This window comes from Mustela putorius, unplaced genomic scaffold (genome assembly GCF_011764305.1).
Source record: "Mustela putorius furo isolate JIRA1106 unplaced genomic scaffold, ASM1176430v1.1 tig00000275_pilon_pilon_pilon, whole genome shotgun sequence".
In the NCBI taxonomy this organism is placed as follows: domain Eukaryota; kingdom Metazoa; phylum Chordata; class Mammalia; order Carnivora; family Mustelidae; genus Mustela; species Mustela putorius.
The window spans coordinates 17,261,893-17,333,981 of record NW_025421341.1 but is presented as its reverse complement, the minus strand read 5'-3'; the positions used below and the strand labels follow the sequence as shown (position 1 = coordinate 17,333,981).

The 72,089-nt window shown below is 37.5% G+C and overlaps 1 long non-coding RNA gene and 1 pseudogene across 2 annotated transcripts; one reads left to right on the top strand and one right to left on the bottom strand.

Moving 5' to 3' along the window:
- The first annotated feature begins 18,145 nt into the window (after nucleotides 1-18,145).
- On the top strand, nucleotides 18,146-50,801 carry LOC106007290. 2 transcript variants are annotated; one of them, XR_001181973.2, is made up of 5 exons: nucleotides 18,146-18,288; nucleotides 34,235-34,371; nucleotides 36,853-36,966; nucleotides 48,843-48,948; nucleotides 49,768-50,801. It is a non-coding gene; the product is annotated as an uncharacterized LOC106007290 (long non-coding RNA). The 2 variants fall into 2 exon arrangements; XR_006606356.1 differs by lacking the exons at nucleotides 48,843-48,948; nucleotides 49,768-50,801 and adding an exon at nucleotides 38,619-38,729.
- LOC106007291 lies at nucleotides 45,587-46,852 on the bottom strand (annotated as a pseudogene).
- Nucleotides 50,802-72,089: the final 21,288 nt, after the last annotated feature.

The window sequence follows — 72,089 nt, the reverse complement described above, 5'->3', positions numbered from 1 at the left end:
ACTGTCCCACCTTTTTCTCAGAGACCGCTCAACATCAGTTGATCCATCTAACTTTTTTCCTGTGCTTTCAAATTCTCAACAATCTTAAACATAATATATAATATTAAATATTAAGAATGAGAATAAATGCTGAGAAAGTAAATATATTTTCTAATATTCAATTAAAAACTGTGATCAGTGATACGAATAACTCCTCTTTCTATGACCTCCATGATGTTATGGTGGAGAATAGCAGGAGGAGCTTACTTTAGTTTGAGGGCTCAAGATCACTCTGAGGACATGAACCTTAGCTAAGACCTTCCAAAAGAGGGATTAGTCATGGAGGGAGGAGAGAGAGAGGAAGAGAGAGAAAAGAAAATGGACTAAATAAAGGCTCTGAGGTAGGAGTTTCATGTATGATAGCAATTCAAAGAAGGTTGTGGTAGCTGGAGCATAGATCAAAATTGGGACAGTGGCACAGGAAGGGTTAGCGGGTCTGCCAGTTATTTCTTTGGTCAAGAATGTGGGTAAGAAGGGGAACCAGAAGCTAGACCATGATGGGTATTGTAAAGCAAAGTGAGGAGTTTTTATTGTATTTTGTGTCTAAAGGAAGGCCAGGATCCATTTTATGTTGTAAGGAAATTACTTTTATTGCAACATGGAGAAGAGGTTAGAGGAGAGTTGGTAGGGTTAGAAGCAGAAAGACACTTTGGAGACTGTTGTAGAACTCTAGGTGGGAGATAGTGATGGTCTGGGCCAAGGTGGAGTTGGATGTAAGTGGGCATATTTGGGGGGCTAGTTTTGCATCTGTGATCTCAGGAAGCAAAATGCTGAAGGTTGCCATGCTGGGATACCTAATGGACAATCTAAACTATAATGGAGGCACCAGGGGCATAGGAAATAGAAAGAAGAAAAATGGAGATTATAAAGCTCTAGAAGAGAAACATTTGAAAATGTAGATGTAGTATGCTTGGTCTCTTGGATCCAATTCTGGCTTCTCTAATTGATGTGAGACCATTGCATCTGTTTCCCTTTGAATATTGCAGAAAAATGGAATGAGGTTCATGATTCTTCACAGGCAACCATTGTCACAGCATGTCTTGCTCTTTTCCTCCAGGCTGCTCTAGCAAGCTTGGTCTTTTTAGAAAGTTCCAGAGATGGATGCTCCATCGTCTCTGGAAATGTACAGCTCACAAATCTGGGAATTTGACATGCTCTTTTAAGAACTGCCTCCTCATATACTCTTTTACTCTGAGGGCAGCCCCAAGAGGACATCTAGCAAACTTTCAGTTGGACCCTTTCTTACAGGTCCTTCCCCACAGACTGTAAAAATGGTTCTCTTGGAGGTTCTCACCTCTTGGTCTCATGATTACTGCATTCTGTAGTAGGCTAAGAATGTCTACCCATACTTCAGTTCTCATTTCCCCTTGGCATTTCTCCTTATGTGTTTATGGATTAGATGAGGGAGGATCGGGTAGTAGTTGATTTTAGTAGCACTGATTCTTTGCTTATTGTGGTTCTGGTGGTGATGAGGGGGTGCATAATAGCCCACTGCTGACTGCTGCCCTTAGAATGTAGCTCTTTGTGAATTCGTAAGTAATAGGTGAATTTCTACTAACCTCTTCTTAGATTTTTTTTTTTTTTTGATTTCATGATTACCAAAGCCCACATCAAAAACTGGACAGCAATTCAGTATGTATGCTCTTGCTGCCTATTTTACCCTTTGGATTTCTTATGGCTTAAGTTGGGCTACTACTGGGTCTAATATGATTTACATGTTTGCTTTGACATGACTGCTGCCCATGAATGCTTCTTAGTCCTCTGTCATTTTTTCTTTATTAGTGGCTTTCTTTTCATTTGCCTTCCTTCTGTAGACCTGCCACTTTCTTAGGTGGCTCTGTGTATCATCAATGTTAGACTGAGGTATTTCCAGTTTGTGACTGCCTGTTTCAAGGGTGGGTATGGTTATCAAATTCTTTCCCTTGGCCCTGTCCAGTTTCTTTGGGCCCATGATCTACATTTTGGAAGAAGTGCTAGAAGAGCAGAACTAGAGAAACCGGAGAAAAGAAAAGGGGAAAGAAAGTGTCAGGAAATCTACCTGAGATGGGGCTTTTGGGAGAGATTTTGGATTTTAAATAGTGAAAGACTCAAACACATCTCTGGGTATGATAGATGTGAAAAGAAGAAAACGAGGAGTTTTATGGGGAGCCTGGGTGGCTAAGTTGGTTAAGCATCTGCCTTCAGCTCAGGTCGTGATCCTGGAGTCCCAGGATAGAGCCCTGCATCTGTCTTCCCGCTCAGTGGAGAGTCTGCTTCTCCCTCTGCTTGTCCTCCCTTCTCATGTTCTCTCTCTCTCTCTGTGTCAAATAAATAAGTAAATAAATAATAAATAAATAAATAAATCTTAAAGAAAAAAAGAAAAAGATGTTTGGTGAGATAGTACTTTGGATTTATGAGTTAGATTCACAATAATGGTTTTTGAATGACAAAAACACTAATTTTACAATTAGTATTTGCTGTTGATCTGCAGTTATATTTAGATTGAGAAGAAATACAACCTGAAAATTTCAAAAAGTTTGCTGCTTTCTTCTATTAAAAAGTGGAGAAGCATAGAATCAATGGTCCTGTGTTTAGCAGAGCATCTTAATAAGGTTTTCATATACAGATACAGGTCATGCTAGTTGGGTTTTCTTCCTTCCTTCCTTCCTTCCATTTTTAGCAGGCAGAAAGTGAAACATAAATTCCTTTTTATAAGAAAGTAGAAAGAATGGGGCGCCTGGGTGGCTCAGTGGGTTAAAACCTCTACCTTCAGCTCAGGTCATGATCCCAGGGTCCTGGGATTGACCCCCACATTGGGCTCTCTGCTCGACGGGGAGCCTGCTTCCCACTCTCTCTCTGCTTCTCTCTCTGCCTACTTGTGATCTCTGTCAAATAAATAAATAAAATCTTAAAAAAAAAAAAAGAAAGTAGAAAGAATAGGGAGGCAGAAGAAGAGCAGAGGTAGAGTCTGGAGAGCCAAAAAGAGATGTAGGCAATGAGCAAGGAAGAAAGGTGTACAATCAGAAAGAAATTTCCCTTCTCTTAGGGAAAAATCTGATGAATTTTTAGTATGGTGCTATCGAATGTTCAGTTTAAGTTGGTGTCTGTACTGTGTTGTGCTCTAATTTCTCTCTGTTACCCTGAATCCTTAGGAAAATTTGGTCACCAGTAACAGCCTTCTGTAAATAGTGCCTTGGGGATTTGTGGAGTAGAGTCAGTGTCCACATGCTGCAAAGGAAGGCAATAGCGGACACAGAAGTGCAGAAAGCAGAGAAGACGTGGGTAATTAGTCCAGTGAAAGCAAAAATATTACACAAAGAAGTGACTAGGAGATGGCAAGCATTTCGGCAATCTTTGTAGATTTGGGGTGGAGTGAGGGAGGCTGGTTTCCCCACCTCGTCGGAGATAGGGAGTCATGCATTCCATTTGAATATTATAGGAAATTAAAGGAAATGCTGACCTCAGATGACAGAAGACCTTAGGGACATCCAGGTGACAGGAACATGAAGTGCCTAAATAGATGACTTTAACTCAAAGATAAGACATTAGCTTTTAATGCCGAAAAACTATATACTTCGTTCCAAATTTGCCATGTGCAAGTAATGGATATTCTCTGGCAGCCTTCACAGTATGATTGTATTGTATCATCATCTATCAGTGTCCAGGACAGTTTAGAAAAGCAGCATTCTTTGATCTATGGGCAGAGTTGATTGCCTAGAAGTGGCAAAAAAAAAATTCAGGAGGTAGATTTTGTGCATTTTTTGGATTTTTTTTTTGGGGGGGGGGATTAAATTTTAAAGCAAAACATGTATTTCCCATAATTCAGTAAGATAATTCTTTCAAAGAAGACACCAGGCAATAATCAGTTGCTATTTCTTTGTGCATGGATTCTGTGTGGAATTATAATCACAAAATTCCAGAGCTGGGAGAAACTTCCATGCCTATGGCTGTGACTTCCTTGCTAACGGAAGTCGTGGTGGCAGTGTATTCATCCAGAAGAATATACTGTCTAGACTTCCTTGGAGATAGGCGTGGCCAATGAGTCATAGGAAGTCATTGGAAAGGGCTTTGGAGATCATTTAAGAGGGCAGTGCCTGCCTTCTGCCTGGAGCATAGAGGAGCTACCCAGAGTGGCAGGAATTATTTTACAGTTGTGGAGATTGAAGCCATGCAGCCAGGATGATGAAGCAGAAGAGTAAGGGCCAGCGGAATCCGGGACATAGTAAAACCACAACATCTGCCCCAGACCTCTTTTATGTGAGAGGAAGTACACCGGTGTGGGCTGTATCTTGATTATTAGGAACTGCACACAATCCCTAACTGATGCAATGATTATTTAAAAATTGTGGTTGTTTCCCCTTTCTTAAAGATGCATTTATTTATTTGACAGAGTGAGCGAGAAAGAGAGAAAGTAGGAGGAGTGGCAAGCAGAAGGAGAGGGTGAAGCAGGCTCCCCGCAGAGCAGAGAGTCCAGGAGGGGGTTGATCCCAGAACCCTGGGATTGTAACCTGAACTGAAGGCAAATGCTTAACCAGCTGAGTCACCAGGCACCCCGATATAGTGATTACTTAGAAAGGTTTTTCCATTTGTCTGTAAGGAGGCACAGAGAACTTAGCCCAGTTCACCTCAGTGGTATTCTTGTGATATTATGTGTCCATCATGAAAGTACAACAGTTTATTATATCATAAAATTACCAACCGAAGTCAGAACTTCAAATTAAATACATTACACTCCAAATCCCAGAGAATTTCTTATTTATAGTTACATGGGTTAAGAATACAGCCCTCCTGGGGTAAAATCATGAACATTGAAAAATGGTGCTTCATTCTTTCATTCATTGACATGTATCTATTCCTGCTGTCCTGGCTCAGGTTAGGCTCTTGTTTCCTTGCACTTGGACAAATGTAACAGCTTCCTGCCTTTTAACTTTACCTCTGCTCCTTCTGTAAACCTTCTACAGATTAATTTACAATGGCGCGTTTTTCCCTCTGTTTAGAAACTCTCAGTGGGTTCTCATTTCTGACTGATTAAAATCCAGACTCATTAGCTTGGAAATTCTTGGATTTTCTATGCACTATTGTTGCTTTTCTTCCTTCAGCCTTTGCTCCGATTCTCTTTTTTACCTTTTATTTGCCTCCTGGTTCCAACTCTCTCTCGGGGTTCAGGTCTGTAACCAACCTAAAGCCAAGGCTCCCATCTTTCAACGCTTTCATCTTTGCAATAAAGACATTTGTCATCTGAGCCTGTTTAGCTGCTTGGTGTCAGTTGGTACGGCACGTTCTTCACTGGGTTTCTCACCATCTTCCTGCAGTTTCCTTTCAGCTCCATTTCTGGGTTTCTGTAAACATTTCATTCATTAAAAGCTACAATTCATTCAGAGTTAAAATTTGGATGATTTCAACTGTTTTATCACTCTAAATGCTCAACTTGCGTTAGTCCCAAGGGAGAATCAGATTTCTTGGCAAAAAGAGAAAAAAATATATTTGGTAGGCTAGTGGAAAGTTGGTAGAATTTAACTAAATTACCATTTTTAGGTAATATAAATTGTACCTTACACTTAAAAGTCTCTGAGAGGTGTACAGAAACTACATAACCCGTACGGTTTATTGAACTGATGCTATTTTGGTTCTTCTTCTTCTTTTTTTTTAAACCAATGTGTTTTTAATTAAACCCAGTAGTAGATTAGCTCTGCAGAGGGTTGACAAAAATGGGCACGTCAACACATATATTTCATGCACGGTCTATTTTATTGTGGGAAGCTGCCCGAATGCGGGGACGGAAAATCTGGGAAGTGCAGAGAGCGGGACATCTCTGCTATTCTTGAGGGAGCTGGGTTTAGGAGGTGGGGAGGGTATTTTGCCTGTCTGGGGTGAAGTCCTACTAGGTCTTGCATAGCCCCCCGTGACATTTATTAAGTTTCTTGTGCCTCGACATTATCACCCCTGGACTCCAGGAGTTACTTTATAAGATTCCAACAGTTATCTTTAACGTATCATCTGGCCCTAATATCTCGGTTCCAGGTACAATTTCTAGTTTAGATCAGAACTGAGTGACAGTCCTGCAGTTACATGACAGCAGTTGTGAGAGTGGACAGTGAGTCAGCCTGTGTTTAAGGCTTAGCAGGAATCGAGCACCATCAGTTGGCATGGAGCTCATCACGGTTGGAAACATAGTTATCTTCTTCTGTTCATGATATGAGTTTACATGAATTTACAAATAATATATTACATATGGATCCATATATACACATGCATATATATATTAAAACTTTAAAGAGGGTAAATAATGTTTATCCCTAATATCCACATATATTTGTATGTGTGTATATATATGTAAATAAACATAACCTACTTGCACGAGGCTAAGCCTCACCTTATCTTAGTAAGTTATCACATTATTTTCATTATTGTTTGCTCTTCTGGGAGAATATAATAGCGAATTACTACTAAGAATGGGGCAGCTTTTTGAGTTATAAGGATGTTTGTATTTTAAAATGACATTGAGGATTAATTTCCCTTATGATCACCTATTATTGTTCTGCTCAGCCTTCTATATGACAGAAAAACACAATAAGTTAGATTTGATTTAAAGACCCCGATATCAAGTCAACTGAAAATCAATGTATCCTGAGAGAAAGTAATAAATTTGTGAAACAAATTTAGAAAGCATGAGATTTTGTCTCCTCTGCTAAATCTAGAGACTTTAAAGGGATTCACTTGGTCTCTTGACTAATAAGTGGACCAGTTTGTTTCTCTCTAGGGCTTATCTCACCCAGTAACTTTTCCTTATTTAATTCTGCTACCCTCTTACTGGAACACAGAACATATTGTTCCCTCTAGTGTATGTTGCCCTTAAAGAGGGCAAAGCATGTTCTTTCGAAGACTGTGCACCTGACAAACTGTCATTATTAAGGAATGAATGTGGGCCTTTTAAGCTGTGTTTCACATAAAATTTACTAAAGGAAAGAATTCTGTAAGAAAGAGAATTACAGAACCCGGTAATCATGTCAGATTTTGCCCAGGACTTTGTGTTGGAATTGAGGGGAGTGAGATGAATTTTAGGGTACAGTATATAAACCAGATGAAACTACAATGCAGCACATGCAAAACAAAATGGAAATAGAGTGGGTCAATTTGCTGTGTGCGTAACTTGTTAGCAAGTGTTCATTTTTGAAAACCTATGTGTGAAAGAATAAGAATCAGAATGGAGTCTTATTATTTATCCCAAGGTGGGGAGAAGAGTTATTTTCTGTTCACATTTGGAATATTAAGAATGAAAGATAAAAATTTCACTTTTGGTTTTGATGGTGGAACTCAGAGCCCTTTGGATTTATTTTTTTAATTTTTTTAATTTTTATTTTTTAAAGATTTTATTTATTTATTTGACAGACAGAGATCACAAGTAGGCAGAGAGGCAGGCAGAGAAAGAGAGAGGAGGAAGCGGGCTCCCTGCGGGGCTCGATCCCAAGACCCTGAGAGCATAATCTGAGCTGAAGGCAGAGTTTTTAACCCACTGAGCCACCCAGGGGCACCCCTCTCCCCCACTTTGGATTTAAACCTTATTTTCCAGACATACTTGTCACAATGAAAAAACATATGGGTGCTTCCCGTAATAAAACTTCATAAATTAAGTAGCAGATTTGTAGGATTAGCCTTTTTCCCTCCTAATCATTTGAATTTTTAAATGTCTTAAAGGATCTTTTATCTTGTTTTATTTTTTAAACTATCTTTAAGTGCTTATCATTATGAAGTCTGATTTTTTTAAAGTGTGAATTCTTTGATTCTGTTATGTTTGTAATTACCACCTATTGGAAACTGGACTTTACTTAGATGCAGAATGGGGGTGAAACTTGGGAGAACCTGGGGGAAGTTACCTTCTTCGCTAGAGACCCAGAAGGATGAGGTGGTGGAAGGAACTCCAACTTCACAGCTGGAAGGAAGCATGAAGAACACTACATCTAGACCTTCAGTGTACAGATGAGAGAACTAGATAAAGTACTTAGCCATGCAGATAGTAAATATCAAAGCTGGTATTTTAGAATTATAAAGCAGCAAGATTATAACTGCTTAAAAGAAACACTTTCTTGTCCAAAAAAGGAGCATCCTTGTGTGGCGGGCAGGGACTTAGATCAAGTCCAAACCCCTGAGCTCCAGTCTTGATAAGCCACTCACTGGCTCTGTGGGCTTGTGCCACTGTCTCTGCCTGTCTGAACCTCACATTCTTCCTCAGGAAAATCAGCACTGCCTGCTTGTCATCATCTGAAACAGCAATGTACAAAGAGTTTAGAGAAGAAAATGATTGTTTTTCACAGGGAGACAGAGCTTAGAAGCCTTCTTAAGTATTTTCTTTTTAAAGCTTTGAAAGATGGATAAGATTTCATCAGGCAAAAATAATCTGGGTGGGGGGGGTGGGTCAGGAGGGCACCTCAGGCAAAGGGGGGAAAAACCAAAACAAACAAACAAACAAACAAACAAACATGATTAGATGCAAAGAAAGAGAGAAAACATGCTTTCTGCTCAGGCTGCTAACAAAAGGTCAAAGACTGAATTGGTTGGAGCATAGGGTTCTTGAAAGGAAATGGTGGCAGATAGCATTGAAGAGAGGTTGGAGCTGGACCACACAAATTTCCTGACATTAGGAGAACTCCAAAGCCAGAATCTCTTGAACTAGCTAGATACACAGGATGCAAAGATGAGGAAGATGGAGCATACGCACCCATGAATTTGAACTTTATTCAGTGGGCTCTGGGGGAGCCCTAAAAGTTAGTGAACCCTAGAAGGAGGAATTGCCATGACTGATTATGATCTTCCGGAAGATGGCTTTGGCAGCACCAGATGAGATAGATTAAGAAGACAAAAAACTGGAGCCAGGAGACTGGATGGAAAGAACCCTGCTGTTGAAAAGAGGGAACACTGGACCTGGCTTTGCTTGGTGGCGGTGGAATTGAGTAAGACTGAAACCATTCAGCCTAGTGACCCTTCAACTTTTTGAGTTATAGCCCTAATTTTGGGAATCTGATAAAAGCTGTAGACTGATTCCTCAGAAGGACTATCCATAAAATGGGTCTGCAATTTTGCATACAGTTTCAGATTTACAGATATAGTGACACCATTCGTGGGCCCTAAATTAAGGACTTGTCCTCTAAAAGGAGATTATGGAGGTTGAGTCTGTAGAATGTGTGCCATGGTATAAGAAGTTGAAATGACTTTGAGTTGTATGCTTGAGTGTTTGGTAGAAGTGCAGAAATAGGGATGTCTAAAAGATGAGCTTATTGAGGACAACTGTGACATATCTTACTCTGTCATGGCCATCCTTGGCTGGGAACTTTCTCTCCATTTGGTTATTGCCTCCTTCCTCTCCCACTCATCCAACTGGATTAGTAAGAGAGGACTGGATTAATTTAGTAAATGGATAGCAACTGCTCTATATTTGATACACCTGAACATACACAGACCTATTACTTGTGACACAGAACTTAGGAATCTGCTATCTCATTCTTATCATATTCATACAAATTCTTGCATTTTTAATAGGTAGAAATTAATTTCTCCCATCAGTATTCTAAACATAATGAATGTACTCAGTATTCATGTGGCCCCAATATGAATTTATATGGAAATTCTAGTACAATTTTAGTAATTAATGCCTGCCAATTATAAAGGGTTACAATTATAGCACTCACAGGGACTTATGTAGTATATGAAAAATATACAAATAATCAGATAAAGTAATTCTCTATGCCCAATCTTTCTGATTAATGAAAAAGCCCTAATTACTAGGTAATCATAATGTGAAGAATGCTAATAAATAGTCAAAACAAAGGAATACTTTATTTTATCCAGATCTCAAAGAGAAACATTTATTTGTTTATTATTACTGCAATTTTTTGTTTAGTACTAAGGACACTTAACATCAGATTTACCCTAAGAGGAATATTTTATTTTCAGATTAAAAAGAAATATTAAGGCATTTAAGAGCCTGAGTCAAAAATGAAATAATTTGTAATATCACTTAAATATTAAATATAAACTATATTTCATTATGGACTTTTTCACATGATAGTCATTTGGGTCAACTTTGTAGTTCTCAGTCAAATTTGGAACTGGAAGAAGCCTTCCCTAGAAATCTCCTATTCCAACCACGTTTTCTCTTTGCAAATGAAGAACTGAAACACAGAAAATTTTATTCTCTCAGATTCAGTGACTTACCAGAAGAACAGATGCCCTGAATTTGGAAGAAACCCTTTATTTCACTATTAAGTCAAAAACTATGATCCTCACAAACAGTGTTCTTGTGAAGAACTAGAATGGCCAAGGGTGTTAAATGGTTTTCTGGTGTCTCAAGCAAGAGGTCTCAGTGAGGTAAAGTGTATATTGTTCATGTGAATTAACTTTTTTTCCATGTAACCAATAATAAATTAGGAGAAGTGGATTCTATAATCCTAACGTGTATAGAATCTTGTTAATGATGTAGGTAACTATTACACCTTTCTAGACACTTAGTCAACATACTCAAAAGTAATTTTATAAATCCTACTAAGTTCTCTTCCTATCTGTAGGATTTCTCCTTATAGTAGGAAGGAAGGCATCTACTATTTCCACACCAAAGAAAATAACCTGAACCCAAATGTGTTACAATATGTTAAACTTAATAGATGTAATGGTAAATTTTTTAGAATGATGGAACCTGGTCATCTCATTGCTATTGCCAAGATAGACATTATATCCATTCTCACAAATGAGCAATTATATAATTATAAATACATAAAATGCTACAAAGGATAGGTTTGTAGTGGGAGGTGGTCTGGTCATTAGTTTTTGCCACTAAACAGAGAATCCAAGGTGTTACTTGACTAGAGCAGCTATGGCATAACCTCTGTGTTGTCTTGGTCTCTGATGTCTGTTTATGGTCCCTAGGCTATCTGTCTAAGCCTTTCTAATTTGACTTTAAAAAAAAAAAAAAAAAAAAAGTCCCTTCACATGCTAGAAGGGACTCAGGAGGCAGATTTTTCTTAAAAAGTGTCCTGAGGTCAATCACATTAGGATTAGCTGCATTATTCCTTAAAAATAGAATACCCAGACCTCACCCCAGACCTGTTCAATTGAAATTGGGGTGAGGGAAGTGGGCAGCCCAATTTAAGTAAACTACCCATCTGATTCTTACCACCTGCTCAAGGTTGAGGTCCATGGACCGGTGGTTCTGGAAATATGGTTGTAGACCAGCAGAATCAGCACCACTTGGGAAATTGTTAACAATGCAAATTCTTTGCTCTCCCAAAGACCTACTCAGTCAGAAACAGTTGGGGGTGGGGCCCAGCAACTTGTGTCTTAATAATCTCTCCAGGGAATTCTAAAGCCAGCTAAAATGTGAGCATCACTGATTCTAGCCAGTCCATCCAGTTGACCTAGAAGGAAATCAAGACCAAGGTGAGTAAGGGCTTGTTCACTTTAACCTGGCGTCATCTTGTGAGCAACAAGATAAATCAAAGTTGTGCTTTCAGAAAACTCATCTTCGACTAATTTAAAACTTGAAATGGACCAAATGCGTATTATGACTTCTCTTTCCCTCACATTTGTAGATGAATTGAATGGGGATATACCAGTGTTGGTAAGGAAAGAAGGAATTTTAAGTTTATTTTATTTTAAGATGCTTACATTTTCTTAAAGATCTTTGAAAACTGTTTAAGATTATTTGTAAAAATAGAAGAATTACCTTTAGTATGCCTGAAATGCTTTGCATTCGCGGGAAGAAGGACTCAATTTAAATCTAAAGGATTATTTGTTGCATTGTTAGCATGGCAGAATCGTTCATATAGTTTGCTATTAAAAATAAGATGATAAAATGTTTATTATTATTCAAGTTTTGAATAGGAAGAATACTTGTAGAATATTTTACGATCACCAATTTAGACATTAGAGCTAGAAAAATAACTCATACAGTTTATAAGGCAGTGCCTCTGCCAAAACAGAGGCTATGGTTAAACAAAGCCTCCTCACCTGCATGGTGAGGTGAAATTCTAGTCTAGCACATTGTTGCTGAAAGTTGGCACTTTTAGTACTCCCCTCCCCTAAGTACAACTGGCTCTTAACCCGCAATAAACTTTGCTGGAGAAGAAAAAGTGAACCATAGAGTTCATCAGTACATGCTCTGCTTTATGTATCTTGTTTCTTGTAATACTCTCAAATTTCTGAGTGTCAATGAAAAAAAAAAAAAAAAGAAAAGGTTCCAGGGGAGAGATGGTCCAGCTTTGAGGTCCATATCCTGTCATTGATTTCTGTGCAACACTCTGATCGACTTCAATGGGAGTTCCGCACTTGGATCAATGTCAGGATATGGGCCTTTACATTTAGATGTGAAAGTGTTTTAATAGTGGTTGGCAAACTAGTGATGAATTAGGGTGAAAGACACAAAGAATTGGCTGGAAACTTTAGACCTATAAGCTACCCTTAACCTTTAGAAGAGTTACTATTATTTTTTTAATGTAATGGGAAATTTGCATAGGTTGATTTGGGCCACTGAGTGTCCCGGTGCACTAAGTAAACTATGTGAGTCTCTTCTGGATTTCTTATAAACAGTGTGGAAAGTAAGTCCTTAAGGGCCAAGCCATAAGGACTAAAGAGTCCTGTGGACCAATATGTAACAAAAGCTCTGATTTGCTCTCTTGACTGGTAAGATTCACCTTCAGGATCTTATGATTCAGAACATTATTATATCCCTAATAATTTAGCTTAAAACACTGAAGTTTAGCTACTTCATTCCTCTCTTTGGATCTAAATCTATTCAGGCAGATAAAGAAAAATAGAATACTAAAAATACATTTTCACTACCTCTTATGGTCATCCATTCTAAGTACTTGACAGTGATAACCATTATGGAAGATTTTCTTTTAGCAAAGAAAATATACATACATACATACATACATACATACCAGGGTGTCTATCTAATACATACATACACATACGCACATGTGATATATGTGTATTATTATATATGTGTATGTAATATTATGTATTACATACATATATATTTATATATATGTGTGTGTGTAATGTGTTGTGTTAGAGGTAAGTTTATTTTTTTTCCATTGATGAGAATGTGCATAAAAATATGCAAAGGATATGTGCTCACAATCACCTTCTAAGTGACAAGGTTAATTAAAATTTCAAGTCTTCTCCTCTAGACCAAGTACTTTCTTCACTTGCCTTGTTTGCTGATCATTTTGTGTCTTTGGTATACCATTCCATTTTTCACCAGGTTATGTTCCTACTTGTGTTTATTATGGAGTTTCATTCAAGTCAGTGAAGTCTTAGGTTTCCACTCTGAGCGTTACCTGGGTCTCCTTAATTGTAACGGGAAAGCACCTCATACATATCCCAAACATGGATTCTCCACTGGATTTAATTACTTCATTAAATCACTGTTCTCCAGGCTTTACTATGAAGAGGGTTGGTGGTGCATGTTTTCATTTCCATCAGTCTAAATGAAGGTCCAGTTATAAACATCTCTTTTCCTTTCTGACCTTTGTTATAACTTCCCATGGCACGATCGTTGGTTTGAGAGAGAGGCGGCAGTTCGAGGTTTTTTATTTCAGTGGTGTCAAAATATTCATCCCCATAATGCTTTCATTCACAAAGCAGTGCGCAGTTAAAGTTCTTGCTAGAGTTACACTAGTTTGCTCTTCCGATCTCATCTACATTCTGATGCGTAGCAACGTGGTTATTTCTAGTAGAGATAGTTACGTTTAAAATAAATTCAATGAGTAAAGGCTTTTGTGGGAAGGAGTGATATATGATTTTAATTCTGTACTGTAGAGCAAAAAAACTGGCACTTATGCTTCCATCTTTCTTTTAAATCTCACACTAAACATTTCAGATTCTTACTGCCAGAGTTGTAGAGATTAGTTACTGGAAGAGTACATATGTGGGAAGGAAGGAAGGAGGGAATGGCCTATGCCAGGAAAAAAGCAGGAAAGAGAATATTTTTGTTAATGGGATGACTGATGAACTCATAATGGCAACACTACCCGAATGTGTATACAGAACAGAAGAAAAAAATGTTCCTGTCAGTTGAGACATATAAAATGTGGGCATTGCCACATGAATGTCTTCTTTGTGTATGTAACTGAACACTAGTTATTATCAATCTTTCTAGAAATGCATCTGATTTTTAAAGCATAACCCTCTGCCTAACTCTTTGCATGAACATCGATAGATAAATTCTGACACAGACCTCTGCTGTAGTTTGAGAGAGCTAGCATCCCCCTGACCCCGGCACTATTCACGCACCTCAGATAAAAATCACATGAGGCAGTGATACACGGTGCAGCCTGATAAATCCAGTAATTGCCATGACACCAATTTTAGGCAAGGCAAATACCAGATAGCATGCTAGCAAACCACGGGGAGTAGTTACCAGATGGAAAAGAAGGCAAACATGGATCCTTTGTTTTCAAATCTTACAATTCCAGTATCTCCATTTACTTTTTCAACACTTATGTCATTTGACTTACATGTATCACTTTACCTGTATATGAAATCGTCGTTAAATTGCTTTGCCTTGAATAGATTTTGAGAAAAATAATTTAAACTTGTAATGCATTTGGGATTCATTCATGAAGGAATGCTAGGCCTAAGTAAAATAATGTTGTTTTACAGCTTAGAAAAATGTAAGCTTCAGAATAAATTAAACCCATAAATACTTCTTCAATTTCCCAAAGCATTAGTATATAATACTTTTATACTAGTAGCAGGGCAGATATGAACTGCACATAGATATAAACAGTGCAGATGTGAAAGATTATTCACCAGAGCCTAAATAATTTTTGCTTAAAACATATAAAAATGGAAGACATCTTTTCTTGAAGTGATACAGATTGTGCTTTTAAATTCACTAATATAAAAAGTATTTTTTTTAACCAGTCATCTTTTTCAGCCTCTTCCTTTATATTAATGGGGAAAAAGAAATCTCAGATTTGTTTCTAAGTGCTTTGCACATTGCAGATATGCAAGAAATATTTTGTTGAATAAATGTTGATTCTGTAGTTATCTTGAAAACTTAGTTGTTACTTTCAGGCTGAGTTAGTGGTTATTATCAGCGCAATTTTGGTTTGTGTTTTCTTGGCTACATACATGGAAAGATTAAGCTCACTTTCTTCTTGCCTCTTTTTTGGAGGGGTGGATAACTGATCAGCGGGTAAAGCTTTCTTCAGGGTCAATGCAGACTCAAACTAGTGTCATTTCAAGTGAAAATCCAGTGAATTAACTTCACAAAGAAACAAAACAAAGTAGAGCAAATGTGTGTGCGTGTGTGTGTGTGTGTGTGTGTGTGTTTGTGTGTGGGGGGTGTATTGTGTGGGAAAGAGAGAATATGCACTTAATTCTCCATTTTGAAGCTGAACAGCAGCTCATTATACAACTTTGTGGGTTGATGCCATTTGCTACCAACCTCAAAGGTACCGCGTGCTATGCACACCAAGTTACTGGGTCTCCCTAAGTTGGGTCTGTAACAATGGGTGGTATTTGCTAGTCTAGCCCCACCCAGCCATTTTCCTGGTGCGCAGCTGTGACCGGGAGCACAGCTGTGCTTTCCCTGAGGCCTCCCGCATTTCACAGTGCAGCTGTGAGAGCTGCTGGGGAAATCTTAGGAGGCAGCTGCAGAGGCTTTTGGTTATGGTGGTGAGTGTGAACCTGACCAGAGTCAGCACTCAGCAGTGAATGGCAGACCCTTGTATCCTCCACATTCTGAACACACAAAGATAGGTGCTCTGGAATTTGAAGAGAAAAACTTGGGCCTAGGTTTCTTGTGATAGCGTAGCTACTTTCATTATGGGTTTCATTTGCATCTCAAAATGATAACTCTATGAAATCGCCTTAAGATTACGTTAGTCAGTGTCTGTATGAATAGGCACGTCGGTGATGTGTGTGGTTCTAATTGTGTTTGAAGACTGAAGAATTTATTTTTTATTAATTACTTTAAACAAAGTACCAGTTCATGTATCTTTGAAAATTAAATCATATACTTAATATACTATATGCTAATTCAAAACTTATCCCTTAAAATTCTCCCCTAAACCTCATTTACTCATATTTTATTATTTTATATATTAGCCAAATCCTTTCTCACATTTAGCTAAAAAGATGCTCAGGGACACTGTTGTGTGTTCAGTATCATGCCAAATTTGGTAAAGAATATAAAGAATTAAAGAAAAAAACATGTTGTCACCGGGAAGCGAAGATACCCAAGATATAAGCATGAAACATGTTAACTGCCTTTGATTAAGGCCCCAGATTAATGATTGAGAGAAAAACATAAGAACCACCACTGTATGTTCAAAGTTTGAAAAGGGGTGTAATTAAAAGAGCAGTATTTTAACTTTTTTTTTAAGTTTTTTTTTTTTTAATTTATTTATTTGACAGAGATCACAAGTAGGCAGAGAGGCAGACAGAGAGGAGGAAGCAGGCTCCCTGCTGAGCAGAGAGCCTGATGCGGGACTCCATCCCAGGGTCCTGGGATCATGACCTGAGCCGAAGGCAGAGGCTTTAACCCACTGAGCCACCCAGGCACCCCTAAAAGAACAGTATTTTAAACATTAGGTCACTACATTTGTATCTTTGGGGTAAATACCTAGCAGTACAATTGCTGGATCATAGAGTAGTTCTATTTCCAACTTTTTGAGGAACCTCCATACTGTTTGGCAGAGTGGCGACACCAAGCCTGTATTCCAACCAACAGTGTAGGACGGCTCCCTTTTCTCTGCATTCTTGCCAACATCTGTTGTTTCCAGACTTGTTAATTTTTAGACATTCTGACTGCCACCCCAATGTTTATAACATAGAAAAAGCTCAAATGTCCCTCAAAAGATGAATGGGTAAAGAACATAGGGTGTGGGTGTGTGTGTGTGTATACCTATATATACATGAGTAATATTCCATTTTATATTTTATATATGAATATATATATTTATATATAAATATATATGGAATATATATATTCCATCATAAAATGGAATATTACTCACCCATCAGAAAGAATGAATACTTACCATTTACATTGACATCTGTGGGACCGGAGGAGATTATGCTGAGCAAAATAAGTGAGTCAGAAAAAGACAATTATCATATGGTTTCAGTTGTATGTGTAATATATGAAATAACACAGAGGATCATGGGGAAGGGAGGGAAAACTGATCGGGAAGAAATCAGAGAGGGAGACAAACCATGAGAGACTCTTAGGTGAGGGTCGCTGCAGGGGGTGGGCTGGGGGATGGGCAAGGAGGGCATGTGATGTGACGAGCGCTGACGAATTACTGACTCTACATCTGGAACTAATGAAAGACTCTATGTCGGCTAACTGAATTTAAATTAAAAAAATAGGTTGGTTTTAGGGAGGAAGAAAATAATGTGAAATGGCGATAGCTAGTGGGAAGAGAGCTTCATGAGCAATATTTTGAAGGTAGGGAAGAAATTTGATGTATTCAGTAGACAGAGATCAGCACAGTGAGTCGCAGGATGCGTAGGTAGGGAGTCAGAGATTCAAATCAGGCAGGTAAGGAAGGGGTCTGTTATGGAGAGTTTTAAATATCATCATATTTGATGCTGTGGAAATTGGAAAATATTAAGGGTTTTAAAGAAAAAAAAAAAAAAAAAACCTTGTCTAAGTTAGGAAAGGTGAATTATGTATCCCCAGACTCTGCTGTTGGGCCAGATTCAAGGTAAACACTTAGCTAATGTTGAATAGAATGTTTTTGTTGAGTCAGATATCAGAGATCATCCTAAACATAAATTAAAGAGTAAATTTAATTCTGTATCTGTTGGGGATCTAGCAAGAACCAGACATTCAGCTGCAGCTGTTGAAGAAATGTTTTAATGAAGGTATTATTTACAGAGGTGCAGCCAGATGTAAAAGAACTAAGGGTGGTAGGCCAAGGGCCCAGGGGGAGAAAGAGTTACGGAGCCCAGCGGAGAGTTGGAAGCGTAAACGAGGAGCGGTTGACCATTAGCCAGTCTAGTAACCATGCCAGAAGTGAGTGAAAGCAGGAAGAAGCAGGAGGACTAAACACTTCAACCTGTCTCCTCTTGCATTCTGACCTCCTATTGGTAATCTTCATTAACCTTCCTTGGCCAAACCTTCATTGGCCAAACTGGGAGCCAGAAAGCAGGAGAGTGAGTGTAGGTGATGCCTTTTGTAGAGGTCAGCTTCCCAGTGCACAGAGCAGGGCTGAGGAGAGCAGAGAATGGATCTGGGAGCAAATGGAGAATAATCAGCATGAAGTATGTAAGATTTTTTTTTTTTAACTTGATTTCCTAAATTAGGAGACAAAGACTTGATCTAAAATTTGGGTTACAAATTGTATTGATTGTCATAGTTTACATATGGCTAATTAATAAACAATTACATTTTACTACACCAGAATGCTCTGATTTTAAAAATGTCTTGACATATTGGGACACATTGTGTTGAGTACCACGGCATGAAGTTCTCTACAAGACAGTTCCTAACAGGAGAAATTCAAATGGCCAAAAAAATTTGACAGAAGATTTGACCTCATAAATAACCAAGAAAATAAAAATTGAGAAAACAAATGTGATTCCATGTTTTTCTGATCAAATGAGAATGACAAGAACAAAGGGAGATTCTGAGACTCGCTTAGATTGTAGTCAGACAGCATTGTCTTACCTGATGGGGAGAGTAAAACTGGTATATTCTTTCTGGAAAGTGCTTGTGATTTATATCAAGAAATGTAACTAAATTCATCCCTCTGCCCTAAAAAAAATTATTTGGTGGAATTTATCTTAAGCAAGCAGGCATGGAAATACGTATGTTTACTTTACCATTATGGAAAATAGCAACTGTTAGAAACAAATAAGTGCCAGTTGGGGAATGGTTTTAAATGATGGATCTTGTTACAAGAATACTGTGAGTGGCTGAAGCTGCTTTGAATGAGTGTTAACAAGGCACATTTTAATTATGTAAGTGTAAAAAGTACAGAAAATGTTTATTATTTAGAAGGAAAAAAATGAAAAAAGATAAAAGACTATAAAGAACACTGAAATGTTAACACTAACAATTCCTGAATAGGGGGGTTAGTAGTAATTTATTTTTCTTTCTCCTTTTCTGTCTGTCTGTACCTTAGCAAGAGATGTAAGAACTTATATTTCTCTTTCATGGCACATTATTATCTTTGTCTCTGACAAGTCTTTTCTTATTCCATTTACCCCTGACCCTCCCATTCCCCATAGGATTCTTTAATGACATGATGTTGATGATCTTGCATGTAACTAACTGTATCTTGTTAAATACAAGTTGTTGTTTTGTGTGCATGTATTTATAATTTAGGTAAATGATATAATGTGGTAGACTTTTTCTGACTCTTTAAAAATCCAGCAAGTTTTAAAGATCTATTCACATTGCTGTGTTTACATTTGTTTTCTGTTTCTTACTTCAGCTTAGTGTTATAGCTAGAAATTATAGGAATACTTTAATAATCAGGAATGTATAATATGCAGTAAGTTTCCAAAAATGTTGGATTGACATTATGTAATCCTGCAACTCATCTGTAGCTTGAGGGAAAGCTTTAGATACAGGGGTCTCCAAAACTTTTTGAATAAGTGCAGTTTTCAGTTAGAAATTTGGACTTAAAAAAAAAATCGAGAGTGAGAATTCTAAACCATAGCTTTTGAAAACTTTATGGACAAAGTCATTAATGCTGTGCAAAAAGTTGAACATGGTCTAGAGTACTGTGCTCAAACATTTGGCCTCAGGAACATTTTCACTATGTAAAAATCTTTGGAGACCATAAGAACTTTTGTTAATGTGAATTGTGCCTACTGATATTTACCATATTAGAAATTAAAGCTGAAAACTTTTTAAAGCATGAGAATACACAAGTGCGTTCATTATCTGTCAGAATGATGGCATTAGCACATGACACACAGCTTCTGGAAAATTCCACAGAATTTTCAATTTCAAAACAGTGTCTTCACATTTTTATGAAAATTATTTTTGCCATGTGGACCCTCTACAAAGTCTGGGGAACTCCAAAGGTCATAGCGGAGACCGCAAAGCTAGAGCATTTCATTCTCTCGCGTTGACACAACTAGCTCTACTTCCTGATCCCCAGCCCTGAAATTGTATATGCAATGGCCCAATCTCACTCAGCAGGTTTCACCTCAGGATTATGATATTGTCACCACCTTAATTATGTAATGTTCTCACTCTATTTCTTCTGCCATTGCTCTTACATATTTTTAAAAATATTTGGCAAAAAGAGTGATATAAAAGTGACAAATGTGTTTTCTTATTTGAAAATCAGGAGGCTGGGTCTGACATAGGTTATTTATTTATTTGTTTATTTATTTAAAATATCTTATTTATTTATTTGACAGACAGAGATCACAAGTAGGCAGAGAGGCAGGCAGAGAAAGAGAGGAAGGGAAGCAGGCTCCCTGCTGAGCAAAGAGCCCAATGCGGGGCTCGATCTCAGGACCCTGAGACCATGACCTGAGCCGAAGGCAGAGGCTTAACCCACTGAGCCACCCAGGTGCCCTTGACATAGCTTTTTTTAAAAAAAAATTAATTTTATTCTACTTACTGCTAGCTTAATTATATGAAATATCTTATAAAGAGAGAAAAATGAAGTCACCTTCCTTAAAACATGAACTCTTTGCCCTTATTATTATGTTATATAGTGAATAACAGTATATGAAATTCGAGTTATTTTTGCTCTGGAGGTTACTTCTGGTTTCCTCATCAGGCTCCTCAGTGGCCCCTGTGTGTAAACGTAACAACATGCGGCGAGACAGGACTGACGCTGAGATGGCAGTCGGGCTCCCTGCTAGTATTAGGCACTGCACCCTGGCCTGGATATATGGAGAGCCTGGGGGACAGCAAGCCTTCTAAGCTGTTGATGCCAGAGCGGACAGTCCCATACCGAGTGCCTGCAGAATCCCGAGTCCCATGGGACTATTTGGTTAAATTGTAAATTGGAGTGAGGAGCCACAAAAAGAAAGGCTAGGTTTCTTCTTTTGGTTGAGCTTGACCATCTTGTTGAGTAGATGCAGGTGGGATAAAGAGAAGAAACCAAAAAGAGCCCCTAAAATGGAAGTTTTAGGGGGACTCACGTGCTGGAAAGTGAGTCAGAGCAGCATACAGGTCACCTCTGAACAAAATGGCCATTCAGAATGTGCTATGAAGTCTTCCCCCACTGCTCCCTTCACTTCTTGCATTGCCCTGTTTCAGCCCCCCAGCGAAGGAACCCTTAAGAGACTTGTCACATTGGGGTGCCTGGCTGGTTCAGTCCACAAAGCATGGGACTCTTGCTCTGGGGGCCATGAGTTTGAGCCCCACGCTGCACATAGAGATTACTTAAGAAGCATGTGGGTTGTTCACCATGATCCTCACAAAAGCTACCGTTTGTTGGGTCCTTGCTGTATCCCAGATTCTGAGCAAGGGGTTTTCTATGAAAGGGTTGATCTCGCCTGCAGTTTGAGAACAGCTGTGAGGTAAGTTCTACTATTTCCTGAATTTCACAGATGGGAAAATTGAAACACAGAGAGTTTTAGTAATTCACCCAAGGTCATACAGCCAATAAGTAGGGCTGCTAGAGACTTAGTGTTACCATAACAGAAGTGTTTCTATTTTTAAGGAAGACCCAGGTACAGAAGGTAATATTTTACCTTTAAAAACCCTCTTTTTTAAAGATTTTATTTGAGAGAGAGAGAGTACACAGAAGCATGGGGGAGGGGCAGAGGAAGAGGGAGAAGCAGACTCCCAGATGAGCAGGGAGCCCCCGACAGGAGGGTCCCTCCCAGGATCCTGAGATCATGACCTGAGCCAAAGGCAGAGGCTTAACCATCTGAGCCACCCAGGTGCCCGCCCCCCCCCCAAAAAAAACTCTTTTAAAGTGGTATTTTAGTTACTTTATGGATTTTTGGACAGTAAAGAAAAGTAGCTTCCCTCCGGTCATTTCAGATCAGAAAGCCTCTGAAGACCTCTGGTTTGCACTTATTAGGAAACAGTGTTGATATTACCCTGAGACACTGGTGAAGGAGAATTTTCTAAACACGTTTTGTAAAATATGTTTTAAAACTGGAAATGCAAAGATATTTACTGCACTGGGATTCAGAGAGAGTCCAGAACAATAAAGTCAAAGTGATAACTGTAGTCTTTCAGAAGAGATTATTGAATAGGTTTGAAATTTTATTTGCTTAGAATTGTCCTGATTCCATTGTATGTTTGCATGTAACGTGCATAGCTTGTGTACCAGCAAGCATTGCCTAAGAAAAAGATGGCTTTTTGAAGTGTGAACTCTTTATAACAGAAACTGCTTTGACCACGGAAGGAAGAGGAGGAACTAGTAAAACATTTTTAGCCAACACAGATGAGCAACGCATGGCACGCTTTCGCCACCTTGTGGAAGAACATATACTTGCACTTCTCTTACGAACCTTGAAACAAGTTTTTTCATATACAATAGTCCCCTTTATCAGTGGGGATTCTGGTCAAGACCCCCCTGAAACTATGGATAGTACCAAACCCTATAAATACTGAGTTTTTTCCTGTGATAAAGCTTCATTTAGAAATTAGGTACAGTTAGAGATTAACAACAATAATAAAATAGAACAGTAACAATATACTGTAAGAAAAGTTACATGAATGCAGTTTTCCTCACGATATCTTATTTTACTGTAGTTACCCTTTTTCTTGCGATGACGTTAGATGAGAAGACACCTGCATGATGAGAAGAAGTAGGATGAATGACCTAGGCATCATGATGTCGTATTAGGCTACTATTGACTTTTGTCAGAAGGAGGATCACCTGCTTCCAGACCCTATTTGACGCCCCCCGCCCCCGTAACTGAAATCATGAAAAGTAAAACCACAGATAGGGGGGGAGCAGCTACAGTCTTTAATCTTTATTTAAAGGAATGAATTAGGTGAGAAGCACCTCGATGACTCAGTTAAGTGTCTGCCTTTGGCTCAGTCCTGGGATCGAGCCACACGTCAGGCTCCCTGCTCAGTGGAGAGTCTGCTTCTCCCTCTGCCTCTGCTCTCTCCCTCTCAAATAAATAAAGATCTTTTAAAAATAAAAAAAATAAATAAAAGAATTAGATGGAAGGAATAGCAATACAATTTTAACTATTAGATGTTTGTTGTTTTGTTTCCTTAGTTATTACTTGTAATTAAGGCACATTTATCATGCCCCAAAGCAGTATTATCTGTTTATATGCCTTATTTTATTCTGGTAACTTAAATAGCACCGCTTCATTTTACAAATAGTAATAGTAAAATACTCTTTCCTGCCCTCCCCCCCAATCTACACTTGTGAGGGGGATACTAGCTCAGCTGTCATTTCAGATAACACAAGTTATTCCATGTAGAATTTTATTTTATGTTCAGTGAGTAATGCATATTGTGATCAGTACCCAGGGTTTCAGGTTTTTTTCACTTTAATATTAATATACATTTTTAAATTTGGTAAGTGTATATTAGGGTTCTAGATATTATTCATAAAAGAAGCTCTAAAAAGAAGCGTCAACTGATTGACGGAACTTATAAATTTAAAGATGGCCCAAGCCACAGTTTTCTGTTAATTTTGCTTCATTTTGGTCAGACTAGAAATCTATATGGAGTTTGGGTAAAAGTATTACCTGTGCAGACATTTTCACTCGACCATGTGTTTCTGAATTTGAAACATTTCCATTTCAATCTAAAGGGATAAAATCAGATCATGCTATATCCAAGTCAAGCGAAGAAAAGGAACTTTTCTCCCTTTGTTTTGCATGCGTAAGCTTTAATACCCCTATAAACAAAGGATGCTCCTGAGGCTGAGAGCTATTATATTCCAGCCAGATACCTTTTTACAGACATTTAGACATTAGAGATGAAAATAAGATGATAAAATATCATTTGCTCATAATTAAAGGGTTCCTATTTAAATGACAATGGAGAGTTCCTTTTCTAATCAGATCATGGGAGAAAATTCTTTAATAAGATGATACTATTCTATGTGATTTGGTTAATAAATAAGCTACAATCTATTCTGGAGCTTTTTTTTTTTTTTTCTAAGATATTGGAATCATAGCTCATCTTTAATCTCAAGCTAGGGTTTATTCTTAGCCTTCCTCTCTCCACCTTGTCCAGGCAGCATTCCCTCAAGAAAAACCAACAGCTATTTTAATATTAGTTTAAATGTGAGTAAAAGTACTATAAGAATAATGAAATGACATATTTGAGAGTAGAAATGGGCAGGAAATGGGAACTCTTTGCTGTTTTGCATGTAGAATAATCCAAAGCATCAGAAGTAGCCAAGAAAAACAATTTGGGAATGAGTAGGCGTGGGTTTGAATCCTAGATCCAACACTTGCTAGCTCAGTGATATTTGGAAAAGTATTCAACCTCCTGGAGCCTTGGTTTTCTTTTAAGTACTAAGAATACAAACACAACAGGATTGCTAAGAAGGAAGAATGACATAGCATCAGTAAAGCAGTGGGTTCATACAAAAGGAAGAGGGAGTAAGAAACACTATGAGCACCTGATCTTTCTCTTCAGTACAATAAAAGACATGGACAGACTAGCTGCGTGGGCTGCCGGCTTCGACTCAGTGAAAGTTTTGGATTAAAATGGAAATGCAGGTTCACTTCTACTCAGATTAATGGAGTTAGAGGATTTCAAAGACATTAAAAAGGTTTAACAAGCAGTTTGTCTCCTTTATGTCCCTTTCATTTTATAGTACTGTCCTTGCATTTTCTTTGGGATGGAACCTCTGGATGCTTTTGCTGAAATCTGATTCTTAAACTGGAAACCTAGATTCCACATACTTCATGCCTCAAGAGAATCCATGAGCTGTTGCGGTTCATCGTATCTCCCAACAACTCTGTAAATTCTTCTCATTCTCTCATCTCCACTGTAGGCCCTTTTCCAGGTCATCTTTGTCTTTGGCCTGAGATATTTAAAGTCTCCTAACAGGCTCTCTGTGCTTTTATTACTGCTTCCTTTAATCTGCGTGTCCATAGAGCAGCCAAGGTTTGTGGATGCCCTTTCCTCCCTCCCCAGAGTTCTTGTCTTTGCATATCCTTACGCCTTATTCTGATCTACAAGGCACTACAGGATTGATCCCTTGCTTACTTCTAGGACCCTGTCCCAGGCCACGGGCTCCCTTATTTTTCACTGGCCTTGGTTCAGATCCTTGCACCTGCTGGTCGCCCCCTGCCTCAGGACCTTTGCCCTGCACACATTTCCATTCCTTTCTGCATCATTAGCTCTGTTACATTCTTTGTATCACTTTTTCAGCAAGGCCTCTGGTCCACCCCTCCCCAATCTAAAATAGTCTTTCCTTCCTTACTCCCACTTTGTCTGTCTTAGGAAAAATACCAGTTTATGTACCAGAGACTATTACAGACATGGAGTTAATCAATTAATATGACAAATATCTCTAATCTCACATATCTTACATTCTAGTACAGGAAATAGAATACATCATTGTATAGTATGATAGCAGGTGGCAAGTGCTTGGAGAAAAATAAAGTAGGGAATGGGATGAAAATTTGGGGAGTAAAGTTAAATTTTAAGTAGTATGGTAAGAAGAGGTTTCCCTGAGATGGTGACATTTGTGTAAATCCTAAAAAAAGCAGGGGGATGAGTCATACAGGTAACAAGGGGGAAGATTATTTCAGATAAGAGGAGGCATAGCAAATGCAAAGGCCCTGAGCTAGAAGTGTTGCCTGGCACTTTGAGGAATAGCAAGAGGCCCGTGAGTTTGGAATGGGTTCAGCTTTTATCGCAACACTTTCTACAATATGAGAATTAATTAATCCTTTTCCCCCCTACTATCTTTCTCATTGATCTTTATGAAGGAAGGGCAGCTTCTGTTTTAATCTCTGATGTATCCACCGTCCAAACTACTCAACACAATGCCTAACACACAGTAGACAGTCTACAAAATTGTTTGATGCATCAGTGTTTTCTTAGCCCCTTGATGTTGAGAGCAAATGACTCCACTAGGACATGGGTTGTAGGGGGGCTGCTCTGGGATTCGTGTATTCCTGTGGGAAGATGTTAGAGGAGATGCTGGCTGACTGTGCAGTCTTACCAGAAGCTTACCACCCAGGGACAGGTCCTTACTGAAACAATACAGATAAAGAGCGTGGCTGGAGGCCATCGAGTAATAACAAAGGAAATCGCATTATCCTGACAATTATTCCTTACAGGAATTACAGGTATAGTGATGATGAATGCCTTCGTACCTCAAACCTGTTTTGTCTGTAGGATGAGAAAAGACACTTGGTCAGTGCACTTTCCCTCCCTCCTGGGCTAGAGAGATGCTGAAACTTCTTTGTCCTTTGGCCCTCCATTTCTAGGTCCCACTCTCTGAACACACCTTTGCCACATTGGGTTAACACCTGAGTGGGCAGTGTGTGTCTTTACCCCAGTTATTTTCTTGTTACTGTGGATACATGCTCAGCATCATGATTTAATTTGCGGAGAAGCTGGTCTTTTTTACTGGATTGTTTTTGAACTTAACACGAAAATCTAAAAAAAAAAAAAAAAAAAAATTGCGTGGCAGCAATATTTTAACATAAGGCCAGCAAAGGTATCCTTTGGGAAGAAAAAAAAAAAAAATCTAGCAATTAGGCTGATGATGCTCCTGATGAATGACCCAGGGCTTACCTGACAGGTTCTCAAATCCAGAAATTGGATTAAATCCAGAGTTTGGTGATAAGTTGGCATGACTGAGGTGACAGCCGCAAGGAGCCATCTTTCTTCTGCCATGTCAGTTTTGAGTCAATACGGGGAGACCCTCCTAATTGTATGTTCAGGATTAGAAACCCCAATATTGATGTTTTTCTTCTCAAACTTCCCAATGCCATCCCTCTCTGCTGCCGTGTGTGTCCTCGGTCTCGCAAGCTACCTTATTCACTTATACATGGAATCTTTTTTTTTTTTTTTTTTTAAGATTTTATTCATTTTATTTGACAGAGAGAGAGATCACAAGCAGGCAGAGAGGCAGGCAGAGACAGAGGGGAGAAGCAGGCTCCCTGCTGAGCAGAGAGCCCGATGCGGGGCTGGATCCCAGGACCCTGAGAGCATGACCTGAGCCGAAGGCAGTGGCTCAATCCACTGAGCCACCCAGGCGCCCCTATACGTGGAATCTTGAAAAGAAAAAAAATGCTGGGGCGACTGGGAGGCTCAGTCAGGGAAGTATCCAACCCATGACATTCCTCTGCTTCTCCCTGAAGATTTTTTTTTTTTTTTAAAGATTTTATTTATTTGACAGGAGGAGTGAAAGAGGGAGCCCAATATAGGGCTGGATCCCAGGACCCTGGGATCGTGACCTGAGCCAAAGGCAGACACCTAACGGCTGAGCCACCCAGGTGCCCTGGCCCTAAAGATTTAACTGGTTTGAGCTCTTCGGTTCTCAGTTGTAGCTATCATCTGTAGCGCTCCTAAAACCTGTGTGCTCAGCCCTCCCCCTTCTTTCTGGAACTCCGGGCCTATATTTTCAGTTAGTTATGTTTTCACAGTTTCACCAGTGTCTTATTTTCAGGTTCTTCAATCCCAAGCTGTCCCAGCAAACTTACCCTTTCCCTTTTGATCTTTCTCTTGCAATTTTCATTTTCACTTGAAAGTATCATTCGCAAACATAAAATATATATATATATATATATATATATATATATATATATATATATATTAGAAAATAACAACGACAACAACAAAAAAAAAAAGATCACAGAGTCATTCTTCTCCTTCCTGTACATTCAGCATCCGAAACCCTGAACACTGAACACGAGTCATGCGTCGGGACTTGGAGAGGAGGCTCCGGGGATAAAATTGTGAGCAAAACCACCTGCTTCCTGACCTCACGACGTTTATCCTCGAAGCGTCTTCTGGACAGACAAAATAATCCCTAGCGAGACATTTTTGCCCTGGCCTGTCTGTGCATTTGCATCTCCTCCCTCTGTTCTTCATACCCACTTCCTGTTGCAGAACTCTCACCATATCCTGATCGTGTGGCTTTCCTGTCCCTGTTTGGAAAACCATCTGCACTTCTCACTGCTTGCTGAGCACTGTTTGGAAGACGTTCACTAATCAACTCCAGTATCACTCTTTCTTTAAAGGCTTCCCTAATTTTCCCTGCTCCCCTCTTCAGGGGCTTTTCCCCCTTCTGTTTTGGACTTAAACCTTGTCTTTCTTGTAGTACCCATACCCATGAACACCAGGTTCCCAGTTTTCAGTTTTCCTTTTTTTTTTTTTTCAAATGAAGCTGGAGGTAAAAACACTTTTGTAATACTCCAACGTTAGGGTCCTTGTAGACGTTTATGTTTTCTCCAAGTCTTTTTGCATTTGCATTTCTATTGTGTTTCTTTTAGTAGACCACCTTTATTGATTTTTCCACCTTATTTATTTTTCCAAAGCAATTAAGTTGATTGTGTTTTTTCCCCCTAAACTCAGTGGTTTTAGTATATTCACAGAGTTGTACAATTGTTGCTGTGATCAATTTTAGAACATATTCATTATTCCAAGAAGAATCCCACATCTAGTTGCAGTCATTCCCTGTTTGTCTCTAAACACTTAGCCCTAGGTAACCACAGCTCTACTTTCTATGTCTGTGGATTTACCTGTTTTGGACATTTCAGATAAATGGAATCATATATCATGTGACCTTTGTGTCTGGCTTTTTCACTTAATAATGTTTTCAAAGGTCACTCATATTGAAACATGTATCTGTACGGCATGCATTTTTGTGGCTAAACAGTATTCCTTTGTATTGATATACCATATTTTATTTATCCATTTATCAGTTGGATTGTTTCTACTTTTGACAATTATGAATACTATTGCTATGAGCATATCTGTATGAGTTTTTGTGATTAATTTAGTTTTAATAGAAATAACTCTTGACTTGTGTTCAGATCTGCAACTTACTGTCTGTATGACTCAGGACAAGTTTCCTGCCTTCTTTGGGTCTCAGTTTTCTCACATCTAAAAGGAGGATAATAATCATGTGTACCCCAAGTTCTTGTTAAGTGGATTAATTTACGTAGTGTATGGAGCAGTACCCGGTACATAGCAACTGCTCTGTAAATACTACTACTAATACATTTATGTAATAATTATTAAATTATTTAATTCTAGTATCAGGTGTACCTAGTAGAACAGGACTGGGACCAAACATAACTGATTCCTGATAAACTTAATTTGTGTGATCCCTACTACCTGGGATCAGTGTGCAATGCATATTAGTCACTACTTTACAGAGATAAGTTAACCCAGTGGGTCACTTACAGGAGGACCAGTTGAGAAAGCTTCTACCATAGTGAGGTTGCCTACAAAGACAACGTTCAAAATTAGGACTTAGATGAAATTGTAGGCGAATCCTTGCATTGCTTCTTCGTATACTTTATTATTTATTTTGTTTCTTCATTTAAAAAGGAAGGAAACATGCATTCAGGAGGGAACTGTATCTAGAAGCATCTAAGTTTCCTCATGCTAAATAAGATCACCAATACCAGCTCTATCTATTTTGTAAGATTATTGTGAGGTTCAGTCGAAGATGTGTTGTGAAATCTGTCAGTGAACTGAAAATTACTTTTTTAACTTTATTGAGGAATAGTTAGCAAATGTAATTGTATATATGTAAAGTATGCCACCTAGTGATTTGATATACATATGTACTACAGAATGATTACCAAGGTCAAAATAATTAACACGTCCATCACCTCACGTAGTTAGCATAGATAACTTTGTGTGGTGTGTGGTGAGAATGCTTAGGGTCTACTGTCAGCCCTGTTCAGGTCTACAGTATCATATTATTAACTACATGGAGTATATTATGCTAAGTGAAATAAGCCAGAAAGAGAAGGAAAAATACTGTATGGTATATCATGTATACATGGAATCTTAAAAAGAAAAAAAAAAAAAAAAGCTGAGGCGACTAGGAGGCTCAATCAGTTAAATGTCCAACTCTTTGATTTCAGCCCAGGTTGTGAACTCTGGTTTGTGGGGTTGAGCCCTGTGTCTGGCTCTGTGCCAGGTGTGGAGCCTGCTTAAAATAATCTCTCACCCTCTCTCTCTGCCCTCCACCCCTGGCATACACTCCCTCCCTAAAAAGAATTTAAAATGCTGATTTCATAGAAACAGAGACCAGAATGGTGGTTCCCAGGAGCTGGGGGAAGGAGGGAAGTATAGTGATGTTAGGTCTAAGGGCACAGATTATCAATTATAAGAAGGATAACTTCCGAGGATCTAATGTACAGCATGGGGACTGTAATTAATAATAAGATACTACATATGTGAACTGAAAATGATTATTTGAATTGTTCTTTGGGCATTTGATGTATAAGTGAGGTTTTGGTCATGAAAGCAGAAGCCATCCCCAGTATTTTTACTACAGAAAGGAGGTTTAATGTTGGGAGTCTGGAAGGGCAGAACATCAGTGGAGTTGGACCCGTAGTCTCTCTGAGCTGCCTACAGCAGCTAACGTGGGCATTTCTTGGGAAGTGACCCAAAAGCCTTGGGCAAAAACCTCATGAGCTCTCTGACTAGACCATACCTGTAGCAGTTGCCACCTGAGAATAATACCTTTTTTTCTCTCCCGTCTTCCCGCTGGAACACAGGCTTCTTGCATGCACTGAAGGACTCCAACTCGGTCCTCGCTGGCCAGAGAATCTGGAAATGTAGTTAGTAGATTTTACACCCCTGTAAACTCAGAAGCCAGGAATGATACAGAATGTCAATGATGTCATTTCCAACAGTGATTGGTAGTTTGAATTTGAAAATACTTCCACCGGGACCTTGTGCTTCATTATTGTGCAGGTTTCCTATTTTTCTTGTAATGTGTGGGTAGGTCAGAGTGCTAAAATGATGAGTGGGGAGCAAAGCTGTGCCTTTTAAAAACTACACGAATGTTTGAAAATTCCATTTGAGTGTCTTCCCTCCAAGATAATAGCTGAAAAGATCAGCATTTTTGGCTTAAGTGAAATGGAATCTTGCCCAATTTAGTGCCCACATAAAATTAAAAGAGATGTCACATAATTCTGAGGTGTCCTGACATGAAACATTTTGAATGAGGCAAAGAAAAAAAAAAAAAAAAAGTAGAAGGCTCATTTACCAAAGCAAAGGGTGATCAGCTTGTAGTTGAGAATTTTATGTATATTTTATAATTTAAGAGTCTCTTTCAAGAAGGTTTAAAGTGATTAATAACACGTTAAATATCCTGTATATAAAACTGTATCTATTCATCTGTCTCTGTGTATTGGATAGATTTTTTTTTTCCTCCTCCTTTTTTCTTCTTCCTAGGATGGGCCAGGAAAAGGTCCAAAAGACCATTCGGTAGTGCTTGTCAAGGCAGAAGAAGAGATTTTTAAAATATAAATCTATCCCAGGACTAATACGTATCTTGGCAATGTCAGAACTCAAAGTGCCCTGTGGGTCTTTTGACCTAAAAAGCCCAAGTTCATTTCAAGAGGAACTCAGAGAAACTGAATGACTAAGTCAGGGTGAGGCTGAGAGAAAGATCAGGAGGCCTGGGTGGATTGTAAAACAGAACAGAATTACAGATACGAAACCCTACAATGCGTTGTCCTGAAGAGTCACCTTTACACAATGAAGGAGGTCACTAAACACCAACATTACATAAGTTTTTGAAATATTTCCTGACAGATTTTTAAAATACGTTGCAGTTTTATTAACAGCTGTTTTCACAATAAAACTTTGAAAAAGAACATTGATTTTTGTATGTTCAAAACATCTTATATCCATTGATTGCCTGAAAATTTGAAATAATATAAGCAAAATAAGTGTATTCATGTTCCTGAAATAAATGTGTCCATTTCTGAGTCATAGCTTTCTCTAGTAGAAGGGAACATCATGTATATTTCGTCATGCATCTTGATTACTCCAACCTGGTAGTCCCACCAGCAAGAGGCCAGCAGGCATAGCCCTCATCCTCCCATGACTCTAGCTGAGAAGTTAGCTGTTCCTAACCCTTTGTGTCCAAGGGTCCTCCATACAGCCCTCTGAAGGAAAGTGTTATGTTATGTTGAGTATACAAAGAGTTAGAAAAGGAAAGACCAGTTCCTTGTTGTCTTTCAGATTTATTGATGAGTTAAAATAAGGACTCTTTTGGGCACCTGGGCTCAGTGGGTTAAGCCGCTGCCTTCGGCTCAGGTCATGATCTCAGGATCCTGGGATGGAGTCCCGCATCGGGCTCTCTGCTCAGCAGGGAGCCTGCTTCCTCCTCTCTCTCTGCCTGCCTCTCTGCCTACTTGTGATCTCTCTCTCTCTGTCAAATAAATAAATAAAATCTTTTCAAAAAAATAAAATAAGGACTATTTTTACACTATAGGAATGTCACACAGTACTTGACAAAACCATAATTGTAGATGAACGGACAAAGTAGAAATTTCTCAAGCTTACTCCAACTCTGACTGAATCTTAACTGTATTCAAATATTGGGTCCACTACTTTTTTATGCAGGTAACATAGGTTGTAAACAGGCAGACCAAGTACCTGCATAGGAACGTGAGAAAAGACAGGTCCTCCAAACATTAATCAGAATTAAATATTTGTAGTCATAGTCAGTTTACTGTGCATCTGATACTAAGCTGTAAGCCCCTGGTGTGCAGATTAACTCTTTTAACCTCCACAGTAGTCCTATGAGGGATGGACTACTGGCACTCTCAGGAAACAAAGGCATCCAGAGGCTTACTATTGTCCAAGTCACAGAATGAGTAAGTGGTAGAGCAGGAATTTAGACTCAAGCTGTCTGAATCCAAATCCAGATTCTATCTCACCTTCCAAATGAAAGAATTGGGTATTTAAGAGCAAGAGTGAGGCAGGGGGTGAGGGGAAGATGGGGGAGTAGGGGGTGGGAGACTGGGGGATCATCTTGAAAATATAAGATCCTGATTGGACTAACAATTATAGCCTACGATTATTTTAATTTCCAGCTTCTCGTGGATTTGCACTGGGAACTCTCCTCTATTTTGAGAATCCAGAATTTTTAATTTGATCTTGGACCACTTTTAATGCTGTGAGGCCCTGGGCAAGTCTCTGAGCCTCAGTTTCTTGTTGTAGATAAACAAGATATGACAGGGGTGTCCTATGTGGCATTCGGAAGGACACATTTAAAGTATTTGCATCATACTTTAGTAGAGTAGCACATTATCAATGCTGGACAAATGACACCAATCCTAGCTGCTATTTAATGAGTAGTTTTACATCAAAAATTAATGATGTGCTGTATTGTGACTAACATAACATAATAAAACCATTAAATAAATAAATAAATCTTAAAAAAGACAAGTTGGACGGTCCCTTCACATCTTTTTTAAATATGCATATTTGTACATAGTCATATGAATACTAGATATGTATTGTGCATCTTGCCATTCTTATTTAAATTATGTCACCAGTTTTTCACTTTACTCTTCTGCTTTTTATTAATACCATTTTTATTGCTACAGAACGTTCTGTTGAATGGATTTACCAGTATATAGAAGCATTCTTTACTTGTTGAGCATTTAGGTTGTTTACAGTTTTAAAATGCATTTAAGTAACACTGTAGTGAACATCTTTATGAATGTGTATTTTTGATGCTTTAAAGTATTTCTTTAGCATAAGAAGTGAAATTGTTAGCTTAAAGAGTACTAATTAACATTTTAAGGCCCTCAATAACCTTCCGTTAAACTGCTTTACAAGAGGGTTTGTGCCATTTCCATTGCCACCTATAATGTATTCAAGCGATGCTTTCTATTTTAAAAAAATGCATATATCCAAAAACAGTTAATGACGAGTAGTTGTGAGGAGGCAGGTGATACTCTTATATTATCTCAAGAGACCATAGGGAGGGACAGTAGCTACCAAAAAGCAAATTTACACATGTTTGAATGCCTCTGATAGGAATCAAATGCTCCTTTCTTTTTCCTGTTTTTTGTTGTTGTTGTTGTTGTTTTTTTTAAATTTATTGGCCAGGCTTATTTCAAGACTTCTGAGTAGCACAAAAGTATTTAACCTAGTACTCTTCTTAAAAAAAAAAAAAAAAAAAAAAAAAAAAAAAAAAATCCCTATATCTCTGAACCTTAAGAAGAGAAGACAATGCTATCAGCTCTTTAGCATTAAAGAATAGAAACTTTGTGCTGGGAATCGCAAGTGGGTAATTTAATTCTTTTGGAATGTTTGTGTCTGTTTTTTTTTTTTTTTTTTTTTTTTTAGTTTCAAAAGGAATCTGTGGTTTAAGAATGAATATGTAGAAGTTTTGTTTGAGTGATTTTCATTTACAATGAGATAAACATTTGGTGAAAAGAAATGTGATTTTCTGAAACACAGCTGACGCACTTCATTCCCCACAGGTAGGTAAAGATTAACGTAACAAAGGACAGTAATTTTTTTTAAGTCTCACATAAAATTGAAGTATCTAAAACTTGTTTCTTCTTGAAGTACCAGAAAATCTATTTACTGTAATGAAAACAGTGTTCTGTCTCCTTCCCCAGCACCATTCTTAGAGCTTTGACATTTGAATTCACAAGTTAGCTTTTATTTTTAACAGTTATTGAAAATAGACATTTTAAAATGCCAACAACTCAGAAGCAATTCCCCTTTTCCTAACAGTTGGCTAGTGGCCATATAGTCACATGGTTTTTGCCTTCCTCTGACCTAGTGTGGTTTGAAAATGTTGTATATTGGGCAAAAGGAATTCTGTAATTTTAAATGGGTGAGGCCACTAAGTGAGCTGATCTACGATATGCATGTATATAGGTGTATATTTGTGTGGGTGCGTGGACATAGATACCGTCATTAGAGAAGCTGATTTGTTGCTTAGCATCTGAAGGAAGATGTAAAAGCAAAAAGCTTACCCTGTGAGCTTGTTGAGAATTCAGATGTAAATTATTTCACCTGACAGAAGTTCATAAAAATATAGATGGTATAGAGCAAAAAATCAGTCAAGAAAAAAATTGAATTAAATTAAGCTCCAGGGGTAGCACATTCCATTGCATTAGGATTGACAAGGGGGTTTTCCTGTGGTTTAATAAAGTGCTCTCCAGGTGTCTGTGACCTCCAGGATGTTCTTGCACAATGACTGCAGAGCAGGCACGGGAGTGTGGCAGTCCTTCATATTTGCATTAATGCCGAGACTCTTAGGAGTTAATGAGAGGGAAATGTTAGACAGAATTTCAAGGTCATTCTCATATGTTTATGGCAGTATTTATGTACAAGGTTATTTATTTAGCACGGGATTATATCTTAACAACCACAAGAGTACAGATGACCCTGATTGATTTTTTTTTCACTTCTCAGGTTTCCATTAGCCTTCCTTTTTATTTGTATCACGTCGGCAGCTCCATGAATACAGCATCTTTTCCTCCCACCGTTTTATTTTCTTTTACACTGGAAGTAAATGGGAACACATATTTTGTTTTTCCCTTTTTGAGTTTCCATTAGGTGACAAACCTTGGATAATGAGGATATAAATGAACAAATACTATAATTGTCCTTAAAGAATTTTCCGATATACGGATGTATGAATATGTCTCATGTTGGAGAGTTTCATTCCATTAAATATATAACCGGCTGAGTTTTCTCAGACTTCAACATGTAGTGAGGTATTCATTTGGTTTTTTCTCTTTTAATTTTCTGATGGAATAAATCACATCAATCAATTTCCTAATAGTGAAAAATTCCTACATTCCCAGGAAAATCTCACTTAGTCATGATGCCTGATTTTATTAATACACCACTGCGTTCAAGTTGCTGATGGAGCAGGTATTCAGAAATTTTCATTAGTGGCCATAAGTGAAATGAATCTACAGCTTCCCTTTCTGCAGTATTCTAAAATTAAATTTAGGCGACAAAGTTTGTAAACTTAAGTGTGGACCTGCTTTCAGGATGTTTCTGTGTTGTAGGATGGAATTCGTCTAGATCCAGGATCTTTTTTCATGCTAAATTAAGCCTTTTTAGACTCTAATGATATCTTCTGAAGAACCCTAAGATCTCATTGAAATACAGTTTTTCATGCTTTGGATTGACAGACATTGACCCCAAATTTGAAATCATTGAGACCTTTTATTTATTGGAGAACAGTTTGACTTTATTCTGTAAGTTGACTATTTCCATGAATTGGGCTCATCAGTCCCCAAGAGGAACTGGCATAAAACCAAAGAGGAACCCTGACTTATGTGCACTAGCAGACCTGGAAAAGAATGTTATGGCAGCACTGTTGGTGATAGCAAGAACTGGAAACAATCCAAATACTCGTTAATTGGGTGAATGAAGAGGTAAATTGTAGTTCATTAAATTTTATTATATAAAAATGAAAATGAATTAATGCACAGAAAATTTATGCATCCATCTTAGGAACATTAGGTTGAGTCCTAAAGCAAGTACCAGAAGATTCCATTTTTTCAAAAGTTCCCAAGACAAACAAAATTAAACAATACTAGGTAAACCTAAGTAATAAATCTGTAAGTAAAATAAAAGCACAGAATTCAGAATGGCAGCTATATCTGTATAAGAGGAGTGACAAGAAGAGATAAAGGAATAGCGTGTAAATAAATTTAAGTAATTGGTAGTAGTCTTAATCTTGGTTTAGGTAATGGTGCTTATGAGTGTTCACTTTATTGATTAAAAACAAGTAAAATAATAAAATTAAATGAGAAGTCCATGCCTGAGAGTGATGTTTTATGAACCAAGTGTGGAGATCAATCCAGTGCTATGCACCCAAGATTGAGTATGTATATGCTTATAGGAATGTGAGTATCTGTGTATGTGTCTTATTTCTTCTTCTGCTTCCATATAAGTCCCTTCATTTTAATCTTTTTCTTTTTCTTTTTCAGTGATGTCTCCTTAAATGCCTTTCAGTCTTTCTTTGGCTACTTGCATCAGAATATGTGGGAAACTTCCACACCTGTCTAGATCAGCTCATGAAACCTCTTGGAAAGAGAAAGATGGTGGGTTTTTGTTTTTGTTTTTTTTCTGGTGGGTTGTCTAGCCACACACATAGTTGAAGCATATTGGAAGATACCTTTTATTCTTAAAGGCAAGCAGGGCTCAGACAGCTCTCCTCCATGGTTATCAGGTTAACAGGAATTGCAGTATCTTTGGATAAAAAGGCATGACCCCTCCGGTGCATCAAGGTGACCCATATTGCTCAAAAGAATGACTTCCCAAGTCATTTGTGCAGTCTGTTCTATACCAGAGCCCCAAAGGAAAAGCCAGCTTTGTACAGTACATCTTTAGGTGACTATGTAGCATAAATAAAAATAAATTTATTTATTTGACAGAGAGAGACACAGTGAGAGAGGGAACACAAGCAGGGGTGAGTGGGAGAGGGAGAAGCAGGCTTCCTGAGGAGCAGGGAGCCCGGTGCGATGCTCGATCCCAGGAGCCTGGGATCATGACCAGAGCCAAAGCCAGATGCTTAATGACTGAGCCACCCAGGTGCCACAACTATGCAGCATTATAAGGAAGCTCTAATGTTTTTAGGGTTGGTGTAAGTCCATGGTTCTAAAATTCAGCTGAGTGATAGAATCACCTGGAGATGTTTAAAAAATTCCTGATACACAGCCTTAACTTATGCTGAATAGAAGCAGAATTTCTGGGAATGGAACTTATGCATGAATGTCTTCTAGATTTCCTCAAATGATTCTAATGCTGAGCCTACATTGATACCATAGCTTTAAGTGTAAGAGTAGGAGATTTAAAAATATCATCAAATCTCTCTATCTCCCCTCCCCCAAACTACATTTTTTTTTTTTTTTTTTTTTTAACTTCTGGGCAGAGAATGATTCTATGATCATGGATATACTGGAGAGAAAAAAGGGGAAAGAAAGGAAATGGTCAAAATTGATACAGAACAGTAAAATGATTTCTTGCTAGAATAAGATTTTTATTAAACAATTGAAACCATCTTGCTGTCAGTACACTGCCAATCCTGTAGTTAATTTCTGGCTGGAAGAATTTTAGTTCTCAGTGTGGTGCTTCCACATTGTTTCCTATTGGTTTCTTTCATCTGATTACCTTATCAGCAACAATTACCACTTGGGTAACTCAGGGAATCTGATCAAGATGAGTAATGGGAAAGTAAGTTCATACAAGGCTTCCTGTCTTTTTTCATTATTTTTATTTTTTTTCTCTTTAGTACCCCAGATCTGTTAGAGTTTGACTCTAATGATGAGACAGAGGCTTGGAAGCTAGAGTTTACTTCTCTTTAATCATAAAAAAGGTAAAATAGTTCTGTTTGAGGACAAAATTTAAGCAATAGGCCATTCACTGAATTATATTAATACCAGCTACCATTTAATGATGCTGGCTGTGCTTCAGACAGTCTGCTTAGCAAGTTATCAATGTTGTCTCATAATTTTTTGTACAACTCTGTGAGGCCAATACTGTTCTCTCCATTAGTAAAGATAGGGCACTGGTGCTTAAGAAGGTTACGCAACTTGATCAAAATCAAACAGCTGGTAGTGAAGAGGCTATGCAAGATTTGGATTCAGGTTATCTTAACCTTATTCCCTTGCTTAAAATACTTAAACACTTCATTCACTCCTTTTAGAATCTTCAAGTGGGAAAGGGACCTTAACGATTTCCTCATCTGTTGTAGTGCATAACTACTCTGTCTCCCAGCTCTTCTGGAACCCACTAAGTGATGAGAACCTCACTTCATCCCGAGGGAGCTTCTTCCATTTTTAGAATGTTCTACAGAGAATTACAGGTATTCACTACTATACTGATGTGGGTAGGACCTGGTTCTACTCACAGATGTCTTACATAATCGTTATGCTTTCTTGTAGAGAGGAGGTATAGTAGCTAAGTCTCATGAATAAAATCAGGATAATAGTCACAATAATGCATCTGAAAGTAAAATGTTGGTGAGGGTTAAATGAGGTGATATTTGTAAAATTCCTGGTACTTATAAACTTATGTATTACTTCTAATATATATGTTGTAAACTTATAAGACATATTAGGTTTATTCAGTTGAAGCTTAAGTATTCCTTTAGCATTTTGGGGATTTCCCTCATCACCTCTTTCTGAAACCACAAAAATAAAATTTGAGCAAAGTGATAACTGACTCTAAATAATGAACCTATTTCAAGCCCGGCTTCCATTTCTGTCTTATCTTTAACCTTTGTCCTCATTTGAGCTCTAATATATACAATCAATTCTATCTTATTTATCGTCCATGTTTGGTGTAGTCCTTTCAGATTAACAGCTTGTTTGGATGGCCCACCAGTACTGGTCCAACGGTTGACAAATTTTGATTTGCGTTTGTTAGCTCTAAATTCTGTAATCCGAAGCCAAGTGTTTCCAGGATCTGAGGCCCTAATGGTGTACTCTGACCTCACTACCCTGGGTACCTGGCCTTTCAAATGTTTGAGGATAGTCACTGTATTCCTTCTCCGGACTAAATAATCCATCAATGAGTTCTTATATAGTCTCGTCCTCAACCAAACACTAGTATTTGAAGAATGCAGTCTCTCAATTTTCCTTTTCTTTGCTACTACTAAAAATAAGATGCATTGGTTATATATTTTTGTGGTTCAGGGAGTTAACTCAAACTAGCTTATAAGTTAAAAAATAGGGAAACTTAACTGAGGGAGAGGACAGATCACAAAAAGAATAGGAACCAAGGCATCTCCAAGAACATCAGCAGTAGAAAATTAAAACATTTTATACAGAGTTTGGGTTCCCAACCATTTATTGACCCATTTCATTGTGATATAAATCTCAAAACTTTCTTTAGAATTTTGAATATTGTTTCATTATTTTTGCATTTTGCATGATAAACAAATAGCTTTAAGGAAGACTTTTTGTTGTTCTTCTGGTTTTCAGTTCTATATATGAGTCTTAGCCACTGTGAAGAAATTTCAAAAACTCAGTCATTTTAGTAAGTGACACCTGCACTGATTTATACAGGCATTCATTCATTCTTTCAACATTTATTTATTTAAATTACCTGTTTTGTGCTAGGTTCTGTTCTAGGTGTTGGACTTACAGACAAACCTTACCTTTTCATTTTTCTATGTTCATATCCAAGAATCCATTATCAAATCCTGTTCAGTCCACTGTCAAAACTTTTTCAAATGTATCTATTTCTTTTTTTAAAAGATTTTATTTATTTGAGAGAGAGGATGAGAGAGAGAGAGCGCACAAGCAGGGAAAGGTTGAAGTAGGCTCCCTGCTCAGCAGGTGTCTCAGTCCCATGACCCTAAACCATAGACATATCCTAACCAAAGACAGATGCTTAACCAGTCAAGCCACCCGGGCACCCCTCAAATATATTTACTTCTGTCCATCTCCACTGCCACCCACCATAGTCTAAGTCACTCAGTATATTTGCTTATAGTATTATGAAAGTGAATTCTTCCCTGGAATGCAACAGGAGCTTCATCCTTGCCACCCAATAGCCATTTCTACACAGAAGTCATAACACTCATTGAAAATATAAATAAATTGATTCCACTGCTTCATGGTTCCAACTGTATTTAAAATAAAACTCAAATTTTGTATTTTTGAGGGGCAACAAGGGTCTCTCGTTGCCTAACTCTCTTTTTTTTCTTTTTTAAGATTTTATTTATTTATTTGAGAGAGAGACAGTGAGAGAGAGCACGAGCGAGGAGAAGGTCAGAGAGAGAAGCAGACTCCCCATGGAGATGGGAGTCCCATGCGGGATTCGATCCCGGGACTCCAGGATCATGACCTGAGCCGAAGGCAGTCGTCCAACCAACTGAGCCACCCAGGTGTCCCATCGTTGCCTAACTCTCTTAAGTGCAATTTTCCTCTGAGTACCATGCTCTCACCATAATGGTGGTGGTGGTGTTGTGTTTGGGTTTTGGTTTTCCCTACCTTTTTTTCATTTCTTTTTCTCAATTTTCATCAATCTCATCTCCTCTAATCTTCAATATTCACTTTTTTTAAGGATGTTTTTACCTTACAACTTACACTACATCCTTATTGTATCTTATTCCTTTTCTTCCTGGCGATTGTAAGAGATTAAAATTATATATTTATTTCTATATTTATTATCTCACCAACTAAACTATAAAATCCTGGAGAGTAGAAATCTTCTCTGTTTTGTTTATTTTAGACCTAACATTTAGCCTAATACCTGAAATATAGTGGTCATTCTTTCTATATTTGCTGAGCAAATGAATGACTCATCTTAAGTATATTTACAAAAATATCAAATTTTCTGCAATCATCTAAAAAGAGGTTGTATTTAAACATCCATGCTTCTTGTTTTTTTTTTTAATTAACATTTCAATCTTTATTTACATAAGATTTAGAAACTAGGGATATTAATATTAAATCACCCAAGACTGGGTGAAATTTTATTGAGAATACAGATAAAGGGAAACTGAGTTTTTAAAGTCAGTTTCTGAAATTTAGATGAAAAGAATATTGAGCACTAGTGAAAAAAATGATAAATTTACATGTCAATATAGGTTCTATGCTCACAGATTCATTTCCTATGAAACATAACAGAGGCAAGCTTGGGGAATTACAAAGGGAGGAAAAATCCTAATCAAATAGAAACTGTTGTTCAAACAGAATATTAGCTAAAATTATCCAATCGGTTGCTTGAGCCAAATTTTTTTCTTTAAGCTGTTCATGCCAGAACACAGCCTCTCAGAGCATTAAGAATCCATATTTCATTCCAAGTGTTTGCCCAACAGATGGGGGGATTTGAAAGATATATTCCATGGAAATGGGATGAGAATAAAGAAGGTTACCAGTTAGTCACCAGCATTAACACAATTTACTCATAATGGGGCTCTATTTTTCAGTTTAAACATTATTAGCTGTATCCCAGAGCATGTTTGGCTGTTATATGAATCAACCTAAAATACAGTAAGTTCAAATTGCTGGGTCTTTGATTCAGGATTGAGGATTATGCTGTGGAATGCAACATTATATGCAGAAATTCTGAAAATAAGAGTATAAAAAGTCAAAAAGTATACCCTCCTGGAATGAGTCAGTCACTAAGCTTTGTTTTCATATTTCTCCAATGACTTCAGAAGATCAGAGGTTCTCGTGGGTGATAAGTGACACAGTTTTAGGTCTTTAAGACAAAATCATTGTTTGTCATTATAAAACACAGTAGCAGTTTCCCCTGCAACACATCTCCCCCAAGGCTGGGCCAAGTTCCTTCCAGGTTTGGGAGGACTCCCCCAACATGGTGGGCACCAGCTGCTCCAGGACAACGGGTGCTCACTTTAAATGGGGTGGGGAACCCCATTCCTGCCCAGCTGCTTGGCTTCTAATCTCTTGCATTCCCGTTCCATGACCAAGTAGAACTTTTTCCAGAAATGAAAGTTGAGTTTCAGTATCATTTACCATATTAATAAACCCTATTAATAAATTAGCATCTTATTTAATGGGAAGAGACTGACAGCATTTCCACTAAAACTGAGGCAAGGATGCCTGGTCTCCATTTTTGCTTTCCACTGCCACAGAGGTATTATGTTGCCTCCGGTCCCCAACCCCCAGAACCTGCAGCCCCCCTAGTCTCCACCTAGCCCTGGGATGGCACCAGGGTGCCCAGGCCACCCAAGACCCCAGCCCATGTGTCCCCATCAGCTGCCAGAGGCCCCCACCTGTCACTGTGTCTGTGCCCCATGCTTCCTGTTTTTAATTAACAGTCCATCATGAATGTACTGTAATATGCAGTTGACCTTTGAACAACATGAGTTTGAAATGTGCACGTCAATTTACATGTGGATTTTTTTACATGTACTGTAAATGCATTTTCTCTTCTTCATGATACACTTAATGATATTTTCTTTGCTCTGGTTTACTTTATTGTATTTTTATGTCATATATATATATATATATATATATATATATGACATAAAAAATATATGTTAAGCAACTGTGTTATTGCTCCTGGTCAGCAGTAGGCTATTAATAGTTAAGATTTTGGGGAATCAAAAATTGTAGAACGATTTTCAAATGTATGGGGGTTAAGTGTCCCTAACCCCCAGGTCAGTTGTGTAGTTGAGAATAACTATAACTTTAAAAGTGTAAAATGGTCAACCTACCATGAAAAAGGAGTGATGAACTGACTATTGGAAGACCCATGGACATGGTATTGGACACCTACTTAAAGTGATAAGGCTCACTTGGTAATTCTTGAACTTCTCAGTCATTATGGAGGCATAGAGGACCTAACTCCCTTTCTTTTTTCCATCCACAAAAGTTTTTCAGTTGATTTGCTTGAATTCCCAGTCATATAATTATGTCTTCTAAAATAATTTTGCTTTCTTTCCAATGTTTGTAATGCTCCATTGCCACACCCATAATTTCTGACTTATGAGAGAGTATCGATTTTCTTGAGCAACTAGATTCACAGTCTCTAGAGATTCTATGATAAAACCAATTCCTTTAGGACATACTTGGGAATCAGTTTTTCAACTACTTAAATGGATCTTTTTTTTTTTTTTAATAAAATCACGTTTACCAAGTTTCTAGTCTTTATATAGTATGTGTTGACTGGCATAATCTAAAACAAATGGAAAAGCAAAATTTCTGTTTAGTATTTATGGTTTATTTGGATACAATCTGTTATTTTCAACTGGTCCTTTTGAGTTTCATTGGACTTTTGTATTTGTCAATTTGTTTAAGAACACAAAGATGATTTCCTGTTGAAAGGAGAGAAGTAACAAAGAAGTCCAATTTGTGAAATTCCAAGGTAAAATCTTTTTAATTCTAGAAAAACATGAAAGTAAATGTAAACAGATATACAATAAATGACATATACTTCTTAAAATTTGAAGTCAATAAAATTTCTTCTGAATAAGCACAGAAATAGAGGTATTTAAGGAAGATTGTCAATTTTTAAGAATGTTCAAACACACACACACACACACACACACGCACACGCACACAAGCACTCACACAATTTGGCGCCCAAGTGTCATTTTTCGTGATGCAGGTGTGGCTGAAGTGATTGTCAACAACACAGGCTTCCATTACTGCTTAACTAAATGGGCGATCTTTTCAGGTCTCTGTTATTGGCAGGACTTTTCTTTCCCTGAAGGAAACATTTGCTTGAGATGATTAACTCTGTGTTTACAATACTGTTTCCCATTGAAGTCTACGTGCCACTGTATGTCCCTAGCAGTTCAAGGTTTTGTCATTTTAGACCTGGCTTCATACTTCTACTTACCTGGCATTTCTCTCATAAAGCGATGAACTTTGTCTCCATATTGATCTTTTCTTTAGACTCTACAGACTTTAAGGGCAGTGACCGCGTCACTTTCATCCTTGCGTCCTTTCTAAGGCTAACCATGAGGTGTTATTTGCAAAATAAGCACGACAGCATTTTCTATTTGATTTTTTTCTGTGCATATCTTGTCTCTGGAGCTAGTTTCATGACAGCAAGGGCAATGACTTACGTCTGTTAAAATTTTGTCTAAAGCTCCCTTTCACCTTTACAAAGTGGTTCCTGTAAGACAAGATGGGCTTCCATTATGTATGGTTATTTCCCATTAAAAATACTATGCTGACGGGGCGCCTGGGTGGCTCCGTGGGTTAAGCCTCTGCCTTCGGCTCAGGTTATGATCTCAGGGTCCTGGGATCGAGCCCTGCATCGGGCTCTCTACTCAGCAGGGAGCCTGCTTCCTCCTCTCTGTGCCTGCCTCTCTGCCTGCTTATGATCTCTGTCTGTCAAATAAATAAATAAAATCTTAAAAAAAAAAAAAATCCTATGCTGAAGGTTACTTAACCTCAAGCCTTGCTACAGAAACTTACTTCCTCTATTTACTCTTGCCATAGATCCTGACCCACTGCCTTCCGCTCTTGTTCCTTGGCCTGATGTGCTCAGTTTTCTTTTCTTTTTTTTTTTTACTTTCCAACCACAGTCCACTTGACCGAGTATTTATCTTTCTCAGCCCAAGCTAGCTTGAATTGTCATGCCTGAGCTGGAACACTCTGGCACCATTACCGTGGCTTTCTCAGTCCTCACTCCTTGTCAGGGCTTTCCAGGCTGAGAGCTAATTAGTCTGACTCAGCCCCTGAGTCAAGCACCCCGTATGTGCTGACTGCCACAAAGTCAATACCCTTGCTTCACTCTACTAAGTAAATGGAGCTCCCAGTGCTCTCTGCAGCTCTCTGTCCCCAACCCTTCCTCACACTGGTTTTTGTGACACGTTCCAGCCGTTGTTGAAATCGCCAGCACCTAACATAATGCTATGTACTTAGAAGGCATCCAATAGATTTTAGATAAAAAGAGCAAATGTTTATTGTAATGGAGTGGAGGCTGATAGGGAACTCTCCTTCAACTCCTACCACCAAACTCTGAATAATTTTTGTCATTCACCTGTGCTTTTTTGGGTGATAATTGTATTTTTTTTCCATTTTTGGTAGAAACTTAGTTCTGAACTCCCCAAACACACATTTATAAATAATGGACATTATAAATGTTTAGAAGAATACATGGCAGAGTTGGAACCATCAGACCATTTTTTTTTAAGCTATACAACTTTTTTGAGGGGGTGGGGAGTTTGCAAAAAACCCTATAGTTACCCATAATTTTTTCAGCCAATTCTGCCCTCATAACTTCCATGGAAACACACTCTTGATAAATGAAGAAACATACTGTGAGTGGAGTGCAGCTAGTGGGGCTGGTCTGACCACTCCAGGTCACAAAGAAACAGACTACTTGCTCTAGAGTCTCTGACAGAGCACCTGCTGATTTCAAAGTCAACATCCAGTATCATGTGGTACGCACATCCAGAGAGTTTTAAAATTTACTGTGTGATGACCTCAAAGTTGGAGTTTGCTGAACTGGCAGGAGTTGGGATTGGTATTTAAAAAGTGATACATTTGAGTCCCAGAAATTTGATGGAAAAAAAAAAAATCAGACCCAGAGATCTAAGGGCACATAAGCATAGAAGTCCTTTCTCCTTGGGGTGGGAATAGTAGGGAGGAAAATAGTAAGAAAAAAAATGAAAAAAAAAAGTGTTTTGCATCATGAAGGTGAATGTTAGTGGTTTATGCAGGGTTTGAAGTCATTCCAGGTGCAGGTAGTGGGACAGTGGGGCAGCCTGTGGTTAGATGAGACTGTGTCCCTGTGAAGGACCTGGTCCAGTAATTGTTTTTTTTTAATTTTGGTGTGGAGTTTGTTATTCTGTAACATCACCCTTTTCTTTTGTTCTTTTTTCTTTTAAATTTCGGCACATTATTATAGATTCTTTTAGATCACCTGTGCATCCCCTTCTCTAGAATCTACCTTTCTTTAGGCTTGAACAGGGTAGGGAATGGTGAACTGCTTCTATCCCCGGGCTCTCCTTCTACCTGGCTTTCTTCTCCTGTACCATGTGTTCTAGCTTCTCAGCTGTTCTTGCAAGCGAGAAATTACCTGAAGCGTACAGACTTCCAGCACTTCCTGCAAGGTTTTGCTGGCACTCAGAACAGTTTTCTGTCAGGTCAGGGTCTCTGTAGAGTGTAGGCTTAGGCATGGGCTTGGTGGGGTCCTCACTCTTCTTGCTTTATTTTTACGAACAAGTCATAGCATATATAATCCCCTGCCATGTAACTCCAGCCAGAAATGTGAATGGACGGACAGTTGGTTGGCGAGACTGATGGTATCACAGTGAGTTTCATGGTTCTCATTTTCTCTTCTCACAGCTACCTGTTTAGTTCCTGCAAATTATGCATGCAACAGAGGTGAGCCACTTCAAGGACATGTGGCAGTCCCCAAGGGCACCCCCCCAAAAGTGTTTTTTTCTCCAAGAAACTTTCTTGCAAACCTGGGTTCCAGCACCTCCGAGGAGGTTCTGGTTTTCCTCCCTGAGCTCCTGCTTCATGTGCTGCTTCCTGGCTCTCCTATGTGTTTGTGAGTTGGTTAACTGGAATCCAGGTAACCTGAGACACCGTTTTCTCCTTCCAAACAAACTCCCTTGGGTGGAGTTCTAAGTCCAGTGCTAAATGTAATGCACTGAACATTAGCTTAATACTCTAGCAAATAAAATGTTCAAGGAATATTTGTTTTATATAAGTCCTATTTTCTTAACTTGATTTTCTTCCTGATTTGTCATTTTCTTGGGAAGATTTTTTTTCCTTTTAGACAATCTATTGGTTTTTCATGCTCAGTTTATCTACTGAGACCCCACTAAGTTTAAGGGATGTTATTTCTTTTGGTTTGGTCCTGTTTATGGCTGTTACAGGGATTTGCCAGAGGGTTTTCAGTTGCTTTCGTTTTCTCTACCTAAGATTTACTTTCTATCTTTATCTAAAGTGAAATCATTCTTCATGTGTACTAGAGAAGTTCTTCCTACGTACAGAGAGAACACCTAATTTGATTTGGAGGATTCCTTAGGAAATGTGTCCATTGGTTTATTGGGAACCTGCCAAATTCAGTCAATGCTAATCACACATTGTAATTATAAAGAGGTTTGTTAAAGTTTTTCATTTTAAGGAATTTATAATCTAGGGACAATAACTTATTCAAGTATCTGTAATACAAAGTATATTAAACACTTCAGTTTATTTTTCTAGAATTTATTTCATTTATTTTTTCTATTCATGTCTCTTGAAGACAATGTTGCTCTTAAAAAAAATCTTCCTTTTCAATTCTTAGAGGAATAGTATGTGGAAGTTAATTTACATTAGTAATAGTCTCTAAATTAACTACTATTAATGATTTTATTTGCATTTAGTTTTTAATTTGCTTTAATAGACATCACTGTTTTTCAGAATTATCAGTCATTGGTATATTCTAAAATTTATACTATGATATATAATGGCTATATACTAATAGGGAAAAACTTGGGATTTGAAAACCAGCTCTTTTGACTTACAGTTAGATTTTCCCACTTTACCATGGATGTTTTCAACACCACATCATGCCCTAAAGTAGTAGTCCTACCGCCTTTGCTAATGTGATGCCATTTATGGAGGATTTTTCTTCTCAAAAACAGCAGGGGCGCCTGGGTGGCTCAGTTGGTTAAGCATCTGATTCTTGGTTTGAACTCAGGTCTTGATCTCAGGGTCATGGGAAAGGGCTGTGCACTGAAGGTGGAATCTGCTTGGGATTCTCGGTCTCCTTCTCTCTGTACCTCTCCCCCATGCCCCACCTGTACTATCTAAATAAATAAATAAATAAATAAGATATTTAAAAAATACATATGTGAATATACACTCAGAATTTTGCATACATTTCAGGTGTGTTTTTAGACACTCTAAAACCCATGCATGAACTCTGTCAGAAGCTTTGCTATAAATTCATGTAATTGGGATCCTGAGAGGACAAGGTGGAGCCTGGCATTAGAGAGTCCACTGGATATTATCGGAATCCCAGTTCTTCCACAGAAGTGCCAAAGAAATGAGGCCAAGGGATCAGAAGTGGGATCAATTTGAGATTTGTAAGACAGGAAAGAAAGGAATAATCAAAAGCCACAGTAGAATTATTTGTAAAGAGATGTGACATGTGATAAATCCTAGAGATGACAAAGAATAAGAATAGATTGTTTATGAGAAGACAGATTTTCAAAGCAGTTTTTACTCTGTCAGTAAATCAGCATCCAATGTCGATATTAGTAGTACAGCACTGAATGAAATGAAAAGAGAAGGTGGTTTTTTTTGTTTTGTTTTGTTTTAATCACAAAAGCAGGCATTTAAAGCCTTTCGAATCAGTGAATCAATGAAATCTTTCAGAAGAGACAGAGATGATTAGCGGAGCAGTAATAAAATTTCACTCTTATCAAAGCTTGCCTTTGTTTAACATTTAATGTTCATTATGTATTACTATTTGAAGGATCATTGGATTTATTTAAGACATAAATACCACTAATTCAAAACTTATTCCACTATTGTCTCCATAGATAGTGAGGACCCATGGATTTCATCACTGCATATCCCAATTTCAAAGATTAATCACCACCGCAAAAAAAGATCCACAACTTACCAGTAGCTTTTAAAATATCACTTGTAAGTCTTAGCTTCCATTGTCATAGTGTCTGTATCAACAATGCAATGTTCTTCACTAGAATAGTAGAATTCTCATGTTTTAAACTGTTCACAATTTAATTATTTATTTGGAAGCTTGAGGTGAATTTGAAGTGTGAAAATTTACAGAATTTTATCAAATGCTCCTGATTTTAACCAAAGTATATGCAGATCTTCTATATAGAAATGACACTTAAACCAAGTTTTATAGGTTGTCATGACAACATGAGTAGTATTCCTTGAGGAAAGATTTGAGCTTGATCATATTTGCAGTTGTCCTGGCAACATGACAGTCTGACTTCATGAATGAGATGTCACTTACTTCACCAGTTAAACTGGTTTTAAGTTGATTGGACTTCTGGTTAAGATGAGTGGACTTCTATATATATAGAATCATATATATATATATATATATATATATGTATATGTATATACATATATATATATATTTCAGAAAAATGATCACTGTTTTAAAAATAGACACAAAAGAAATAGCATTTCAGAGTCTGAGAAGAGAGACAGATACATATCAAAGTAGGAAAAGAGATGTGAGAACGAGGTTGGGGAATGGAAGACAAGGAATGAGAGAAGGCAAAAAGGAAAAAAGCAAATAAAGTAATATGGACAAGGAGGTTGGCATTAGTAAGTCAAAGAATTTCACTGTATCATTGCTGGGTGGGAAAGGTTGAACATGGGAACAGAGGAGAGAGTTGCTATGGAAACACTGGGGCACCTTGATTGAACAAACAGGAGTGCCCTATTGTGTTGTAACTAAGTTGTTGTTATTGTCATTATTATCAGGAACATCAGATGGAGGATCATTCTAGAAGCACACCAGAAGCATTTACAGGTATCTGACAAAGGAGTTTTGAAGGAAACAGCTTCAAGCTAAATGGATTTGGTACAACAGAAACAACTCTTTATACAATATCACTTTCAGACATGGACAACTACAAATAAATCTTATATCAATCATAGCAGCTGTGAATATAAATTTTAACTGTTTTTAAAATGTTTTTTTTTTTTTAATTTTTAATCTTTATAGTACGGCTTCCAAACTACTTAGACATCCAGACTGAAATATAAATTGAGTGATTTTACTTTCTTCTGTGAGTAATTTTATATTACTGAAGAACTAGGAGAAGTTTGACCAAATGAGACAAAAGTAAATGACACGGTGTAGATTTCTGGTGTGTGGGGGTGTGTGTGTGTGTGCGCGCGCGCGCACGCAGATGTGCATGTGCGCATGTGTGGGTAAAACTATTCTCTTCACATGTCTTTATGTATATTATGCCATACTTTTAATTTTAATTTTTTTTTAAGATTTTATTTATATGAGAGAGAGGAAGCAAGAGAGAGAATGAGCAGGGGGAAGGAGAGAGGGAGAGGAATCAGCAGGCTCCCTGCTGAGCAGGGGACTCCATCCTAGGACCCCAGAATCCTGAACTGAGCCACAAGACACCCCATGCCATAGCTTTAAATCAGGACTTCTTAACCCTGGTTCCATGGCGCAGAGGTTTTTAGGTTCAATGAAACCCTTGAAATCAAATGCATGTGTACATATATATGAGTAGTGCATTTTCTGGGGTGATGAACCAGAATTTTACTGGGCAAATAGTGACCTTCAGAACATCACCCACTAATGAAAAGTTGTGGGTAGGTGCATAAAATCATGAATAGAAAGAAAAAGAAAGATGGCTAGGATTTTCCACTGTGTGAAAGTCAGGCATGGGTAGGAACTCTTAGTTCTTGACAATACCAGCTACCCTGAACCTATCGATGTGCCATTGAGCCATCTGTGGAACTGCCAAAGACAGAGAGACTAATAGAGAAGATGGCTCATCGTACTTTTTATTTTATATATATATATATATATATATATATATATATATATGATTTTATTTATTTATTTGACAGAGATCACAAGTAGGCAGAGAGGCAGGCAGAGAGAGGAAGGGAAGTAGGCTTCCCGCCAAGCAGAGAACCTGATGCTGGGCTTGATCCCAGGACCTTGGGATCATGACCTGAGCCGAAGGCAGAGGCTTTAACCCACTGAGCCACCCAGGTGCCCCTCATAGTACTTTTTAAAGAAATAAGTTACTAAAGCACAGTGAAAGTCATCACCAGTAAACAAAAGAAAGATCTTTCCTCCCTGGAGTTTATATTCCGGCAGGAAGGAAGAGAGCTACAGATAAAAGTGTTAGATGTGGTAATATTTAAGTCTTAAAAGAATTTTCAGTGTTCCCAGTGCCTGCCACAGGATAGATGCTTAATTAGGACCTGTTTGCAGGGGCTTCTTGAAGTACATATTCATTTAAAAACATTAATTTTTTGCCTTCACCTTCTAAAATGTGAGCTCTATGGGGGACTTTTATGTATTTCATTTCCTGCTGTATCCTGAGCACCTGAGCACCTTGAACTTAGTACACACTCAATAATTATTTGTTTGTGAATAAAGGGATGTTCTAAGGGTCAGTGTTCAGTGTTGGGGGTACAATAATCACTTAAACCCTCATCGGCATTAAGCAAAAATCGTTCACATTAACTTTGCCATTTCCATGCCTGTTGTCTAAACAAGAAGGCCTTCGTTCATTAAGAAAACAAAAACAAAACAAAAAACATAATGATGGGGGCGCCTGGGTGGCTCCGTGGGTTAAGCCACTGCCTTTGGCTCAGGTCATGATCTCAAGGATCTGGGATCGAGTCCCACATCGTGCTCTTTACTCGGCGGGGAGCCTGCTTCCCTCTCTCTCTCCGTCTACTTGTGATCTCTCTCTATCAAATAAATAAATAAAATCTTTAAAAACAAAACAAAACAAAAACAAAAACAACAAAAAAAAAACATAATGATGTCCTTACAGCTCCATGGCAGTCCAAGATATTTTCTCTACTCAGCTTCTTTTTAAGCTGGCTCTATCTGTCAACATTAGAAATCAATAGGTCAAAAAACATGTCCACTACTCACATTAGAATTTTTCCCCTTTGTACTTGACAAACCCATCTAAATGCTGCCCCTCTGGGCCCTATTACCATGGCCAGCTCTGAAGCTCCGTGGTTGAACCTCAAGCATGTACCTACAGCTATCTTCGAAGAGGTATTTAGAATTTGCACACACTCCCTTTTTGGGTCGTTTGCATCCGTGATAGCATGGATCAGAATTTAGCTCATCAGAACTTAGTCTATTCCAGGTATAGTAGCATGTAATTCACGTTAGCTGAAATCATCATCATCTCCTATATCATCTTGAGTGTACCAGGAGTGTTACAGGCACAAATATTACTCAACCCTTACAACACCTCTTTTTGATATGTATTATCATTCCCATTGTACAAGTGGGAACAAACAAACAAAAAACAAAACTTGAGAGGCAAAGTTATCCCTTGTGACACAAAATAAGAGACAGACAAGGGCTTCAAACACAGGCCTGTGGACTCTAAAATTTGTGTACGGTATGCTTTGGTGGTTTACCTATGAAAGCTCTGTGATTCTGTCTAGTTGTTGAGCTCATTAGTATAATTCTCTTTCAGAATCCTAACCCTCACCTCATTCCACCAGTCTTTATTCCCATGCATGCCTTGTCCAACATGGTGCCTCGGTAGACAGCACAGACCCACGCTGAATCAGAGCTGTTGCCCGTGGTAACGAGCTGCATCAGAGACTGGGTTCCGTTGGGATGTCAGATCACCCTGGAAACACCCTGGGGAGACTTTGGAATTATTCATAATTACCACAAATTGAAAGTGATGAGAAAATTGGTGCTATTTCCCTATCAATCTCTAGAAAGATTATTACGCTATTTACTACCAGGTTTGGGGTTTTTGGTTTTTTTTTTTTTTATTCTTGCTGTGAGAATTTGTTCCATAAGCATCAAGATTAATTCCCAATCTTTGTTTTGTAACACTCCCGTATACCTCCAGTTATTTCAAGGTTTGCAGTGAAATTCTTAATTTCCTAACAGTATTATATAATGTAGTTAAACTTTGCTTTAACCTTTTATTATGAAAGAACTCAAACATACTCAATAGTAATAGGAGAGAAACGAACCTCTATGTGCCCATTGATCCATGGTGGACAGTTACTAATAAATATCAAATCTTATTCATATTCACTCCCACCCCTCCCCCATACCTACCTCAGGAGTACTTTATAGCAAATTTCAGATATCTTCTCATGTCAGTTTGGTTAAATTTTATTTAAATGGTAATGTCATAGGAGCAATTGGGCAAAGAGAAAAATGAGGAAGAGAACATGGGAACAATACAAAAACCCCAGCAAAATGCAGTGAAATTTCTTGTTTTTATTTTACTCTAAGCAGATGAAATCATGTATCTTTTATTCATTTTTACAGCAGTCAATACTTAATATATATTTTTGATAATGATTATGATGATGATAACTTTGCTAGAATGTATAGCAAATAATTCCCGAGTGGGTATCAGACACTGAGGGAGATAGATTGTAGCAATTCCCAGATGGTAAGAAATTGGGAATCAGTGATGAGTTTGCAATATAAAGGACTAGTGTGTTTTCTATTACTGACCAAATCAAGGGGGCATTTTCTTATAGTGTACTGGGGGAGATGTTCTTGGCAACAGAATCTTTTTGTATACTATATATTATATTCAAGATAATCTCTGTAGCATCCAAACAACTCTGACATTAAAGCTTCTTTACTGAGACTGATAGAAAAGGTATGTTAGATTTTGTTTGCTTTTGTATTTCTCATTAATAACTACCAATAACAGAGCTGCAATTGATAATGCTTTTAAATATCAAGTTATTATTTTTAACTTGAATTTGAATGATAATGAAAATACCCTATCTGCATTATAGTTCTTCTTATTTTGTAGAATGTCTAATTATTCAAAAAATGTTTCTGTTCTCAGTCTAATGATGGCATTGAAAACACATATAAATTGGTTAGTAATTTAGCATATCAAAAAATCAAATAATAAGATTTTCAATATATTAATTATTATTTTTGAAAATTCAATCTAAAATATCAATGTTAAATCTGGGCAGATTTATGCTTCATTAACATCCAGTATTAATTTCAATGTTATAACAATGTGAACCAATAGCTGTCAGTTCTTAAAAATGTAATAAGAGGGGCACCTGGGTGGCTCAGCAGGTTAAAGCCTTTGCTTTCGGCTCAGGTCACGATCACGGGCTCCTGGGATCCCCCGCTCCTGGGATCTAGCGCCGCATCGGGCTCTCTACTCAGCTGGGAGCCTGCTTCCTCCTCTCTCTCTGACTGCTTCTCTGCCTACTTGTGATCTCTTGTCTGTCAAATAAATAAAAATCGTTTTTTTAAAAAATCGTTTTTAAAAAAGTTTTTTTTTTTTTTTTTTAATTTTTTATTTTTTATAAACATATATTTTTATCCCCAGGGGTACAGGTCTGTGAATCACCAGGTTTACACACTTCACAGCACTCACCAAATTACATACCCTCCCCAATGTCCATAATCCCACCCCCTTCTCCCAAACCCCCTCCCCCCAGCAACCCTCAGTTTGTTTTGTGAGATTAAGAGTCACTTATGGTTTGTCTCCCTCCCAATCCCATCTTGTTTCATTTATTCTTCTACCCACTTAAGCCTCCATGTTTTAAACATGTAGTAAGAAAATTAGGCTATACATCAGTTAACCAATTTAGAAAGTATTTTTTTGCATTTTATAGGAATATTTGTAATGCCTCAAATTCAATTCATACTAATTAGAATAGCTTTGGTAGTGTAATTGGTATTTTACTAAATATGTTGATTTTATAATTGAAAGAAAATGGTTGGTTCTAGATATTAACTCACTCTGAAATGAAAGTTTGTGTTCATCATCTTATAGCATTTTTATTTTAAAAGAGTAATTTTATGAATCATATGTGCACAGATAATTTGTGTAAAGGTAATATAAGTAAGGATATACTGTAGGCTAGTGGATCTCAACCTTTAGGTCTTGTAAGAATCACCTGGAGGGTTTATTAAAGCACAGATCACTGGACCCAGCCATACAGTTTCAGTTTCAGGAGGTCTGGGGAGGGCCTCAGTATTTTCCCTTCTAGTAAGTATCCAGCTGTTGCTGATGTTGCTAGTCCAGAGACCACACTTTGAGAACTACTACCGTAGATTAAAATGTTCTAAGAGTGCAGGGCTTAAATTTATAATTATGGAAAGTCTTTTAAAAACAGGTTAGTGCATGGGAAAAGATAGAAAGTCAGGGGTTGCCATTAATTCTAATACTCTCCCGGACCGCCTCACTCCCTCACTCTCCAGGACTACTTATTACCCTCCTCTTCTCGCTTCTCTTCTTTTTATTAAACATCTCTTCTTTGCTTTTCTCAAACATCTCAAGTCCCTTCATCTTTCCCCACTCTTAGCTGATAACAGTGCTTTAAATTTGCCTGAATTAATTCAGGAAATCAGAAGAGAAATTCATTCTCCTGCTGCCGTATTTACCAGCTGGTTTTCATCTTGTTACAATGGATGCACTTGCCCCGTTCCAGGCTGTAGCGAATCCCTCCACTTACATACTGCATCTCAGTCCCGCCCACATAAGAATTTGCTCCCATAGTTATTCCTTTCTGTCTTCTGATTTTCTTCTTATCTCACCTGTATTTCATTCATAGTCTGCTTTGCCGGAGTCTCCTTTTTTTTTTTTTTAAATTTTTATTTTAATCAACCTTAAAGAATAGCTTTGGTAGTGTAATTGGACTGATTCCTGGATCCTCATAATGTACCAGGATAGTTCACTTGGAGGAGAGAAGCACTAACCGACTGGATCCCATCCCCGTGAGCCCATGAATCATCAACTCTCTTGCTCTCCAAGTTGCAGGTGCATGAGGGACAGGTGGGTTGCCTCAGGTGTCCCACAATGTGGTGCCAGAGAAAGCTTTGTCTGTACAGGAAGGTAGGCAGAGGCCCTCCATCTGGGCCTGATCAGGGTATGGTCAGGTTGCGTCTATGGTACAGATCTGTCTCTATAGCAGTGGCTAGACAGAATAAGTAGAGCTGAGAAGATTTGATTTGGTGCACGAGGGGAGTCGATTCCATGACTCACCTATACAGAGAGTTTTGATGGCTTTAATAAAAAAAAAAAAAAATTCTTCACAATTGATCTGAGGCTGTGGCAGGGGCATTGATGGTATCTGATACAGACAACAGCCTGCTTCACGCCATGCCTTGGTAGCTATAAGAGCCCATTGTTCTCTCCAGAAATCTCCAACTAGCATCGTATTAATTGTTACCCACAACTAGCAATGAGTTAATTATTAGTCTTTATTGTGCAAGTAAGACAGCTCTAATAGTTCACCTCTGCACAACCTGAAAATTAAATTCATTAAAGACCGCTCACGTTGTCATAGAAGTCCTTTAAGGTTGTTAGGGGGAGTTGAAGGAATCCTCATGACTCTATTTTTCTTTCTTTCTTCAGGTTCTCATTTTGTCAACAGCCCCCAAGACTTGTAGTTCCAGGTTGAAGTTCAGAGATTAGGACCTTCTCTTTCCTCCACCCAGAATCCTTAGTAGTGCTCACATACTGAACCAACGTGAGAAGCATATTAATACACTGATAGGCCATCTCATGGAATTATTATATAGAACCACTTAATACATTGCTTAGGAAAATGTGATACTGGACTTTACTCACAGCCAAGGAAATGCAAAGGGAAGTTACAATAAGATACATTTTCATATCCAACAGAATGGAAAATTTAATAATAATAACCATATTACTAACTGTTGGTATTAGTGAAGGTGTGGGAAACAGGAACCCTTAACTCTTGCTGTTAGAATGTAAATTCCAAACACTTCAGAGAGCAATTTTAGAATACCTAGCATAAAATGTTCTTATACTTAAATCCAGCATTTAATGATACTTAGTACAGGGGAATATTCACATACTTAAGCCCAGCAATTTCTCTTCTGGTGCCTCTTTCTCACAGTTCTGGAGACTAGAACGTCCAAGATCAAAGTGCCCACACATCCGGTGTCTGGTGAGACACCTCCTGGCTTGCGGATGGTTGCCTTCCTGGTGTATCTTCACGGACTGGAGAGAGAGACAAGTTCTATGGTCTCTTCTTATAAGGGCACTAATCCCATCATCGGGGCTCCACCCGCCCTCCTGACTTCATCTAAATCTAATTGCCTCCCCAAGTTTACACCTCCAGATACTGTTGTATTGGGGATTAGGGCTTCAGCATGTCAAACTGGGAGGATATGAACCTTCAGTGCACACCACTCTCTGTATACCTCTCAGTAAGATCTCTGTGTATTATTTCAAAAATACTGTTTCGTTGCAAAGGGGTACATACAGTGCGATATAACTTATCCTATTCAGAAACCAATAAAATAAGAGAGTGCATCGTTTGTGGAAGCAGTTTTAAGTAGTAAATAAATTTTAAAAAATACATAGGAATAAGGAATAAGAACTCTGGGACAGAGGAGACTGTTTTCTGAGCATGGAAGCAGGGGGAGAGACAAAGGATGGCCCTTTTTGTAAGAGTTTAGTTTTAGAGAGAGGAAATAGAGGGGAGAGTGTGTTGTGTGAGGCAGCGGCGCAGGGGATAGAAAGAGTAATGAGTGGGAGAAGGGGAGCACAGAAGGTCAAGGTCATGCTAATCCTGATGGTGGATACCTAAGCGCCTACGGTCTGATTTTCTGTTAGGTTTGTAGGTAATGAAATGTTTGTAAAAACATAATGCTAGGTTTACTTTTGTAAAATAGAAAAGGCTTCATTTATAACTAGCTGCTGCTTTATTGCTGAAATACTGATGGTTGCCAGAGGGAAGGTGGGGGGTTCAGGTTTCCAGTCCGGAATGAATACGCCACAGGGATAAAAGGCACAGCATAAGGAATACAGTCAGGGACGCCGTAATAGTAATGTAACGGGATAGATGGTGACTATACTTGTAGTGAACGTAGCACAATGAATAAGCCTGTCAAATCACTAAGTTGTACAGCTGAAACTAATGGAACATTTTGTGTCAACTACCCTTAAAAAAAAAAAAAGTTTAAAGAGATCACCATTGCAACACTATGCATACAAGGTATTGGGGGCCTAAATTCTTTTATTTTATGTGTGTGTTTATTCTCAGTGTTCCTTTCAAAGTTCAAGATAAGTTTCCCCTATTTTGCTGTCAGATGTTACAACAGGGGGTGAGAATCACAGTTGGGGATCTACTTCCTTTTTTTTTTTTTTAAGATTTTATTTATTTATTTGACAGAGATTACAAGTAGGCAGAGAGGCAGGCAGAAAGAGACAGGAGGAAGCAGGCTCCCCACTAAGCAGAGAGCCTTATGCGGGGCTCGATTCCAGCACCCTGGGATCATGACCTGAGCCGAAGGCCCAGGCTTTGGCTGAGCCACCCAGGCAACCCTACTTCCTTTTTTTTTTTCAAGGTGCTATAATATATCCCTCTGTTACCTAGTTTTTCTTCAGCCCTGAAACAACATAATGACTAGAGCATACCTTTCTTGGCTCTAATTAGATCATACTTGTACTGTCTGATGAGGCTTAATGCACTGTGATGGGGGTACCCAGAACTCTGCACTCATAGGAGTGCTTAGTATTATCTGTTATGTGTAGAACATTAGTCCAATCTTTGGAAGAACATCTAATTTCAAAGTTACATTTGTGGGGAGGTGTGGTGAGTCGCCTCACTGCCATTACAATGTAATTTATTTTACCCAACTTGAGAATGCTGACAGAAATCTTTGTATCCCTAATTGTAATTAGGAAAATCATGCAAGTTTTATTCATTGTTTTCAGAATCACTCCCCCACCTGCTAAGAAAGTCTGGATGTCAAAATTATCTTTTGAAATATGAAATTTGAGAAAAGACTTAAATTATACAATAAGGACAGGGAAAGAGAGCAAACTGCCATTGTCAGCATTCAATAATCACAGAAAAAGATAATTTGACTAGGTCATATAAAGCAAACAATGATCTTTTAGGCTGGCTAAGAAGTTCTAACCATCAGAATTAAGGGCGGGACGGGGTGCAGGGAGACAGGTAACCCACCCCGAGCAATGATCTGTGTCAAGAATGTAAATAAAGAGAATATTTTAGAGTTTTGCTCAGTGTTGAAAGGAATTGTCTTCAGGAAGTCAATCTAAGTGTAAAATTTTTATTTCAGTCTCTAGCAGCATGAGACATAAAAATACGTTTGTACACACACACACACACACACACACACACACACACATTCATCACCACTGGTCACTAGGGGACAAAAAAGCAATGATCATGTTTGTATTTCTCTGGGTAGAGTCATTATTCTTTTGTTTTGTTTCTTTTGTTTGCTTATTTCTCCTAAGAGCTTTGCTAGGCACTCAGGAGAAAGACTTTATCACCGTGTTTACTCAGTATTTAGTCTGCGTTTCCAACCTTCTCAAGGCCTTTTCATACTTTCTGGCACAGAAGTGATCTTTCAGCTCCCTAGGCAACGGTCCAAGTTCACTTCAACCACAGGGATGTCTGATCCATTGCTCAGTCACCTTTTCACTCTCTGTCCTACCAGCCCAGCCTCATTTCATGACCTCACATTCTAGGATCCGTCATCGTGACCATAGTCGCCTTCTTTGCTACTCTCTCCTGAAGTTCTTGCCCCCAGACCCCAAAACCAATTAAAACCATCCTTCTCCTTGTCCTCCACCTACATCTGAGCTGCTCGGTGGGGCTGGAGAACAATGCGTGGCTACAGGGACTGGTCATCGTTTAAAATGATCACAGCTGCGAGGCAGGTCCTCAGCGTTGTCCAGCAGCCTCCCTGCCTCCCTCAGGTCGATCAGTTCCCCAGTCATGTACACCTTCTCTTCGATCCTCAAACTTCCAACATTCCTTATTTCCTCCTCACCTCAGCTCACTATGTTGCTTCCCCCGCCCACTGAGAAAATACATCAGTGAAAAATAAGCTCCTTATTTTCCAACTTCTGTATCCACCTCCCCACCCCACGCCAGCTTCTTATACTCTGCCTTCTTTTTGTGAGGAGACCCTTGACAACCCTCTCAAAAACTCACCTTGACCCCCTAATTCTAATTCTATCCCTTGTTTTATTTTTCTTCCTAGTTAGGATCCTCAGTTGGCCTATTGTGTATTTATAATGCAGACCCCATGAAATCATACACTTTGTCTATTTTCTTGAATAGCTTCTGAAACATAGAACAGATGTTCAATAATATTTATTAAGTAAAGAATGAAATGTTCTATTAACTTCATGGAATATCTACCCCAATTTGATGATTACTGACTCAAAGAGAAGGGTGTAGTGTGAGAATTAGGAAGTTCTCCCTTGCAACATGAGTCAGAACTTTGTTGATCCAGAATGTTCCACCGGTTCTTACTTAATGAATTTATTTTCCCTCTCAGAGGCCAGTTCATATTCACTTTATTCCCACCCTTGCCACAATATTCTGATGTTATATTTGATACATTATCTCCTGTTATGTAAATGATTCACTCCATCCATACATGCATAATTTCATGTCTGCTCGACAAGCTTGACAACATTTTTCATGTTGATTTTGTCTTTGATGATTATATGAAGGGAGCACATTATTTAAATGTTAACATAATAAAGGGAACACCCTTATGGTAAAAGTCATTTCAGGCAGTGATGACTTATCCCTTATTTATTAATTAAGTGGGATGAATGCTAACCAAGGGGACTTATTTATTTTGCTGATAATTGATTTTTCTGATAATTGAACAAAAACATGCCAAATGGAACATGAAACCTTTTAGCCCATGATTATGTCTCATCCTTAATGGAGCAAAGAGGATAGAAGATGAAAGGCACTCAAGCTGCATAGCATTCCAAAAGTTTTCTTTTCCCACCCACTTACTGTCTTCTTTCCTTTGTGTATCCAGCCAGGATCCAAAATTTAGTGCTAAGTCATTGATCACAGGATGAATTCCTTAATCTGGGCAAGTCCGTAAAGTCTTAGAAATGACCCTGGCATAGGAAAACAGATTCTCAGCAAACATTTAGGGAGTGTCCTAGATACTCAAAAGTCAAGTAGTACCCACACACCACTTCAGGCTGCTGAAATTCAAAGGCAATAGTATTTATAAGCAAATGCCAAAGGTGTCTCTGATGTCATGCTATTGCCGCCTATATATTTGGGTGTCATTAAGATTCATTGCCACAGGAAAACAAAACTAATACTTAACTTAAAAATGCTAAGTAGTTTGAAAAAAAGTACACCTTAGTCTAGTGTTTTTGGTTAAATTTTCTTCAGAACAAATTAAGAGCTAGGGTTTAGAACTTTAGCCACTTTTGGAAGTGGTGTCTTTTTCTCTCCTTCAGTATAGTTAGGTCTTGGCATCTTCCTTCCAATGGATCTCTTCAAATGAGGTTCTGTAGATTTGGCTTCTAGTCCCTCTCCTGCCACTCAAGGCAGCAGGACAGGGCCTAGGCTGGCCAAAGTCTTTGGACCAGTGATCTTTGGCCATGAGAAGCCTCCTCCATTTACCCAAGAGTGCCATACAAAATGGCTTGTGTTCTATGTTTTTCTGTATGATCTATAATCTGAAAAAGATTGGTTAATATATTTATTCAAAAACATGTCTACTGTGGGAATCTGGGAATATATCCTGGGGATATAAAGGTGAATAAAACTCATGCCTCAGTGGTCTCTAAGCGATACATCTTCTGTAAAATTCTATTATGTATTTCTAATACTTCAAAATGACCAGTTTGGGCCAAAAATGTAAGTACATCAAAGGAGAGAGTATAGATGACTGAGTGAATGTGGAAATACAAAATATTGGGGCTTATGAAAAAAAATAACTGGAGTTCTTGCTACAACTATTTATAATCGTTTATCTCTTGAGGACACATTTCTAGTTTTGCTTTCCTTTTCTTGGTTATCTTTCAAGCTGTTTCTTCATATTATTTTCCAAGGATTTTTATTTGTATAGGAAGGAAAAACAAAACAAAATTATCTTTAATTATTAAACATAATCAGAAATTAATTCAAATGTAGGATGTCTCAATTCCATAACAGCAACATCATTAAATATTACAAATAGATTAAATATCACAAAATACTTCTTAGGGCAATCACAAATAAGTGAGTGGGGTTATAATCTGTTAAGATGATCCTTACCCTCTCCACAAAAATTGAAACCTATAGCTATCCTGTGATACTCAAGCTTCTGTGTAGCTTATTTAGCTATTCTTAGTACTGTATGGTTCGTTCTTTCTTTCTTTCTTTTTTTTTTTTTTTAGTGAACATATAATGTATTATTAACCCCAGGGGTACAGGTCTGTGAATCACCAGGTTTACACACTTCACAGCACTCACCATAGCACATACCCTCCCCAATGTCCATAACCCCACCACCCTCTCCCAACCCCCCTACCCCCGGCCACCCTCAGTTTGTTTTGTGACATTAAGAGTCTCTTATGGTTTGTCTCCCTCCTGATTCCATCTTGTTTCATTTATTCTTTTCCTACCCCCTAACCCTCCCATGTTGCATCTCCACTTCCTCATATCAGGGAGATCATATGATAGTTGTCTTTCTCTGATTGACTTATTTAGCTAAGCATAATACTATATGGTTCTTTCTAAAAGAGTTTGTTTATTGATATGATGCTTGACAATCACAGCAGATACACAGGAATAGTAAAATTTGGCAACAGATTGCGAAGTCTTACATGAAAATGTGGCCACTCTACAGGAACACAAGCTATTTCCAGACAATTAAAAGAGCACACATGTTTATATTTTATGCACATCCATCAAAAATATTGAAAGCAGCTTAAAGTATTTTTTTAAAGTAACACTTTTTAACAATCAAAAATCAGTTTAAATATGTACGTTTTACTTAAAAATAGTGAAATTATAATTCTGAACATGAATTTCTTTCCATGACAGTCCTGTGAGGTAAGTATTCTATTATACTGTGTTTAGGAACAACATTCTCAAAAATTGATAGTGATAAAGAATGTTTTCTTTCTCTTATCATGGTTTGCTAGAGGATTCCTCACATATTTTGATCTCCTACTAAGTGGCATTTATGTGGATATATAGGCTTCAACTGTTTAATGTCAGTGACACATTCATGAATATCTGATGCTCTGCACAATATACTAATTGATAGACCATTTCCCTTTTTATAAATATGTGAACAATTTTAATGTGTTACTTGCCCACCCAAAGCCCTTAATCAGTGTCCTAAAAGGTAAATAAGACAAAGAAACTGCCTATGTTTGAGGAACACACAGTCGCATTAGGAAGTAAATAATTAAACTATCAATTATTGTTCACCAATCAATATTTGATTCCTATGCAGTTTTTTTATGTGGGTGGAAACATACTATATATTCACTTTGTTGACATTTATCTATTCTCAGAATTTTTATATGTGATTCCGATAGTCTAAGAATTGTATTTAGAAGGTAATTCAAGATTTTCCCCAAATATTATTGTGTTAAAAATGTAGTTAGTTTGGGCAAATACATTGATTTTCGATAAACATCAGCCAAATTCTCTGAAATTTGGGTACTGTAAACCAAAACAAGTTCCACAAAGAAAATGTTAACTGGAAGATGTTCTGGAGAATGCTCCTATATTCTTTCATGTACTTTTCATAGATTCTAGCATTTAGCCATTATTTTCCCACTTTTACAGATGGGAGAATTGAGGTTCAGAGAGCTTGAGTGTCTTGTAAAAGGTCTTTTGTAGGCTAAAAGTGCCCATCACCATTTTAATCAAATTTTACCAAATTCTTTTTTTTTTAGATAGTATGTTGATATTTTCAAGAATCCAGAGCAGGTAAACTATCTTCTTTCATAAAAAAGAAATCTTAATTCTCCAAAATCTTTTGTAGTATTTTGTTTCCTGTGAATATTGAATAAATTATTTGCTGACTGCTATGTGTCCAACTCCTCCAATCCTTTTACTTCAAAGAGTAAAAAGTGGTAACTCTGGTTTGTACAGATTAAGAGAAAGAATGGTATCTTTCATCTCTGGATATAGCATTTTCTTTCCTATATCTAAATTATATCTAGTGCATTATATTAAATCCATGTAATTTCAATATTTACATTAAATTTTCTATCTTTTAAAAGTCTCCATATTAATAGTTTACATTCTCAACAATTTTCTTCTTTTTTCTTTGTACCCCATCTCCTTGTATTGTTATCACAAAAAAATTACCTTCTATTGTGGCAAATGAAGGGTTTTCTTTTTTCAGTTATTTAGTTTGTGTGAAATTCAATAATTTCCATCAAAATAGAAATAGAAAGTCATTGTATCCACTATTATCTGTCTGAACCAAAGGCATAATTCTATTATCATTCTGTTTTTAGAAACTCAGTTCCCTAGATTTGTGTTGAAAACCATGATTACATAGTGGATGACCAATATGGGTCTTCTAATTCATACCGCCTTTTTTTTTTTTTTTTTTATCATCAGAAAACAGGAAAGAATTGTCTTAGATTAGCAATATTGTTGATGACTTTAATCACATTTCTTCTTCTAAGTACCTGAATACCAAAAATGAATGGCTGATTATACTGACCTGCTAGCAACTAACCACATGAGTGTTTATTAGGATAGTGTCCCTGCATTCTCTAGAAATGCCAAGTGTTCAAGTTGGTTTTAAGTTTACTATGATTTTTTCATCCATAAGAATGGGAAGTTCTTGAAGGTGTTTTCAAAATGCTAATATGTGGGAAAATACAATGTTTTTTACTTTGCTAAGATTTCTGAAATTAATACTTTTTCAGATGTCCCTAAAATGTAATCCTATCCACCTTTACATAGAAAAGGGTGTTCTTAGTGACTGTTTTGGTACTTAATATCAACCTCTCATTAAGAATTTCTAGTTGGTTTATAAATTGAGAAATAAGTTCAGTTTAGACATTATTTTTCCCTTCAGGAAGTTTCACCAGTGTTTTCCTACAAATGTCCAGATATCCATTACACTTTTTTCCCTTTTACATTTACTCAGAGGAAATCTATTGTTTGATTGCTTGTCTTATGCTCTTGACTTTCAGTTCTTATGCTCTTGACTTTCAGTTCTGTATGTGTCTGATCTTCCTTCCAATATTAAGTATTGCCATTGAATATATCAGCTGTATGGTCTTATGGCCAGATGAATTACTATAGAGTCATTTCCTTTAGGCTTTCAGTCTATAAATCATCTTTACTCTTTTGAATGAAAAATTTCATTAATGCTAATAGGTTTAATATACAGAAAATTATTTAAATTGGTTAGCTAAGAATTTTGATGTTCACAGTGAATTAGTGTACATAGACTCTGTATTAATAGTTTCCTTGTTTGACCTTTATTTTCCTTTATTCAATTGAATAAATATATTTTTAATTTTTTTTTTTAATTTATTTACTTATTTGTCAGGGAGAGAGAGCACAAGCAGGGGGAGCAGCAGCCAGAGCAGGCAGAGCAGGAAGAACAGGCAGAGGAAGAGATAGGCTTCCCTCTGAGCAAGGAGCCCAATGAGGAACTGGATCCCAGGATCCTGGGATCATGATCTGAGCCGAAGCCAGATGCTTAACCAACTGAGCCACTCAGGCATCCCAACTGAATAAATATTTTTAAGTGCTTACATTGGCTAGAAATTATAGGAGATAAAAAATGAAACATATATCCTGTCCTCTAGTTGTTGACTTCCTTACAAATCTAAGAGTACACTCTTCCTTCTTGTGGATCCATTAGAGTATCCATTAGAGTATGTATTTGTGGTCCCTCCTTGTGGGAGGAGTATACATCTTTGCCCTGCTGACATCAGGTGTGCCAGATGCCTGGCTAATGAAATATGAGTTAAAGTGGTAGTACCAATTCTGAGCAGAAGCTTTAAGAGCCACACTTTTTTCCTCTTTCTATGAGAACTGCAGTGTACTAAATCAGGGCTACTCTTTCACCTTGGATCCAGGAATAAATACAATATCGAACCTAGGTGAAGCTCATTTTGATGAACCTGTGGTTTGAGCAAGTACTGACCTTTTTTGTTTGCAAACCATTGAAAAACTGAAGTGGTTTATTGTAACAGCATGATTTAGCCTCAACTCCCTGATACATTTGTCTAATTCCTTGCATTCCTTCCATTTATTTATCTATTATTTAATGTATATATTTTTAGCAAGAATTTAAGGTGAATTACAAAGGCACATAAAATCAATAAAGGATCCTGAATTAAAACGGAGGTGAATCAATGAAAACAAAGATGGCACAAAAGAGTGGAATGAAAGATGAAGCAAAAAAAAAAAAAAAAAAACCCACACACCTACCAAAGTTGGTCACACAAATGGCTCTAAATTTTCCAAAATATGAAAGAGAGAGAGAGAAAGAGAGAGAAAAAGGAACATTTAATTAATTCAGCAGTTTCTGGGGTGGTATTCTTGGTATTAGAGATTTTTTTTCTCTAGAAGTTTTTTATAAGGTAAGTAAAAACATGCATTCTAAGGTTAATTTAAAAAGTTAACTACATCATATTGAAGCACATTATTTAGGGATGAAGTGTGGGTTACAATGTGCCACTCAGTTGAAACCTACCATATGTTATACCATATTGTTTTCTAAGTTATGAATCCTACTTCTCTAAAATCATTAAATATACTTTGGGGCAGGAAGTGGGGGCCTGGTGCAGGATTTCAAATCTCTGATGACTCTGAACACCTTTTACAGAGATTTGGATGCAGAAATATTCAGTATTGTTTTGTTGATAATGGGAATATTAAATGTAGAGAAATGAAGAAAAGGATCTATTCATGATTGTATATCATTCTATCACATTGATATATCTTTTTTTAAAAAAAATTTTATTTATTTGACACAGAGAGAGATCACAAGTAAGCAGAGCAGCAGGCAGAGGGGGCGGGGGAAGCAGGCTCCCCGCTGAGCAGAGAGCCCAATGCGGGGCTCCATCCCAGGAACTTAAGATCATGACCCGAGCTGAACGCAGAGGCTCAATCCTCTGAGCTGCCCAGGCGCCCCCACATTGATATATCTTAATTTATTTTAGGAATTTGCCTTGTTGAATTTTCAGATTTTCTCTAGTTTTTGTTATTGCATGTATTAAAATAAGTATCTTTGTGTGTAAACTGTCTGCATGTTTTATTACTCTCTTAAAGTTCATCCCTGAAAGTAAAATTAAGTCAAAAGGAGATATCTCATTAAATGTTACTGATTATATATTCCAACTTCCTTCATGAAAAGATGAGACCATTTATTGCTTCTAGTAGTATTAAGTATACCACTTTTATCATACCAATATTGTCACATCTATGTATTCAGTAGTACTTTCCTTAAAAATATTAATGTGTAGGTGAAAGAATATCTCATTTTTAACTCCAATTTTCTTGATTAGGTTAAACTTTTAAAAATGACTTTTTTGTCATTTGCGTTATTTATTCTGATATTCTAGTGTTTTCTTATTAATTAATATAGATTCCATATTTTCTCAGATTTGTTACAAATATCTTTAACCCCATCTGTTGTTTAGCTTTTCTTTTTTTTTTTTTTTTCAAACTATTGGTGGCTTTTTGAAGATGCACAACTGATTCTTTTTTTTTCTTTTAACTATACAAGCTTTTAGTGACAATTAATTATTGTGATTTATTAAAATAGATGGAAAAACAAAACAAAACAAAACCTGTTTCTCTCAGCACTTAAGTCAGTAACCAGATATGCAGAGGCATCATTTCACTCAGAGAGAAATGGGTGGCCACTGGCCAGCTAATCTAGGAAAAGAAGACAATAATGTGGCCCCATTTGTTCTGGTGGTATGATGGGACTACGGTAGGGGAGATACACACAATCTTGCAACTAGGATCCTAGAGTTTGGGAACTTTTGTCTAGTTCAAAAGGAAAAAACTCCCAACTACCATTAACAAAAATTAGACTGACAAATGAGTCAATTGGATTATTTATTGATTTTTTTAGTTAAGTTTTTATCTCATAATTGAGGGTTACTTATAGTAAAAGTAAACATCATTAGGCTTGTGCATCAGTTGTTATTTTAATCTGTATAAAACTATACAAGCCTTGCATACATTAGTGTAGGTAACAGTGAATAAATTCTAATAATAATAATTATTACAGCCATCATTTACTGAGTGCTTACTATGTGCTAGTCACTATTCTAACCATTTTACATTTAACTCACATTCTAAACCAGTGATATAGTTGATAATATTATCCTGAAATTGATACATGGGAAACTCAGGTAACTCATCCAAGGTCACACAGTGAGTTACTGATTGTGCCAGGGTACTATTTAAGGTAACTCAACTCTAGAGCTTACCATCCTATTATGTATAATATTATTGAATTATATTGGAAAAAAGTGTCAAACTCTACATTCTCTCATCATATTAAATCTAAAGAAATACACACTGTGAATCTGATGTTTATATTTTAACTTTCTCATTGGCGAGAGTGTAAAAATAAGGTTTTTAAACTCATCAGTTATCTCAAAGTTCCCATCTAAGTTCCATATAATAATTTATATAGAAATAAACATTACTTCCTTGCTGTTTTGTTTTAATCTTTCAACCAAATTAATAGCTTTCATGTATTTCTTGAAAAATAGAATTGCTTTACTTGATTATCATTGTCATGATGGAAACCTGCAGATAATTAATAAAGCTTTTGTGGTAACAAATATGAGACTAAAAGAAACCAGCTGGAGAAACTGCCAACATCCTCATTCAGCCATTCAGAATGAAATTATAATTTTAATGAGCCTTAAAATTATCCATTTGGCTGTAAAGGCAATAAACCATACCTCACTTGATATTCCTTTATGGCTGATGAACTCAGTATTGTGTAGGCAAGAAAGAGCACATCATTTGTCTTTGATATGTAGACTGATGCATATAGATTTTCAAGAGAATTTCCATAGATTTTCACTGTTCAAAAATATCAGTAAAACTGAAAAGAAAATATTGTATTTTGTGTGACTCTTTTGATCTTTTAGTGACACTTTTAATCTTTGGTAACACAAAATATACATAACAAAAATTAATCAAACCAAAAAACAATTTCTGAAGGTCTGAATTATTATTTGAAAGAAATAGAAGGGATCTTAGTCATAAGGAGAAAATTCCGAATTGGAAATAGTCTTTTTCAGAATTAATTATTAATCTATAATGCTCAATCTTATTCATAACATTGACTCACCTTTTGGACAAATGAAATGAACTCTTTAGGCTTTAGTTTCCTCACCTGTAAAATGAAAGCATTAGAATAGAGGATCTCTAAGATCCTTACTACTTTAGGATTGACCTACTCCAAGGCATTTTGTGGTTTGCACTGGCTCAGTTTTATTATTCTGCTGTAGTTGAGTATCCATAAGGGCATAGCTGAAATCGCACTATTTAATTAGACATTCATGTAGTGATATTATCAGCTATTATCTTTTATTTTTCCCTTAATATGTGGTCTTCTGAAAATAGAAAACTAAATTAAGCATTTTACCAAAAGTTTGTGGCAGAATTAACAAGATGAACATATGTAAAGTGACTAATAATGTCCATGACATAGGTGTTCACTAAAGAGGACCTATTTTTATAATTAACAAGGTCTACTCAGAATGCTGAGGAAACTTTCTGGTTATTCTTCCATCTCTGATAAAGAATAGACAAGTGATTTATTTACAAATTAACTGATACATTCACAAGGTTAGATGTGCTCCTTAGAAGGTTCTGGAAAAGGGATAATGACAATGCTCATTTCTCCTATGTATTTCCTCTGTCATACTTTTCTCTGTACTAACCCATTCATTAGATGTTCATAAGCAACATTTGTTTAGATCAGAAAAAAAAAATCCCAATATGCTATTCAAACTCCAAGTTTTACTGGGTTTGAATATTCAGTGTGTTTTCAGTCATGTGGATATTGTGGGTGCACATACTGGATGATTTTGTAGGTCACACTTATACCATGTGTAAGTTAAACAGAAAGATTATAGACAAAAAAATGCCAATTAGTTCTGCTTCTTATTTCATTTTTCTGAGAACAATTGTTAAAAATGAGTTCACGATTAATTTTAAAACTTTGAAGCCGCACTTCCATTTTTTGTTCTGATAGAAATAAATACCAGTCTGTCTCATTATATTCTTCATGGGCTATACTGCCAGATGATTCTACCTGATCTTTCAGGGATTTTCAGAAGTGGATGAATTTATACATAGTTATAGCCTAAGAATTTCTTTTTTATAGTGGGAAGAAGACTGTCCTCTAGAGGGATGTAGTAGGTACATTTTCAAGGACCCTGGGTTTTTGCCACTATCTCCCCCCGTAATGTACTCCCAACCATTCTTTTCTGGGCTTGAAGGTAGGATTTGCTTTTGCCCAAGTGTCTTGACACATAGCAGAATATGTGTAATTCCAGTGGTGAACAATATTTTGGCTGAGTGAGGAGTCCAGTAAAAAAGAACCCATCAGAGATCAGTGTTGCTGGGTTCAACAGCATTGATTGAAAAGTGGAGGTGGATGAATGATTGAGGAACTAAGAGCTACAACCCTATAAAAGAAAATGTATATGGCATAATGCCAAAATAAAATAGATCATTTTTAAAATTTATTGTTTATTTTTTATTTAAATTCAGTTAATTAACATAACGTATTACTAGTTTCAGGGGTAGAGTTTAGTGATTCACCAGTTTTATATAATATCCGTAGCTCATTGCATCACATACTCTCCTTAATGTCCATCACCCAGTTACCTCATTGCCCCACACCCCTCCCCTCCAGCAACACTCAGTTTGCTTTCTATGATTAAGAGTCTCTTCTGGTTTTTCTCCCTGTCTAATTTTGTCTTGTTTTATTTTTTCCACCCTTCCCCTATGATCTTGTTTGTTTCTTAAATTATGCATATGAATGAGATCATTTGATAATTGTCTTTCTCTGATTAACTTATTTAACTTAGCATAATACCCTCTAGTTCCATCCATGTCATTGCAAATGGCAAGATTTTTTTTTTTTTTTATGGCTGAGTAGTATTCTATTGCATATATATACCACATCTTATTTATCCATTCATCTGTTGATAGACATATGGGCTCTTTCCATAGTTTGGCTATGTGGACATTGCTGCCATAAACATTGGGGTACAGGTGCCCCTTTGGATCACTACATGTATATCTTTGGGGTAAGTCCCTAGTAATGCATTTGCTGCATCATAGGATAGCTCTATTTTCAACTTTTTGGGGAACCTCCACACTGTTTTCCAGAGTGATTGTACCAGCTGTAGGGGACAGTTCCCCTTTCTCTGCATCCTCACCAACATCTGTCATTTGCTGACTTGTTAATTTTAGCCATTCTGACTGGTGTGAGGTGGTGTCTTATTGTGGTTTTGATTTGTTTTTCCCTGAGGCCCAGTGATGTTGAACATTCTTTGGAGGAATGTCTGTTCATGTGTTCTGCCCATTTATTGATTCGATTATTTTTGTTCTTTGGGTGTTGAGTTTGATAAGTTCTTTATAGATTTTGGAGAGTAGTCCTTTATCTGACAAGATAATTTTTAATATCTTCTTCCATTGTGTCAGTTGTCTTTTGGTTTTGTTAACTCTTTCCTTTGATGTGCAAAAATTTTTTTTTATCTTGATGAAGTCCAGTAGTTCATTTTTGGCTTTGTTTACCTTGCCTTGGACATGTGTCTAGAAAGAAGTTGCTGCAGCTGAGGTCACAGAGGTTTCAGCTTGTGTTCTTTTCTAGGATTTTGATGGATTCCTATCTCACATTTAGGTCTTTTATCTATTTTGAGTCTATTTTTGTGTGTGGTGTACATATATGGTCCAGTTTCATTCTTCTGCATGTGGCTGTCCAATCTTCCCAACACCATTTTTTGAACACAGTGTCTTCTTTTCCATTGGATATTCTTTTCTGCTTTGTTGAAGATTAGTTGACCATAAAGTTGAGAGTCCATTTCTGTGTTCTCTATTATGTACCACTGATCTGTGTTTGTTTTTGTGCCAGTAGCATACTATTTTGATGATTACAGCTTTGTAACAGAGCTTAAAGTCTGGACTTGTGATGCCACCAGTTTTGGTTTTCTTTTTCAACATTCCCTTGGCTATTTGGGGTCTTTTCTGGTTCCATACAAACGTTAGGGTTATCTCTTTCAGCTCTGTGAAGAAAGTGGATGGTATTTTGA